The following is a 67,987-nucleotide window of genomic DNA, read 5'->3' as shown; positions in this document are numbered from 1 at the left end:
GCCGTCCCCCTGCAGGCCCAGCTGGATGCTCTCCACTTGCGGGGAGCTGCAGGATGAAGGGGGACGTGGCTGCTCCCATGGGCACCACCCCCACACACGGCTCCCAGGGCTGCATGGCTCTGCCTCGCCCACAGCCGTGCCTCCTCTGTGCCAGGTCCCACGTGTGACTGGTGGCTGGGGGAGGGGGGAAGAGGACACCTGTTCCACGCCCACTGGGGCCCGGGGGCCCCGGCCTGGGCTTTCTGAGACCAGAGGGGGGGGCCTGCCTCGACATGTGGTGGGTCCTGGGAGAATGGGGGCCTTCTGGGATTCCAGAAAGCCCCTCTTCCCACACAAAGGGACTTCCAGGCCCCCGCCCCCACCCCCACCCCCACCCCGGACCTACCCAGCACCTGCGGCCAGCCTTCCTGCCTGCTCTTGCGACACCAGCTGAGCACTGTGGCAGAAACCCGAGTCCCCAACGTGCCCCTGCTGGCTCACACAGCTTTTCTCTGGTGCCAGGGCGGCCGGGTGCAAGACCCGGTGGAGACCTGCAGCTTGGTGCCCGCGGGCTCTCAGGAGGGCAGTGGGGGTCCTGCCTCCCAGGATAAGGTACTCTGTGCCCCGACCCCTGGCACTGAGTGGTCCCATGGAGGCCTCTGTCCCACCAGAGGGGCAGGGGTGGGAAAGAAGTAGTCTGCGCCTCAGCTGGCACTTGATCCACTGGGCAGCCCAGGCAAGTCCGCCCCATCCCCACGCCTCAGTTTCCCCGCCTATCAAGGGGACATCTCCCTAAAACCCTCATCGGATGCCTCGGGCTGGCACCCCTGGCCGGGCCCTCCTCCAGGAGAACCTGTGTCACCCTGCCTCCTGCGGGTGGGGGCGCTCCAGGCTGCCCCGGGCTGAGCATGTGTCTGGGTCCTGCCTTCCCCACCTCGGTCCCTCTCAGTTCAGGGCCCACATGTGGTCTGTCTCCTGGGAGAAGGGGTTCAGGTGGGGCCCATGGGAGGGGAGCCCTGGGGGCCACACGGAGATGGAGGGCTCTGCCCGGGCATGTCTAGGCCTCAGGAAGCTTCCCTAGGCCCCGTGTGCACAGAGCTGGAGAAGGAGCAGGTGGAGGTGGGCGAGTGTGCGTCAGGGTCCCGAGACTCTAGCAGGATGCCCCCAGAACCTGTCCAGCCCGAGGCCCCGCCTCCCCTCCCCCTCCAGCTCCTCCTGGGCAGGGGCAGGCCGAGGGCAGGTGGACAGGTGGCCTGATGCCCCCGGCTTCCTGTTCCCAGCACTGGCTGCCGCAGGTGGGGCCAGTGACAGGGACTTTCCTTCCTCTCCGGCAGATGGAGAAGGAGCAGCCGTGACTGGGGAATAAACAAGCCATGGGCCTCCTTCCGTGGGGGAGTTGCCAGGGCGAGGTCCTCACAGGTGGGCTCAGTGGAGGAGCGGGGGCTGGCCCTGCAGCCAGAAGCTTCCTCGAGGCAGGCCGTCTCCTCTCCACACTGGGACCAGGCACCTCTGGTTGCTTTCCACATTGAACCTGGCAGGGCTACCCTGCGTGGTCAGGCAGGTTGGGCACTGCTCCTGGGATGGCTAGTTGTCAGGGCAGCGGCCCTGCCTACACGAGGCATCTTTCTAATGCACGAATTAGAGCTCGTCCTTGAGCGCCAGCTTAAACCCGGCATGGCGCCCCCCCAGCCCACGGGGTGACGCATGAGTCCTCTGTCTACAGCCCCCGGCCTCATCCTGTGTGACTTCTCTGCCGACCCCCATGCTCTCAGCCTGGGTCTCCCTCTCCCTGTGCACAGGGAATGGCGGCTCTGTGCTCCCTCTGCTGTCTCTGTCAGTACCCTGGTGCACCATGCTGCCACTGTCTGGTCCCCGGGACACCTCTCCCCCTGCCCCCTGCCTCGTGGTTTGTGGGCTCTGCTAGGACTGGGAGGGCTGGAATCAAACCTCTTTGGAAGGTCACAGATGTTTGTCAAAGGCTTGGAGGGAAGGACAGGGGCTGTGGGAGCCAGGTTGTGCCAATGAGGGGACCCTGGACTAGCGTGGCAAGTGAGTGGGGGTGGAGATCAGGAGGCCCAGGGAAGGCTCTGGTCAAGGCCCAGCACAGTCCAAGGGCCAAGGACAGCGCACTGATGAAACAGTGCCCCTCCACTGGCCCCTCCACCAGCCCTCGGGACCCCCTGCAGCTGCTGGGCCCCATGCCTCCCATCCCACAACCCTGCCCTGCCTCCCAATGAAGACGTGCGGGGAACGGAGGCTGACTCTCCGAGCCTCAGGCCTCCCTCTGGACAGGAGCCTTGGCACCTGCACACCCCTGCTTGGGCAGCACCCGCCTGGCCACAGGTGTCAGCTCTGCTCTGTCCCTCAGGTACATCTCTGCTCCTGCAGTCACTCAGGCCCTACTCCAAGTGTCACTGGCCTTCAGGGGCCAGGGCATGGGCCGCCTCCTCCAGGGAGCCCTCCCTCGCCCAGAGTTCCTGGGCAGAGCCTGAGTTTGCCGTGGCATTGCGGGAGGCCTGAGGGGCTCTTGGGACATTTGAAACCTGGGGGACATGGGAGGCCGTCAATCAGGGTTCTGTTATGGGGGACCCAGCTGAGCTCTCAGGTCCACTCAGCCCGTTCCCACCAGGCGGCTCGGAGTGCCGAGAGCAGGCACATGCCCGGGCAGGGCCCGCCCAGCTGGCAGCTCAGAGGATGGCTCTCCTATCCCCTCACTGGTCACTCTTCCTTGGGGCTCAGGGTTCAGGGAGGTGCCCACCCACAGGTCACACCCTCCTGGCTCAGGGCCCCCTCTCCCTGTCTCCTTCCTTCTCCCCAGCAAACCAGGGACCCCCAAGGACCCAGGGTCCCTCATGGGACTCAGGGACCAGACCCGAGTGACCGCCAGGGAGCCCGGGCTCTCTCTGTCCTCCCCTCATGTTGGGGAGCAGGGGCCTCTCGAGGGGCTCTGGCCACCCCTCCAGCCTCCACACCAGCCCCAATGGCCAGCACAGCTGGGGGCTTCAGCGACCCTGATGGGGAAGGAGATGCTCTGGCCACTCGCCTCTCTGCAGACGCCTGCTGGCCACACAGCCAAACTGCCCAGCTCAGCCCCTGGTGGAGGCAACCATTGAGCGCCGGCTGTGTGCAGCTGCGCGCTGCTTAATGGACAGAGCTGCTGGGGTCAGGTGGGAGCTGCAGCCAGGGCTGAGGGGCCCAAGGTGGGGGTGGTCTCCAGGCCTGTTCCAGGCAGGGCCAGGGAATGGGCAGCCGGCCTCTGCCTGGGTGCGGGGTGGGTGGGCAGTTGCTGGTACTCACACCCAGCCTCCTGCCACACCTTCCTCCTCGGCTCGGCATTTTCTCACGCTCAGAGCTGGCACGGGGGACCGGGCCACGCTAGGACCTGTCGTCCAGAACCAGGGTAGGTGGGCGAGGCTTTCCTCTGGGCCTGGGGGCAGGCGCCGCTGCAAGTCGAGACAGGGCCTGCAGTGGGGCAGCGGGCTTGCCACACCGGCTGAGCAGCTGCAGGAGGCTCGGCCCACGCTGGGCACGGGGCCCAGCCCGCCCGGCCTGCCCCGGCACCTGTCCCCCCAGGGGAGGGCAGAGGGCATGGTGGGGGGAGGCAGGTGATTGTCCTACCTAGAGGTGGACCCGGGGACCTGGCCAGGGCCCTGCCCCTCTGGTCCTCAGTTTCCCCCTTTGAAATTGCGGATTATGAAAGCTAGTCAGGACATCCACGTGAGACGATGTACGCACGGCAGCAAGCACTTCCTCGGAGCCTGGGTGGCCTTTAGCACGACTGGCCTCTGCTGCCCCTGGAGGGTGGAACGCTGGGACCAGCTACCACGGGGCTGCCGAGAGGCTCCAAACAGAAAACCGCACATGTGGGGTCTCAGGCCTCACAGCATCGTGGCTGCGCCTTTGTGACAGAAAGTCAGGCATTCCTAAAGGCCTCTCTGGTGGGCTGGGGGGACAGAGGTCTGTGGCCCCTGATTCCTGGGTCTCACCCAGGCCCAGGCCGTGACCTTAGATGTGTCTGGCCAGAACTGGTAAGGCCCCCCTCTCGAGCTGAGAGCTGGGTGGAGGGCACCCTCCAGGGGCGCCCCTGCCCCACACCTGCCCCAGCCACCCACCAGCCCCTTCGGAGACTAACCCTTCTGGTGGCAGACCCTGACTCCGGAGCAAATGTATTTCACCTGAGGTCAGGCCGGCCCGTGGGCCTCCCCCACTCTCCAGAACCTGGCGTGGGCCTGTGGTTTTCAAGAGAAACAGACTCCTCTCCGGGGATCAACCCCGCAGGGCTGGTGGGGACCCAGGCCGACGGCAGCCCCAGGGAGCATCCAAGGCCCCCATGAGTCCCTGGCTGTCAGATTTGCCACAGTGGAACACGGGACAAGTTGGAGTGGCGCCTTGGGCAGATACTCCCCTGTTTTGTTGTCATATGGGGAAAGTGAGGCCCAGGACAGTGCAGGCCCATGGCGAGGTTCATGAGCCAGGCTGGGCCCCCCAGGGAAGCACTTGGCCTCTCTGGTCTCCCAAGTGCTCCATCTTCCCTGCCCCTCACTGGGCAGGAAGGCGGGCACCAGGGTGTGAGGCTCTGCAGAAGGGAGCCCACAGGTTAGGAGCTCTGAGGGGCTGCCAGCAGAGGCTGGGAGGGTGAGATGCGGGTCGCCTGGGAGGCACCCTCGACACCCCACGGCTCTCTGGCAGCCCCCAGGCAGGCGTGGGAACGTGACTGTCGGGAACAGGGCCTCCCCCGGGACGCGGCTGCTGGGTGCCTGCCAAGAGCTGTCTGATCCAAAGAGGAAGCAGGGTTCAGCGGCCGCAGCTTGACGTGAAACCGCTGGGGACAGACGAGCCGCTGCAGACTGTCCAGACTGAGCCCTGACCCCAGCCCAGGCTGAGCCCTAATCCCAGCCATGGACTGAGCCCTAATCCCAGCCATGGACTGAGCCCTAATCCCAGCCATGGACTGAGCCCTAACCCCAGCTACGGACTGAGCCCTGACACAGGCACAGACTGAGCGCCCCCCTAAGCCGTGCACTGACCCTTGAGCCCAGAGAGTGGCTCCCGACCCCAGGCACAGACTGACCCTGGCTTCAGCAGAGCGTCGGCCTCACTCTGCAGATCTCAGACTCATCGCACTGTCCTCCTCTGTCTCTGCCTCCTCAGTCCCTAGACCGAGACCACCTGGGGTTGCATTAGCAGAGGCACTTCTGGAAAGTGATGGCCCACTCTGCTGGGTGCTGTGTCCCCTCCTGGTCCTGCGCTTTCAAGGGGACTCAGAGCAGCTAGAGTGCGATGCGGGAGGGAGACCAGAGTGCAGGCAGAGGGGCGGCGGGAGCTGGGGCTGCCTGGTGTAGAGGCACGAGGCCTGGTCATCCTGGTGGGACCCACCATTTCTGAGTACCTGCTGGGTGCCAGAACTTCACCTCTACCACTTTGAGACTTCCCAGGTATCCCCAAATGGTGGAGGGCGCCGGCCCCGCTTTGAGGAAGAGGAACCGGGCTGGCAGGGTCGGTGCGCACAGCACGTGATCCCAGTTAGTCTGACTCGAAGCCCCTCAGACCCCAGCCTCATCGCGCAGATGCCTGCCTGCGGTGCTGGGGCCACCTGGAGTGGGTGGGGCGCCTTTGCTGGGGTGTGCAAGGAGACGCGGGAGACCACTAGGCTGGGAAGACAGAGCTGGCCCCGGGCCCCCAGCAGCAGTCAGCTTGGGATCTTGTGCCCCTGCAGCCACCGACCAGGGCTCCCTGAGCCTCCCAGGGCCCGAGGCTGGGAATCTCGAGCTTAGGGGAAAAGAAGCTGTGTTTATGGGGATCTCTAATCTCTGCACCTTATCGCCGCCTGTTTGTGCATGGGGAGTTCAAACACGGCTGGAGGTCATGGGGCGGGGGCCCGGGGGGCTGACAATATTTGCGCAGTTTCTCCCGCCGTGTTATAAATAGCACGGAGCTTCTCAGCTTGGAGGGGTCTGGCGGCACCAGATGCCAGGTGGTGTGCCTGCACTGTTGACATTCCCCAGCTCCTAGTTGGCGTCCGATAGTGACCCACAAGGGTGCGGCTGAGGGTCGCTTTCTCATAGGAAAGCCCTGTGAAACGGCCGCGCCCCGAGCCCTGCAGGGCTCGGCCACCTCCTGCGCTGTCTCGGCCCACACCTGGATGGAAGGAAAGTCCACTGGGAGGTCGGGGGGCTGGGATGGGCCTTGGGTCCCAGCCCCGTCTCCCATGCTGCCACCAGCACCAGCTGGGCTGAGGGCAGTGATGCCCTGGAGGAGGCAGGGCCCAGCCCCAATCAGAGTCCATCCAGGGCACCCGTGCTCTGCCTGAAAGAGGCAGTGCAGCCTAGTAGTTAAAGTGTCTGGAAGATTCCATAAGCTTGGGCAGTGTGTAACTGGTGGAGTCTGTCTCCCCAGCTATTCAATGGGGTGCTCATGGGTCCCATGTCAGAGGGATGTGGGGAGACTGATGCGATGCACCACACCCTCCAGCCCCTGCACTGGGCCTGGCAGGGCCATGGCCCTGACGCATCCCCACGGGCTGACCCAGTGCCCCAGGGTGAGGCAGGGGTGGGCACACCCTCTCACCCAGGCACTAGGCCGGGCCGATGGAGGCCACTGGGCCGGCAGAACCCTCCCCTGGCATTTCTGCAGGCCGGCACCAGCCACTCCCCGGCTGCGTCCACTGAGGGCCCTTTTCCTTTCTGGGTTTATTGGGGTTTAATCATCCTCATCACCCAGTTTATGGGCCTCTGGGTTGCTTCAGAGCCCTCCTGGGAACAGAAGCTTGAAGAGACCTCCTGCCCCCATGGAGCTGGGCTGCTCCCCAAGGCCAAGGCAATGGAATCCTGGGTTCACCTCACGGCCTTTAGGGCCGACGGAGCTGGAGAGGGAGGCAGGGAGGTGCCTGGTAGCCTTGGCGTCCTCGAGGGCCCCAGAGGGGCAGCCGGACCTGCACGGAGCCATCGCTGTGTCCAGCTGACGCCGCATGGAGCCTGGGCCCAGGCACGGAGGTCTAGGCAGGCAGGCTGGTCGGTACCGGGCGAGGGCGCCAGCATGGCCACTGTGGGGCTGGGCAGCTCGGGCACCCAGCTCTAGAGCAATCTGGGGAGCCCTGGCACTCTGCCTTCCTGAGCCCCTTCCTCCAGAGAAAACAAAAATAGTGAAGATTAGATTTTATGGCTGCATGGGTCTAAAGACAAATATATTAATACTTTCTATGAAAGCATTTTCTTGTTCTTTTTAAAAACTCAGTTTTTTCTCCTGATTTCAAAAGACATTAAAATATGTCCCCAGAGCCTCTGAGAGTCCCTCGGCCCTCCTCCCTGGACTGATGGAGGGTCAGCCTCTGGAACTCAGGGACCCAGAGGAGGGGCCTGACCTGGGCTGCAGGGTCAGGGAAGCGGCTCAAAAGATGTGACCCCAAAGCCGAGCAGAGACACATGAGGAGCCAGCGCGGAGAGTGTGGGGGGAGTGACAAGTGGGAAGGGCACACAGCTGCTGGAGACGATGGACCTGGGGTTCCAGGAGCCTCCGGGGCCAGGCGGGGTGGGGGGGGGGGGCGCGGCGGGGAGGGAGGGGGGCAGGGCCTGTGGGAGGCGGGGCTGGTGGGGCGGGGCCTGCGGAGGGAGAGCCGCCCACCTCTGCGGGGCTGGGGTTTGTCCGGGAGGTGGGGGGGCATGGGGAGCCACAAGAGGTTTAAGCCGAGGTGGACGAGATCCAATCTGCAATTCAGAGGCTCCTGGACTAGCAGGGGTGGGGTGGGGAGGCTGGAGGGTGTGGGGGGTGCGTGTAAGGTGGTGGGGGCTCTGAAGCTGCGGCCTGGAGTCTGGGGAAGATGCTGCTGGTGTTGGGGGTGAAGCAGGAGTCTCAGCAGGAAAAGGGCTGCCTGCTCGTGAGGGCGAGGTGGGGAGGTTGGCTTGGCCCTGGGCCTTGGTTTCCCCACCTGTACAATGAAGTGTCAGGCTAGGTGGTCTCCAGGGAGGCTCCTGAAGGCCAACGGAAGGAACTGGGCCTGGGGGGAAGGGGTGTGTCATCCAGGTTGAGGGGTCTTCACCTAGCATTCCAGGAAGGGCATGGGGTGGGGATGCGGGTGGGGCAGCTACCCTGCCCCCCTGCAATGTGGCGTCCCAGCCACAGAGCTCTGCCCCCTCGCTGCCCTCCCCCTTCCTGGGGCCCCTGCCCAGGGACTGGCAGCCCTCGTGGTCCCCCCACCTGCATGCAAGCATCTCCCCCTCCCTCTCCTGCTCCCTTGGCCAAACCGCCATCCATCAGGCACCACCTGCTGCTCGCTGCGTTCCCACCTTCCTCTGCCTCGGCTGGGCCCTCCGCTGGCCCGGACAGTGCCTGCCACTGGACTCAGGGGAGCCCAGGCGCCCAGCGGCCCCTTGAGGACCCTGAGGCAGGACTGCCTGGGCCTGGAGGCTGCAGCCCTTGTCCTGTGAACCCCGAGAGAGCCCCCCAACCAGAGTACTTGCCAGGAGAGGCAGGGCCTGTACAGCCTCACACAGGAATTACCATCCTGTTTCACAGAAGAGGAAACTGGGGCCCCCCCCAGGCTCCCTGACCAAAGCCCCAGGCTCCCCTCCTCCCCTTGGCTTTGTGCCTGCGGGGGAGAGGGGCACAGGTGGGGAGAGGGAGTGAGAACCGGGACGGAGCCCCTCGGCTGCCTCCCCCATCACTCGGGATGTGGGTGTTTAGGACCCTCTCTGCCGTCTGTGTCAGGGCTGGAGAGTGGCCACCGGAGAACGCAGGGGGGCAGCTGTGTGGTCACTGAGATGCGCTTACGAGAGCTGGGCAGGCATGGAGGGAGCTGTGCCTCATTCAAGGCTGTCTGTCCTGGGGTTGCCCGTGTCCTGTGGGGGGGACCCTGGAGACTGGGGTCCTTGCCCGGGCACTGCCTTGACCAGCTTCCTGCTCAATACCTCAGTTTCCCCGGCGGCACAGGACCCATGGCTCTGGGTCAGTAAGTGCCAAGGCTGGGCCAGGACAGGCCCTGGGATGGGACAGGCCCCAGGATGGGATGGACCCTGAGATAGGACAGGCCCCCAAGGATGGGACAGGCTCTGGGATGGGACAGACCCTGGGATTGGATGGGCCCTGGGGATGGGACTTGCCCTGGGATGGCTCAGGCCTTGGGGACAGGACGGCCCCCGGGATGGGACAGGCTCTGGGATGGGATGGACCCTGGGATGGGACAGGCCCGAGGACGGGATAGGCCCTGGGATGGGACTGGCCCTGGAATGAGACGGACCCTGGGAGGGAACTTCCGCAGATTCCCAGCTCTCTCTTTCTTGGCAAAGGCAGGCCCTGCTGACCATATGCTGCGGCTCTGATTTGTTTGGGCTGGTGGGAGGACACTGGGGCTGGCACACCCTGCCCCACCCACCTTGGCACAACAGAAATGTCCCTTAGCCTTCGTGACCCCTCCCTGCTCAGGGCTCCCCAAACCCCCAAATACCCCCCACCAGAACCGAGCTCTCTCCGCACAGCCTTGGGCCCCCAGGCAGGCTGCCCATGTGTGGGGTCCACACTGTGTGTGTGTGGGTCACAGTTCAGTCCCTGGGGAGTAGAGAGAGGACTCGGGGCGGGGGGCGGGGCTGCTGGACAGCAGACCAGTAGCTTGAAGGGAGAGCAGCTACCTGCCCCAGAAGGAGGGGGGGAAGGGTCAGCTCCCTCAGGCATAGCCCCCACCCCATCTCCATCCCCACTGCTGAAGTTCCAGGCCCATCCTGTCCCCCATAGGGGCTGGCAGAGTGGGGACCCCACCTGCTCTACCCTGCCCCTCCTGAGCCCTAAGCCCCCAGACTCCTCCTGGTTCCCCTCCCTAGCTCCTCCCTGGCTGGGTGGGGTCCCACCTCTCGCCTATACCCACCTGCCTGGATCAGCAGTGCTCTGTCGCTTCTTTGGGACCACTGGTTGGTATCTGCCTCTCACTTGCCATCCCCCCCAAATGCCTGTCCCAAGGCCCTGCCCCTCCCAACCTCCCCCAGCCTCCCGCCAGGAGTGATTAATAAATGACCCTGGGACTTGAAAACAGAGCTCAGAGAGGCCTGGAGGTGCTCCCACACTCCAGACCAGCTCCTGCGTCTCAGCGCCAGCCCGAAGAACCAGTCTCCAGCCTCTTCCAGAAGAGTCCACCTTCTCCCACCCACACACCCGCCTGCCTGGGTCTGTCCCCCAAGCTCCTGGCGCCACCTGCTGGGCCTCCACCTGCTTAACCACTGACACCCAGGCGGAGGCCTGGATCCCAGGGGCTCAGGAGGGGAGAAGCTCAGGAGGGAAGGGGCTCAGGAGGGGAGGGGCTCAGGAGGAGAAGAGTTCAGGAGGGGAGGGTGTTCAGATGGAGAGGTGGCTCAAGAGGGGAGGGGGCTCAGGAGGGGAGGGGCTCAGGAGGGGAGGGTGTTCAGATGGAGAGGTGGCTCAAGAGGGGAGGGGGCTCAGATGGGGAGGGTCAGAGATGTCCTGGGAGACCCTGCGTGGTTTGAGGAGGGCTGGCTCAAAGGCGTGCACAGTCGCAGGCACCGTTCCTGGGGCCGCACTGCCCCCTGTGGCCTCAGGCCGCTCTGCATGGGGCCTGTTTGGCCACCAGGTCCTGCAGGACCCAGGAGGGATGCCGGGGCCGTGGGGTGCAGGGACTTCAAGGCGTGGGTGAGGGCCAGCCATGGACCACTTCTTTTGTACCCCGAGGCCCCAAGGACAGTCTGGGGCTGGGCCTGGGAGCCCTGGGTTCCAGACCGGGCAGTGCCAACCCCCCTGCCCCCGACCAGAGCAGGAAGAAGGGGACCCAAGACCCCCCGTCTGGAGAGAGTCTGGTCCAGGGTCAGGACGTGTGGCCGAGCACAGACCTGTCCCTCCTGGGGACCCAGGCCACCTGGGCAGGAGGGCACTGCGGCCAGGCCCGGCCCAGGACTTCAGAAGAGGAAATTAAACCCAAAAGAAGTAGAAGAAATGACATAGATGAAGCAGAACCACTACCAGCTATTAGAGCTAATGAGTAAATTTAGCCAGGCTGAGGGGTCAAGGGTCATTGTAGGAAAATCGGTTACATTTCTATACGCTATTGCCGAAGTGTTGGAAAATGAGATTTAAAAATGTTTTAAAATTTACAATAGCTTCGAAAACATCAAATACGTGGGAATCAAATAATGATAGAATATAGAAGACTTTCAAATCTAATAAGAAAACTTTGCCAAGAGAAACTAGGGGAGGTCTAAGTCATTGGAGAGAGAGTCAGGCAGTGTCTGTAGCCCGGAAAACTCGGGGTTTCTAAGATATCCATTCTCCCCACAATAATGTACAGATTCATTGCAAATGCTATCAAAATTCCATCAGGATTTAAGAAGTTGTTGACAAGGTGATTCTAATTTGAAACGGAATCGCAGAGGGTCTGGAACAGACGAGGGAAGTTTGACAAAGTAAAAAAAGTTGAAGGACCCGCACAATAAAGACTGACCGTGGAGCCGGAGGAATTGGGACGGCGTGGTGCTGACAGAAGGACCGACGAGCCCGCGCAGGGAAGACAGAACAGGGAGTCTGGGAACAGACCCCAAACGTATGGCCTTCTGGTTTTCAGCTAAGGTGCTAAGTCAATTCAACAGGCAAAGAAAATCTTCTTAACAAATGGTGCTGGAACAACCGAATTTCCACATAGAAAAAACTGAACTTCAACTTTTATTTCACTCTTTGCACAAAAATGAAATCAGGATGGATCATAGGCCTAAACCTAAAACCTGGAGCCTTCTGGAAGAAAACACAAGAGAAAATCTTCATGACCCTGGGTAGGCAAAGATTTCTTTCAGGTCGCAGAAGCACCAGCCGTACAAGAAAAGAAATTGATAGTTTGATTTATATCAAATTCAAAATTTTCCACTCATCAAAAGACACCATTAAGAAAATGAATAGGCAATCCAGAAACTGGGGGAAAACAATTCACAATCTCTGACAAAAGATTTTTGTTCTGAATATGTAAAGAGCACCAGCAAACAAACAATAAAAATACAGACAACCTAATTTTTAAAAACAAAATATTTTAATAGACATTTCACAAAAGATGTCCAAACAGTCGACTGATAACCATAGAAAGGTGCCTAACATCTGTAGACAGCAAGGAAATGCAAATTAAAATCTCAGTGAGATACCAGGACACACCCATTAGAGCGGCTAAAATCCAAAGACTGACGGCATCAACTATTGGTCAGGATACTTAGCAACTCAAACTCTGATATTTTGTGTGGGAGTGTACAGTGCTATAGCCATTTAGAGAACTCTGTAGGAGTTTCTTAGTGAGTTAAATATGCATCTGCTCTAAACCCCAGCAATTTGACTCTCAGGTATTTTTTCAAGAGAAATGAAAACATCGCTGTCTCAGTATGTGTGCTGTGTAACAAATTGCCGTAAGCTCGGTGGCTTAAAACAACGCCCACTGATTAGCTCCCGGGTCCAGAGGTCAGAAGTCCCCGTGGCGTGAGTTCTGGAATCTGAAGTCAAAGGTCGGTTGGCCCGGGCTTATCTAGAGGGTCAGAGAGGAGTCGGCTGCCACGCTCGCTCAGGTTCTCGGCCAGACCCAGTTCTTCGTGTTGCAGGACCCAGGTGCTCACTTCCTGGCTCATTGTCTCTCCCTCCTAAAGGCCACCCTCCTTCCTTGGCACGTGGCCGCTCCATCTTCAAAGCCAGCAACAGCACAGAGCTCTTCTCTGACTTCCCCTGTCCCGTCACTGGAGAGCACCCTCTGCTTTTAAAGGGATCCTGTGGTTAGATCATTGTCACCAGGGTGATTTCCTTTTGCCATCTGATGTAACTTGATCACAGGAGTTCTGTCTGGCTGTACTCACAGGTCCCACTCACGCTCAAGATGGAGGGTCTACAGGGGTCAGCGACGTCATGAGGGGCCAGTCCTAGAATCCGCCACCGCAGTCACCATAAGACTTGTATGAGAATGTTCCAGGAAGCCTCATTTATAAGAGCCAAAACACGGAAGCCGGTCCAGTGTCCACCAGCAGGAGAATAGATCAGCCTCTTGTGCTGCAGCCACTCAGCACTGGAAGGATCTGCAGGTGCACACGACGAGGATGCGTGTCAGAAACGTGACAGTGAAGGGACTGTCCCCACAGGAGCACAGGGCAGCGACTGTTAGCCCAGTGTGCATGCTGGAATGCAGCGATTCAGTGAGCGCACGGCGGGTGGTGGGAGCCAGACTTGTCACTGCCGGAGTGGGAGTGACAGGTAGCGGAGGGAGGTGCTGGAATGATGTATGTGGTGATGGGTTAGCGTTGGGGACATCAGTATGAACTCCTGTGTAGCTTCATGTAAATACAGATGGTTCTATGCAGAAATGTCTATAGACACGTGCACACACACAGGTTCCTATATGCACCTGTGTTTCTTGGCTCTGTCAGCTGAGAGCACCCAGAAGCTACGACACCTCAGCAGCAGTGAGCACTCCGGCACCCAGATCTTGGTTTGTAACACCGTCTCCCAGTGACGGAACCAGGGCTCCTCGGAGAAACGGCTGATTCTAGGACGGGGGCAGGAAATGCACACAAGGAGCCTGGAGCATCTATGGTGCTGGAAAGTAAGGAAGTGCTGTCCTTCACTCCCCCAGAAACAATCCCACAATGATGGGATGTGTGTCAAAGGAACACAGAGGCCCACCCGAGAGAGCCCCCGAGGGGCCAAAGCTGGAACAGCTGGAGCAACAAAATAATGTATTGGATTCTCACCCCGAGTGTAAAGTAGGTATCCCTGAGTCCGACCTCATGCAAACAGATGATCGCATGGTTCGGTAATGGAGATGACAGACAAGCCTCTCACACCGATGAACTCCAAATAACTCATGCAGATGCCCCGGGGGTGAAGCTAAGGCCCCCTTAGGTGTGGCTGTGCATGGTGGCGTCCTTCCACGGAGGACAGCACGGAAGGTGGGGGAGCAGCTTTACGGTGGTGCAACCTGGAAGCCCACCTGAGCCAGGCGATCAAGGTCAACATCATCAGCGATGTCATGTTCACAGCAAATCTCCCTGATACGATGTGACGAGAGGGTGCTCACCTCCGTGGTCTTCCGCCAAAACCCAGCACCGGGGTCACGAGAACCACATCAGACAGATCCCAATGGAGGGGCATCACAAGGCTCCTGCCCAGCGCTCAGAGCCGTCCAGGGCATCCAAGCAAGGAAAGTCGGAGAAACCGCCACAGCCCAGAGGAGCCCAAGGAGACGGGACGATCGCTATCGTGTGCTGTCCTGGATGGGATCCTCAGACAGGATCAAGACTTGGGGGAAAATTAAGGAAATCTGAACGACGCTTGGAGTTTCATTCATGATAATCTATCAATCTTGGGTCACTAATTGTGACTAACATAGATACGAACGTAAGACGTTACTCGCAGGGGAAAATGGGTGCGCGGTGATGCGAAGTCTCTGTACTCTCTTTGCGCCTTTGTGGGAGTCTAAATCTATTCTAAAAGAAGAGTTTACTGAAAAACCCTTAAAATGTGGCTGCAGTCACGTAGTGGGGCGGGGCGGGGGCAGACAGAGAAGGGAGCAGACTAGTAAAACCAAACTCCATGCTGGTAACTCACAGTGCATGCTTATGGACGGAAAGCATCAAGATGGAAACACAGTGTGGATGCTGCGGCCTCATCTTGCTTTTGAAAAACGCTCAGGGCAGGATTTGGGTCTGTTCGTAAACTTGTCCTCATAGGTCACAGTAGAAGTGTCCTCGCCCATTCGGTCTTGGCTAGAGCCCGGAGGAGCAGCTGCGTGGGTCCCCATGGTCATCCTCTCACTCGCAGCCCGCCTCCTCCCACTGACCTGACCTGTCGTCAGCTCTCCATCGCGATTGTTTCTTTCCCTCCATTAATTTATTGGAGTTTATCAGCTCATCCTATATCAAGTATGACTACCTCCTCACTGGGTAAAGTTTTTTCCGAAGTTTGAAATTGAACACGTCGGAATATGCAAGGCTTCCATGTGCTTTCAACAAGGTGGGGTAGTAACAGAAGTCGGACAGAGGGGCCAGTCCCGTGGCCCAATGGTTACATTTCTGCACGTTCTGCTTTGGCAGCCCCGGTTAGCAAGTTTGGATCCCAGGTGCAGACCTACAGCACTCATCAGCCATGCTGTGATGGCAACCCACATACAAAATAGAGGAAGACTGGCACAGATGTTAGCTCAGGGCCAATCTTCCTCACCAAAAGAAGAAGAAGAAGAAGAAGCAGAAGAAGAAGAAGCAGAAGCAGCAGCAGCAGCCAGACAGAGATGAGAACATGCTGCCTGACTCCATTTGCACCCAGTCCAAATGCAGCCAAGCTCATCTAGGGTGACAGAGATCAGACAGTTGTTGTAGGGTGGGAGGGTGTGGAGTGAGGGGACACAGATGTGGAAGGGGGCCTGGGGAACTTTCTAGGCTAATGCCTTCCCTGTCTGTACTTGACTTTTAAAAAATTATTACTTTTAATTGCGGTAAAATACACATAACATAAAATTTACATCTTAACCACTTTTAAGTGCACACTTCAGTGGCATTAAGCACGTTCTCATTGTCATGCAGCCGTCCCCACCATCATCTCCAGGACTTTCTCATCTTCCCAGACTGAAACTCTGTCCCCACGAAACATCAACCCCCGCTCCTGTCTCTATGGATCGGACGCCTCTAGGGCCCTCATATAAATGGGATCACACAGGATTTGTCCTTTTGCGACCGACTTATTTCACTGAGCATAATGTCCTCATGGGTCGTCCATTGTAGCAGGTGTCAGGATTTCCTTCCTTTTTAAGGCTGAGTAATATTCCATGGTATGGGCAGACCCCCCACCTTCTTTATCCATTCATTCGTCCACGGCCATCTGAGCTGTTTCCACCTCTTGCCTATCGTGAATAACGCACTGTGCAAATACGTCCCTTCAGGACTCTGCTTTCAGTTCTTCTGGGTGCATACCCAGCAGGGGAATTGCTAGATCGTATCTTAATTAATTCTATTTTTAATTTTTGGGGGAAACTCTGTACTATTTTCCATAGCGGCTGCTCCATTTCACATTCGTGCCAGCAATGCACAAGGGTCCCAATTTCTCCACATCCTTGCCAACACTTATTCTCGGTAGTAGCCATCCTAACGGACGTGAGGTGGTCCCTCACTGTGCTTCTACTTATCCTTTGAACACGTGGAACACAGCTCACAAGAACCGTAGCCACGTCCTTGTTTGCCGACTCGCTGTACCATCTGTGTCAGCCGGGGGTGGTTTGGGTGCCTGTTGCCCTCATCACGGGGCACGTTCCTCTGCTTCCTGGCACGCCTGGTAATTTTTGCTTGGATGCCAGACGTGGTGCGTTTACCCCGCTGGCGGCTGGAGACCATGCCTTCCTGTGGCCTGCCTGAGCCCTGTTCAGGGGATGCAGTTACATCCCTCGGGGACTGCGCGAGCCTTTTGAACCTGGTTTACATGGTCTGGGGGCGGCATCCAGAGCAGGGCACCACGGGGCAAGGCTTTCCTGAGGACTTACGAATGTCCTGTGAGTTAAGAGTCCCCGTCTGGCTGATGGCAGCAGCAGCGAGGTGGGGCACCGTTCCCTCTAATCCTTCCAGATGGTTCTTCACCTGTCCCTGGGGTACACTCCTGGGCAGGTGCTGGCCAGTCCTCCACTGAGTCCTCCAGGGGACCCTCCTCAGATCACTAGGGCTCTCTCTGTGGGCCTCTGACACTCTGTCTCGTGAGCTCTAGCTGCCTGGCCCCCTGGACTCTCGCTCAGGGGGTCTGCGGGGATGGCCTCAGTCCCCCCCCCCATGCCACAGCCTGGAAACTCCCTCAAGGCAGTGGGCGGGGGCAGGTGGAGGACTTCCCGCATTCGTCACCATTTCTCAGGGATCACGGTCCCACATTGCCTGGTGTCCGGTGCCTTCGAAGCCATTTCGCCCATTTTGTCTCATTTTGGTTTGTTTTTTGGGTATTTCAAAAGGGAGGGTAAATTCTCCATCTCGATTGGGAGGGGAGGTTTTTCCTAGAGCGATGGGAATGTCCTAAATCTGGTTCTGGACAGTGGCCACACAGGTGTATCCCGTGGACAAAGCTCACTGAACTCATGATCCAGCAATTCCACCTCTGAGTACACACCCAAAGGAGCCAAAAGTAGGAACACAGAGAGACATGTGTGCACGCCCGTGTTCTCTCGGCGTCATTCACAGTAGCTGAGTGGTGGAAGTCACCCCGTGTCCGTCGACGGGTGAACGGGTAAACAAGAGGTGCTCCATCCATCAACAGAATATTACTCAGCCCTAAAAAGGAAGGAAATTATGACACACGCCAGCACGTGGATGAACCTGGAGGACAAAGGACAAATCCTGTAGGATTCCATTTACGTGAGTGTGACGGTTAATTTTACGTTTTAATTGACTGGTGCCCAATACTCAGTCAAATGTTATTCTGGGTGTTTCTGTGAAGGGTTTTTTTTTTTTTTTTTTTTTTGGCTGAGATTAACATTTAAGCCACTAGACTGAGTAAAGCCGCTTTGCCTCCCTAATGTGGGTGGGCCTCATCGCATCAGTTGACGACCTGAATAGAACAGAAAGGCTGACCCTCCTCCCAAAGTGAAGAGGAATTCCCCCTGCCTGGCTGCCTTCAGACGAGGGCATTGACTTCTTCCTGCCTGCGGACTCGAAATAAAATCTTGACTCTTCCTGCGTCTCATGCCTCCCAGCTCACCCTGTGGATCTCGGCCCTGGTCAGCCTCCATAATTGGATGAGTCAAGTCCTTATAATAAATCTCTTAAAATATGTATGTAGTAATATATGTAATACATTTATAATATATTTAATATAAAAATATGTATGTTATATATATATATATATATATATATATATATACATCCTATTGGTTCTCTGAGAACCCTAACACAGAGAGGGCCCCAGAGGAGTCAGACCCACAGAGACAGGAGGTGCCGGGGGCTGGCGGAGGGGAGGGGGTGAGTGTTCAGTGGGGACAGAACTTCCGTTTGGGAAGATGAGAAAGTCCAGGAGATGATGGTGGGGACGGCTGCACAACAATGAGAATGCGCTTAAATCCGCTGAACTGTGCACTTGAAAATGGTTAAGATAGTGAATTTTATGTTGTGCATATTTTACGGCAGACACTGAACTGAACCCTCGGCTCTGTGGGGACAGAGAGAGATCACACCACATCACAGCCACGGTCCAGGGATCCAGAAGTCACTGCCACAACGGCCACACTGCCCGCTGACATGTCAGCCTGGCCGCAGAGACAGCGAGGGCCTCTGTGACCTTGCCACCAGCAGCGACAGCCTCCAGATGGCCCCGCCTCCTGAATCTCGAGCAAGATTTGCTGACCCGCAGACGACAGAGCTGCAAGACCTCTCGCAAGACGCTCACAAACATCCGGTCGCTGTGGATTCCACTTTTTTCTCCAACGCCTGCCTCCCGGCGCCCTTTGTCCCTGTCCCCTCTGCACTGGTCATTCTTTAGCTCAGCCGTGACACTGATCCTTCTTTTGCCATCATCGTGGGAACGCCCCTGTGGGTTTTCCACCTATGAGTCCCCGAGGTTCGGGAGCCTGTGCCCCTGGGACCTCCTCTCCAGTGGCAACGCCAGGAAGGCGGGAAGCACACCACACCCTGAAGCATCCAGCGCACACCCGCTCCCCCCGTCATCACCCGGTCAGCTCGGGGGGGCCTGAGGGAACACATCACCCAGGTGCCCGGTCCAGCTTCCTGCCCCTCCTGTTCCCACTGTATTCCCTAGGGCCAGGCCAGGCCACAGCAAGAGTCACATGTAACATGCAGCAGACGCCGAGTGCTGTCACAGAGCAAGGGGCAGCTAGCCCAGCTGGCCACTTGCAGGCGGTGCCACCTCGGGCAGTGACCCCCAGCACGGGCAGGCGTCCGGAACAAGTTTGGAGTGAAGCCTCTCAGGCGAGCTCCCTGGGAGGGCGTCCATGTGGGAAGTGCAGGTTCTCACGGATGGAAGGAGCCGCGTCATAACTGAGCCTGGTCTTGACCGCCACGTGTTTTTAGCACTTCTGGGAAGAAACAACGTGCAGGGCCGCCCAGTACAGTTGCACAGGTTGTCAGAGGAGTGCACTAGGTCACATGTGTCCCACACTCACGAGCCCCAGGCCCGCCCAAAGCCCCATTCATGGTTGGGGTCAGGCTGGCTGCCCCCACCAGCCCTTGGCCATTTCAGAGGACTGGTATGAAACACTGCCGCCCGGTGAGCAGTGGGTAAACTGCAGGGGGCTGGCCCCACCGGCTCATCTCCAGCTGGGCTGCTGTGGGGAGGGGCATCAGGGCTGGGCGTAGCTACAGGCTGAGGCTCACCGGCCTGGGTGCCCAGGAAGGAGGTCCTCGTGTCCCCAGATCAGCAGTCCTCAGAGGCTGCACCCAGGGCCTTTCCTGCCCCATGCCCTTCCTCCGGGCTGGAGGGGACAGGCGTGGGTGACCGATGTGCTGACTTCTCGGCAGGTGGACCTTGGTGCCTCCGTGCCTGGGCTGTGGGGCACAGAGTGACCGTGTACTGAGATCCCTGCTCCCAGGGAGCCCCCCTCGTGGAGGTGGGAGCCCTGTGTCACAGAAGCCGCTAACCCTCCCCCAGGGCCTGGGCACGTTTAGGAGGGTGAGGCACTGGGGCCAGGCCAGAGCGGTCACAGACGGCAGGGGGCCCCCCAGGTCACCCCAGCACTCCCTGAGCAGCACAGATGGGTGGGGTCAGAGGGAAAGGCGAGAGGCCCCCAGGGACTTCTCGGTCCTCCCCTGTCAGAGGCGGCAGGGCTTCCTGCCAGGCCAGGCCAGACTGGGTCCAGGCGTGCTCTGACCTGAGTGCTGGCCCCCACACATGCCCTATCCTTTAGCTCAGCAGGGCTGCCCACGGGGCTGGGGCCAGCACTGCTCAAGCTACAAGCCTGGCCCCAATTGATGGGGGAAACTGAGGCACAGCTGGGCCCACGATGACTAGGCTCCCATGTTTCCCCATGACATGATCAGGAATGTCTGACTAGTCCCCCCTCACCCACCTAGCCAACCACCAGAAGGAGAAGCTGTGGGTATAGGGGTTCAGGTCCGCGCCTCCTCCCTGGCCCCTCCTGCCCTGTGCAGAAATGGGGGCCCTGCAGAGGACTCTGGGTGTCCCCCTGCAGCTGATGTCTCTGCCCTACACTTTGTCGGGGTCCCGTTGCCTGGCACCCCCGAGACAGGAGCTCTCTGCCCTGGCCTCACACTGGCACCCCGGGAGCTTTCAAAGTCCCCACTGCCCAGCCCTGACCCTGGGGTCGGGAGGTGCCCACATGGGGGACTAGTAAGTGTTCCCCAGGGACCAGGACTGAGAACCCCTCCCTTCTCCGTACCTCGGTCTCTTCATCCGGGGAATGGGACTATCAGCAAACGGCCATTGACAGTTAGCACCCGTAAGTGCTCAGGAGCCCTTTCGGCCCAGGTCTCAGCCAGGCAGTGGGGGACCCAGGAGAGGTCCCAGCCCCTTTTACAGAGGGGAAGCCTGCGGTCCAGAGAGACTTGTCCAAAGTCTGCAACTGACAGGGCAGAGCCTCAGACCTGGGGCCACTCCGGCCAGGCTGGTGTGTGGAGGGGAGTGGAGCAACACCAAACGTCACCTCGAACCCCAGGCTTGGCTCTGGGGGATGGTCACCCCCAACTTTGGGTTTAGTATGCTGGGGGGACAGCTGTCTCCTGAGCCCTGACAAGCCCTAGAGGACTGGCTGTGTCCCCCAGTGTCCCTACCTGCTCTTGTGTCCTCCAGGCGTTGGTGGGGAGGGGGGGATCTCGTAATTTTTGTCTGAAGTGGAACGAATGCGGGCCCAGCTGGGAGACCTGCTCCAGGCAGGTGGCCAGCACAGGGCCCACCTGAGGCTGATCCACCCTTGTGGCCTGGGGCTGAAGACCCGCCCTGGCACCCTCCTCATAGCCGGGCAGTCCTCAGGCGGATTTCACGCCACCCCTGATGGGCGGAAGGTCCCAGAAGGCAAGCATGAAGGGCCGCTGACCTGGCTGGTCTGGGTCCCCTACTCCCACCTGCCCAGGGTCCTGCAAGCCTGTACGGGGGAGGGAGCCTAGGACTCCTGGAGGCCCAGCCCCATGCTCCTGCCGTAGCCTCCTCCTGACCCAGCGAGGCTCCGTGTCCACCAGGGGGCAGCTGGAGCCTGGGTTGAGGCAGGATGACAGAGGGTGGGGTGCAGGGATGGCAGGGCCACTCCGGCTGTGGGACCTCGTGGTTTCCTCTCCTGTGAATGGAGCCCACAGCACCTGTGTCCCAGAGGTGGGGAAGGGTCCACGGGATGAGGCCCCAACTCCCCATCCCCACTACAGCTGACCGATGGTAGGTCCTTGTAGGAGGCCCGCTGCCTGCAGCCACCTCCTCGGGTTTGTTCATGGAGGCACACTTTCTATAAATAAAACAGAGTGTGCAGCTGCTAAGTGCACAGTGTGGTGGGTCGTGACAGGGCCTCCGGTCCATGCTCGTGTCAGTTCCCACTCCCTGCTGCGCATTCCCGGTGGGGACCTAGTGAGCCACGGTCCCGGGTCGCTGACCCTTCTGTGGACTGGAGAGCTCTGGGCCACTACCCCGTCGGGCCTGCTCCAGGCCTCGGTTTCCTCATCTGACAGATGGGAAGGAGGCCGGCAGAGGGACCCAGGTGGCCACTTTGCTCAGATTACGGTGCAGAACCGGCGCTGCGCCCCCGTCCCTGGGCGCGGCCCCTCCCCCGCAGTGCCCTGGCCCGGCAGGAAGGCGGGCGGAGGGAGCGTTTCCGCCGCGGCCCCAGGCCCCGGAGTGCAGGCCCCGATAAGGGCGCACATGGCCGGCCGCACGTCCGCCCTTTGTCCCGGCTCCGGCCAGCCTTTCCTGCCCGGGCGGGAGGCCCGCGGCCGGCTGGCGGCCCCCCTACTGCCCCCGGCTCGCCGTCCAGGGGTCCCGGGAGCTCGAGGCGCCGCGGGTGGGAATCCGGACGGGCTGAGCGGGCCGAGGAGCTGCTGCAGACTTCCTTCCTGTGTGCCGCCCTCCAGCCCTGCTCGGCCCCCTCGGCCCTGGCCCTCGGCAAGGGAAGCGGGGCGGCCGGTCCCCATCCCACCACGGCCACTGCCAGCGCTGCTGGGGCTCCTCCCACGCGGGCTCCCTCAGGTGCCAACACTGCCCACCTCCCTGCTTGAGGTCCCGGGCATCATGGCTCAGCCCGCGTGCTGTCCCCGCGGACCTGCCTCCTGGCTGCTCCATCTGTCATCTGTCCCAAAATGACTGTCAGCATGAGCCGTGCCCCCACTGCCCACAGTGCCCACGACTCTGGCCCACACTGCAGATCTGGTGAGCCCTCCGCCCTGGAAGGGAGCTCTCCCGCCCCCCGAACTCCAGGAGTGGTCAGTGGCTGAGGAGGGGGTGCCCCCGTGCCAGGGTGGGCCATAGGCTGCAGGCAGGGCCATTCCGTGTCCCCGATGTCTGTTTCCTGAGGCCCCCGCAGGTGTGGGAGAGAGGACGTGGGTCTGGAGGCTCGCCCTCCTAGGCTGGGGCACCCCCACTGGCCCCTGGGATCCCCTAAAACATGCGACCCCTCGTGGGGTTGGTAAGAGCCATCCCTGGATGCCCTCAGGCCGTGGCAGGGCCTGGGGACAGGCGCTTGCGCAGCCCTCGTGTTGGGGGCTTTGCTCAGAGGTAATTCACATACCACACAATTCACTCATTCAAAGTGCAATTCTGGGGCCAGCCCATGGCTGAGTGGTTAAGTCCTAGTGCTCCGCTGCCGCGGCCCAGGGTTTCGCCGGTTCTAATCCTGCGTGCGGACATGGCACTGCTCATCAGGCCACGTTGAGGTGGCGTCCCACATGACACAACTAGAAGGACGTGCAACTAAGATATACAACTATGTACTGGGGGGATTTGGGGAGATAAAGCAGAAAAAAAAAAGATTGGCAACAGCTTTTAGCTCAAGTTCCGATCTTTAAAAAAATAAATAAATAAAGAGTGCAATTCAATGGGGTTTGGGTATATTATGTTACTAATTCTTTTAAATTGTGGTAACATATATATATATAACACAAATTTGCCATTTTCACCATTTTTAAGTGCACAGTCCAGTGGCATTAAGCACATTCACATTGTTATGTAGCCACCACCACCATCCATCTCCAGGACTTTCGCATCCTCCCAAACTGAAACTCTGCACCCACTGAAAATAACTCCCCGTTCTCTCCTCCCCCAGCCCCTGGCAACCACTGATCCACTTTCTGTCTCTATGCATTTGGCTATTCTGGACACTTCATATGAGCAGAATCATGCAATATGTGGCCTTTTGCATCTGGCTTCTTCCGCTCAGCATCATTTCCAAGGCTCATCTGTGTCATCGTGTGTGTCAGGGCTTCATTCCTTCTTATGGCTGAGTGCTGTTCCACTGTGTGGATGGGCCACATGTTGCTTCTCTGTCAGCTGAAGGCCATGGGCTGGTGCCCTTTTGCTTACTGTGATTGGACATCCACAGGCTGGGGGGCCTGCACCTCTGTCTGAGGCCCTGCCTTCAGTGCTCCGCGTGCGCACCCTACGAGTGGAGTGGCATTTGGTAATCCATGTTTACTTTTTAAGAAATGGTTGGCCATTTCTTCCCAGAGGCATTTGTTATAAACTGTGGTGCACCCACACCATGGGACCCCACTCAGCCACAGGCAGGAACGCGTCACAGACCCCCCTGCAGCGCGGGCCATCTCGAAGGCAGCGAGCTGCGCGCAGGGCTGTGGCTCCAGAAAAGTGAGTCTCCAGAGAGGCAGAGGGTGAGCGGGGGACAGAGTGACCGCCAGGGCATGTGGGGTACGTCAGGGGCAATGGAAGTGGCCCATTGGTCAATTGTGGTGAGCATTACATGGGGGAATACATTTCCCAAATCATGAAACTGTCCACTTAACATGAGGGCGTGTCTGAGGATGCTTAGGGCGGTGAACTGCTCTGTATGTGGCCATGACGGTGGACACAGGTAATCACGTGTTTGTCCAAACCCACGGATTGCACGCCACCGAGAAGGACTCTAATGTACGCTATGGACTCTGCATGATGACGAGTCGATGTAGGTTCATGGGTCATAACAAACGCACCCTCTGGGGGGGCTGTCGATAGTGGGGAGGCCTGTGTGGGGGTGCAGGGGGGTCTATGGGAAACCTCTGTACCTTCCTCTCAATATTGCTGTGAACATAAAACTGCTCTAAAAAATAAAATCTATTAAAAAACTGTGCATGTCTTATTCCAACTATGGAACATAACTTCGGCCTCAGCCAAGTTGATCTCAAGGATGTGTCTGTTCCAGTCCTGTCATGGTGGCTTGGCCAGGAGCCACACTGCACCCACCCGTGTGTCCTCACCCTGTAAATAGTGGGGTGTCATCAGCACACAGGAGCCCCCATGAGCACCAGGCAGCATTACCCAAGGCACATGGGTTCTCTTTCACACTTTTGCACGTCAGATCCAACTGGCTCTTCCAAAAGGAGCACATGGGGGCCGGCCCCATGGTTGAGAGGTTAAGTTCTCGCTCTCCGCTTCGGCAGCCCGGGTTTTGCTGGTTCGGATCCTGGGCACAGACCTAGCACCGCTCATCAAGCCACGCTGAGGCGTCATCCCACACAGCACAGCCAGAAGGACCTACAACTAGAATATGCAACTATGTACTGGGGGGCTTTGGGGAGAAGAAGAAGAGGAAGATTGGCAACAGATGTTAGCTCAGAGCCAATCTTTAAAAAAAAAAAACAAACAGAGCCCATATTACTTCACAGCCTGACAACACACCAAAAAATCAATTTTCATTTTGGAGTGGCAAAATACGACATACATAAGTGACCCCAGCCCAGAGGGACCTCCCTGTCCTGCCCCAGCCACATGCCTGCTGGCTGCTGCATCCTTGGGGAATGGCAGCATCCTCTCTGGCTCTGGGGTGGCACCTGGTCGCCCTCCTCGCCCGTGTCCTTCCGCAGCACAGCTCCTGAGGCTGGGGCCCCACTGCCCCTGATCTCCATGGACTTAGCCCAGGAGAGGAGGTGGCTCTCTTCCTTCTGGATGCTGTCCCTTTAAAATGGTGGGGGAGCCGAATGGGTGGGGGTCAAGGTACTCCAGGCCTCTTGAGTCAGACCCAGTGCAACAGCATCATCGTCACCATCACAGATGACATTCCTGAGCCCGTTCTGCCTCGTTAATCCAGTGGAGCCTCCTGGCTGGGATGCAGCAGGGGTGGGGCGTCCCTCCGCGAGTGCAGGGGGTTGGGCCCTGGGCAAGACGGCCATCTGTGGCCTGCTTCCTGAACACTTGCCAGCCCAGGCCTCCATGGGGAGGTGTCCATGTTCAGCCCAGAGGCAACAGGCTGGCAGGGCTCTCAGGGCCACGGGGAGGGCCTGGTGCTCATGCAGAGCAGCCTTCCCGCCTCTCCCAGGGCCCCACGGCCTGAGCGAGGCATTTCCGGCCATTGTCCAGAGCAGGGGTAGGCTCAGGAAGCTGCGATTCCCAGGTGGGGCCTGACGGTGCTGGGGTGGGCTCAGGGACTTCCTGGCTGAGAGTCTAGCTGGCGTCACTTGGGCCGGGATGGTGGTCTGTGGCAGCAGCACCCATACCCCAGGCTTGGGGGTGATCCCCACGCCGGGTGCCTGCTCTGAAGCTGTGGACAGAATCACTGCCGGGCCTGGGAGCGGCCTGCCTCACATCCCGTCCCTGCCCGGGAAAGGGTGCAGAGCCACCCCACATGTCACACTCGGGTACAAGTAGGGAAGGCCAAGCTTGAAGTGGCAGGGAGGCTGAGGACATGGGTGCAAAGCACTGGCTTACTAGGGGCCACTCAGATCCTAGAATGGGGGAAGGGGGGCAGCGGTGAGCAAGTCCTGGCCGTGTGGAGGGCTCAGGGTGGCCTGGATTTGAATCCCAGCTCTGCCACGTGCGAAGGTGGGGGCGGGGGGTGCCTGGAGGGGGCACTTGGCCTCTCCGAGCCTCAGTTCGCGCCTGGCACAGTCCGGGTCAAGGAGGAGCCGTCAGATTTAGCAAGGGAGGCCTGATCATTATCACTAGAGACAGAGGACCCTGGGACTCAGAGAAGATGGAGGTGTGCCCAGGATCACCCTGGAGCCCTGGACCCCGAACACACAGCCCAGCCCAGACCCCAGTGCTGCCTTTCTCTCCAAGCCGATGGGGGTGTCTTCCTGGTCCTGGTCCCACTGTCCCCAGACTGTGGGCCAGGGCTGGGAGCCGGGCTGCAGTCGCTTCCCAGGCACCGAGGAGGGAGTGAGACGTTCTGAAGGGCGGTCCTGAGAACACTCCGGGAGTGCTGGGGACCCCCTGCACCCTCCCGGGGGCTCCAGTGGCCAAGGCCAGCATGTCCCGGCTTGAGACAGGCTCCTGTGGGGTCTGCAGTCTTCAGAGAGGGGATGGCCACAGGCTGCATGATGTCCCGTGAGAGCCTCATGGGGTCTTGGTTCAGCTCTGAGCCTGGCCCAGAGCAGGCCACACACTCCGGCTGCCACATGTGCACTTCCTGTGCCATCACGGGGTCCTGGTGGGATGGGGAATGGCCCCTCCAGCTTTCCTGGGCTTGGCAGGGGGAATGTGATCAGAAACCACCAGCTTGGGAGGTAAAATGGGACAGCATCACGGAAAACAGTCACTGGGTAAGCACAGAGTTTCCCCGTGACCCCGTAACCCCACTCCCAGGTACATACCGGAGAGAACCATGACCATCTATGACCACACAAAACCTTGCGCACATGTTCACAGCAGCACAACTCACAACAGCCAAACGGCAGAAACAACCCACAAGTCCCTTATCTGGGACCAGATAAACAAGACGTGGTGTAGCCATACAACGGAATAGCATTCAGCTAGAAAAAGGAATGAAATTCTGGCACACACTACAACATGCATCAACCTCACAGACATCTGCTAAATCAAAGAAGCCAGACACAAGAGGCCACGTGTTGCAGCCGTCCCCTTGCATGCCATCGAGAACAGGCGAATCCACAGAGACAGAAAGCAGGCTGGTGGCTGCCTAGGGCTGGGGGTTGGGGTGTGAGGGTTGTGGGGAGAGACAGCTAACAGGGACGGGTTTCTTTCGAGCTGACAACCATGTCCTAAAGTTGCTGCAATGATGGCCACTCCACGCTGTGGCTGCTCTAAAGCCCGGGGCATGGTACTCGCCACGGTGGGCCGTGGGGTGTGTGAACTGCATCTCAGGAAAGCTCTTCGATGGAAAACAGGAGACCACCAGCTGGCCCTTGGTTCTTGCTGAGCCACAGGCCCTCCCGGAGCCCTGCTTGAGGTTTGCTGCAAAGGGCCTGCTTGATGGCTCTCCTGCCTCCTGGAGCCCTGCCTTAGCGATGCTGGGAGGGAGATGGGGTGGAGCGGAGGAGCTGCCCGGCCTGGCCTCAGTGCTGCAGGCCAGGGAGCTGGGGCCAAGCAGGCAGGGGTGCGAGAGGAAGCCTTTCTCCTGGTCTCCTGGGCCTGTGGCGGGGGGAGTCTCTTTCTCTGTCCCCCGCCTGCAGCCTTAGCCTGATGGCCTCGGGTGCCCCACTCCCAGACCCCACGTCCCTCAGGCCAGGTTCTTCCTCTCTCTGGGCCTCAGTTTACCCATAGGGGAAAGGAGGGCATGGCTAGGTGGTCCCAAGACCCGGGGACCCTGACTTGCAGGGACCAAGGTGGGCCTTGCTCCCCCTCCCCAAACAATGGGCCATTTGAGCTTTTCATCAGGAAAAGGACTGAGACTAAATTTATGCCTCGGCCTCGCAGAGCGGGGAGAGGTCAGGCTCACCCCACCCGGCCCCTGACGCAGTTCCCCTTCCCTCCGGGGGGCTTTCTATTGTTCTCGGGAGCCAGGGCTCCCAATCTCCCTGCGCACTCACTTCCTGTTTCCTGGCTGAGAGGAAACAGAGATTTCTGACCGGGCAGCAGATGCTGGCTTCTTTTTTTCCCTTTCTCTCTTTACATTTTTAAGGATATTAAAAAATAATGATACTAACAGGCAACTTTGGAGCTGAGCAGTGCAGACCGTGAGCGCTGGGAACCGCGGGGCCCCGTGTGGGGCTCTGAAGGCGGCGGGTCCCAGGCCCCTTAGAGAATCAGGTGGGGCTGCCTGCCCCCCTGTGCCCCCACCTCCCTGGGAAAGGCCTGGACACCAACTCTCCACCACGATGGAGTTTAGAGACCCCCGGATCCTCCCCAGAGCCCCCACTCCCTGATCTGACATGTGGGGACACTGAGGCAGAGAAGCCTTTGCCCACGCCCCTCCCAGCAGCCTTCCCACCTCCGCTGACCGCTGGACGGGGTCCTGCCTGGGGGACACCGCGCCCCTGCCCACTGCCCCTCGCAGAGGCCAAGAGCGCTATGGCTCTGTGTTCTGGGTCAGGCTCTGCCAGAGACAGTCTCTGTGACCCTGAGAAGTCATTCCTCCTCCATAAACGGGGTCAGGTGGTGGCGTCACCTCTCAGGGCGGGCGCAGCAGCCCCATGAGGAGGCCCTGGCTGTCTCGTTATTTTCTTCCCACAGAGGCTTCAGCACTGGGCTCCCAGCTCTCCCTGGGTGGGCAGGTGGGGAGGGGACAGGATGGCCCAAACAGGGGCCGGTGGGGTGGGCAGCTGAATGGTCGCCCACCTCCACTGACTGCCCCCCACCCCCCCCATTCACGGGAACTTCCCTTTCCGTCCCGGGCGATAAAGTGTTTTTCCCCCCATGTTAACAGCTGCCCCATCCATTGGGCTTGGCAACTTGCAGCCTGACTGTGCGTGGGGCTTCCGTCCAGGGAGCCGGCGGGGAGGGCAAAGGCCCCTTCTCCAGCCCCCACGAGGGGGGAGCTCCTCGGAGCTGGAGGCCGCTTCCTTGGCCTGGAGGAGTCCGCCTTCCAGATGAAGCCCCCGCCCTGGGGCTGAGGACTCCGAGGGTGACCCTCAAGGGCCTGGCCACAGCACCCAGGGGGTCTCGGGCTCTGTGATGGGGCTCTCCCTGCTCAGCAAGGCTCCAGTATAGGTGGACCCTGACCACCAGTACCCACCCTGTGAGCTTCCACACAGGACCCAGTGTCCACCTCACGGCTGTAGTCAGCACCTTGACCCGCTGGCCGACAGCTCTGAGACAAGCATTTCATGGAGGTTCCTGGGAGCCCAGGACACACAGCACGCCCGCAGAGCAATCACACCAGGGCACCCCCGAGCTCCCTCCCCAGTGGGCGGCCTCTCTCCTCCACCCAGACATGCCCGGTGCCCTGACACGTCCCCTCTGCTGCAGCCCACAGACCGCCAGTGGAGAGGAAGCCCGGAGCTGGGCCCTCGGAGCTGCCCCGCTGCCCGAGTCCCCACACCCAGCTGTCACCCCAACCCAGGTGTCTGCCCTATAAAGTGAGTCTTTCCCCAAGGAGGAAATTTGTTCTTCAAAACGAGATTTTCTTCATCTCCCTATGTTAAAGAAATAACAATAGAGTGATACTACTGCAAAACCACCAGCGGCTCAAATGAAAAAACGGACAATAGCGAGTGCTGCCGAGGATGTGGGGTGGCCGGAGCGCTCTTGTGCTGCTGGTGGGGGGACTGGAGAACGGCTGAGTGGTCACCGGCTTCGTGCCTCTCCTGGGACCAGCGATTCCCCCCGGAAAGTCCCAGGTGTAGGCCCTCAACAGAAACGCGTTCACAGGTGCACCTGCCACAAGGCCCCACGGAGAAGTTCACAGCATCCTGTTGGTGAGACGCGAAGCCAGCAACGGTGTGTGTGTAAGGCGTGGTCTGTTCTCCTGCAGAACATGGGACATCGAGAGGATGGACAAGCAACAGCCACAAATCACAACAGCACAGACCAATCCCCCAGGCGTGCCCTGGAGCAGGAGAGGCCACCCACGGCGTGGGCACCCAGAGATGCTGGGGATCTAAACCTCAAAGCAGCAAAACCACACTGCGAGAGTCAGCGGCTCGGTCCCCAGGGTGGATGACAGCCGGGCCCTCTCTATGGCCGGGGCACTGGTTACACGGGCGTGCTGGACGTGTGAACGTTCGAAGGGCTGCGTGCTCACGGCCATGCATGTCTCTACAAAGTCAGGCTGCGATGCACGTTCAAGCCACCTCTGGGTGGGGGGCTGCACAGCCCCTCGGCGCCCTTCACACCCCTGCTAGGGGCTGGCTCTGTCCCGCAGGGGGCGGGCAGCGGTGTAGAGAGATGAGGGCCCACTTCGCTCCCGGGGGCTCGTGCTCAGGGTCGGGCCGGGAGTGTGGGATTGGACTCTATCCTGAGTGCTGTGGGGAGCCTTCACAAAGCTCCCCGAGAACCGGGCTGGGGGCAGGGATGCCCATCAGGCCAAGGAGGAGGCCGCCCAGGCAGGAGGCGTGGTGGCCTGGGTCAGGTTGTGGCAGTGGCAGGAGGGACGTGTTCTGGAGGCAGAGCCCGTGGAGATTGGCTGGGAACCAAGGATGGGGGAGAGGTTGTGGGTCCTGCCTCCGGCCTGAGCAGCAGTGGACGGGCAGCAGAAAGGTTGTCACGCTGGTGCAGGTGGTCCCAGGCAAGGCCAGGGGGCAGTGAGAAGAGGCCAAGGGTCCCCTGAGGGACGCTGCACAGGCACCCCGGGCTCCACGTCCAAGGCTTCCACTGGCCAACCCGGGACGAGCATCTTCCCCCATGAGCCTCAGGTGCATCATTCGAAAATGGAAATTCTCAGCTCAAGGGTGTTACGCAAGCACTGTGCATGTGGCCCAGCAGAGGAGACTTCTAGCAGACACGCGAGGCAGGATTCTGGGGGTGGTGACAGACGGAGGAGAGCTGAAGACCACAGGCTGCCTGGACAGACCCCATTCTCCCCATGGAACCTCTCATACCCTCTGGGACCTGGCCCAACTCGGGTGTCAAGAGCTCACCTGGCCCAGGGCACCTGTGCCTGGCCACCTTCCTTCCAGCCCCCACTGGGGACGGGTCACTAGGCCAGGCACATCCCTTAATGAAGGTTCAGCTGCATCTGGCACGAAGCTGGGCCCGGCTGTGGCCGACAGAGCCATCCTGTCCCTGAGGCTGGCCGGCTGGCCGGCCGCTCGGGGGGATAAACAGGAAGCCCCATCTCTCCCCTGCTCTGCGCTCCGGTCTTTCCTTCCCGCAGCCGCTCACACGCCACGCCTGGTGCCCCTCGGCCTCACGCCGCCTGAGATGCCCGAGCTGGCCTCTGCTGCGGGCTTGGTCCACTCTCTCCTGGGGCCTCAGAGGCCAAGAGCTCGGCAGTGAGGGGTCCCAGGAGGACCCAGAGGCCCTGGCTGACCTCTGCCACTCCCCACCGCCTGACCAGCATGCTCTGGGAAGGTAAGGCGAGAACCCCTTTCCAATCAACTTCAGAATGTCCACAGCAGGCCGGGAGGCAGCTGCAACCATCTCACCCCATTCACCGTGGGGCAGATGGGGAAACTGAGGCCCACTGTGGGTACAGCCTCCAGCAATGGAAGCAAAGCTGGGACTGGCTTCCCCATCGCAGCCTGGGCCTCCGCTATGGATGCCACACCCAAAGCTGGTGAGGCTCCAGGCCCAGGTCTCTGAGCCACCCAGGTGTGGACAGGGCCGCCATGCCCTCTGGGGCCACCGTGCCCTCTGGGGACACAGGCCTGGGTCAGAGGCACCACCGATTCCTTCCAAAAATGATTCTCTGTGGGAGGGTGGTGTTTGATGGTCCTGCACAGATGCCACTGGAGGGGGTAGAAGGGGCTTCCTTTGGTGGGGGCTGGTCCTGGTCTGCCCCGTGGTGAGCCCCCTCCAGCCTGGAGCACAGAGTAAAATCCACTCACCGCAGCACCCTGGGGGGCCCATGGGGTGGGAAGCACCCCTCACCCCTCTCCAGGCCCCTAGGACCCTCCTGGAGTCTGAGAGGGCATCAGACAGCAGCCGTCTCTGTCCTCCGCTCGTACCCAATCCTTGCCACCTGGGCAGCCTCTCCAGGTCCCTGACAGGCCCCACGTCAGGGCAGGACCCCAGCCCACCACCCACATCTGCGCCCAAGGCTCTGGGGACCTGAGAGTGGAGGCTGCAGTGGGGTTCCAGTTGGCTGGACAGGGTGAGGCTGGCACCCTGGGGCCCTGACCAAGGCCCCCTTTCCTTGGATTGCTCTGGTCTCTGCCCAGGGAGGGGCTGGGGGCATGGCAGAGCTTGTCGGGAGGGGTCACAGAGCAGTGGGGGACCCCCAGAACAAGTGGGCAGCAGGCAGGGCCAGGGCCCCACCCCGGGTGGCCCCCAGGAGCCAGCGCTAGAAGACTAATGTCTGGAGGACCCAGGATTCTGCTTTTTTTCCTCTCTGTGCCTGTAATTCCACTTTCTGATTCGCCTCTGTGTTCTGGGGCATCTTTCCAGAAAGTTCCCTAATGCCTGTGCTTTAGAGGGAGTGATGACCCGTTAACCCATTCACATATTTGGCTAATCAGCTATTCCCAGTCTCAGCCCGTCCCTTGGCAGGGGTAGGTCTGACAACTGGGGGCTTGCCCGGTTGAGAGGGGCATAAGGAGGAATTGGGGGGTTCATGGAGAAAAGAAAAGGAGAACAAGCGGGGGCTGCTCCTGTCCTGATCCATCATCGCAGCTCTGAGTTGCCTCACTGCTCACCTGGGCGAGTCTTCCCTCTCTGGGCCTCAGCTTCCCCATCTGTACACAAAAGGGGCTGGATCCAGCCAGCCCTGATGTTGCCTGGTTCTTCTGCCCAGGAGCATGGAGCAGACCCTGGGCTTGGGGTCTGAGTGATGTGGGCACAGGGGGCACCTCCTGGGATTGGGGGGCAAAGCCCAACTTGGCCCCTACATTCTGGTGTGTGCACTCAGCATACATTCTGGCATGTGCACTCAGCAAGCCCTGGCCCTTCTGGACAGATGGGCTGTCAGGTGGGAAAGTGAGGGGGTCGAGCAAGGCAAGGGGGTGCTGAGGGTGTGACCACCGTGGGCTGGTGGGGAAGAGATGGGGGATGGCGCCTCGCCTGCCAGCTTCAGCCTCAGGACAGGGGGCACCCCTGGAAAGAGGTCCCCTGGGCCCCTTCTGCTCAGACCAACAGCGCCTGAGTGCCAGGAGCTTCCTCACTGTCACAACAACCCTGATGGTTGGAACCTCTCTGTCCCCATGGAACAGAGGGGGAAACTGAGGCCCAGAGAAGAAAGCCCCTGGGCCCTGACCACGGCTCCGTGCCTGCGGCAGCCCCTTCCCCAGCCGTGGGGGTTGGGAGGGGAAGGTGGTCCCTGCTGACTTTTGAGACCCGCCTACGAGCACAGGCAAGACTTCCCTCCTGCTCACAGCACTCCGGCCGGCTGGGAATTTCCCAGGCAGCTGGGCCTCCCTCCGGGTCGGGAAGTCCAGCTGTGGGGGGCGGAGGGAGGTAAGGGCCATCGGAGGTGCTCAAGGCCAGAGAGATGAGGGTGTTCCAGCTATGGGCCAGTGGGGGTGACTCCAGAGCGAGGTTCGTACCTGAGGACACCTGGGGTTTGGCGTGGCCCTGCTCATTCGGGAGCCCTCGGCCGTCCAGGTTTGTCCTCAGCAGCTGCCTGGCTCCCCACGTGTGCCCACCCACCCACCATCACAGCAACTGATGCTCGGTTTGCAGACCCACAGCACCATCTAAATGAGGAAACTGAGGGTCACACCTGGCGGCTGGGGCCTGGACCACCCGGCCAATCTGAGGAAGCATCCCCTTTGGCCACTAAAGGCTCCTGCATTCCTCCATCCCCACCGCCCACACCCCTCAGCCTGCTGGAGGCCAAGGGAGGGAAGAGCGCCAGGGAAGATGCTCTGCACCCTGCAGAGAGTGGCCCTGTGACGTAAGCTGGGGGCTTTCGCCCCTGCTGGCACACCTCCAGGAGTAGGGGCTCGCTGCCCCATGGGGCAGCCCTTTCCAGGGGAGACAGCTCGGTTCCTAGCGAAGATCATCTCCAGTCTGATGTCTGCCCCTCCCTGTCACCCCCCCACCACCACTCTGGGCCCCAGGGACCCAGAGAAAATGCTGTTCTGGGATTCCCCAGCCTGCCTTGCCCATCCCTGGGTCTCTTCTGGTGGCCCCCCTCTGCAAGGGACCCTCCAGCCTGCCAGGGCACAGACATCTGGGTGTGTACGTGCCCTGGGGGAGAGGCCAGGCTCACAGAACAAACGGTCCCTTCTGTGCAGCTGCACTAAGGCGGCCTGTGGTCCCAGCAGCCTGGTGGACCCACGGCACCGGGACCCTGGGCCCGACCACCTCCTCCATCACACAGTGGGACGAGCCAGGTCCCATGGCCACCAGCTGGGCCCGAGCCTGGTCTCTGGCTGCTTCAGGGCTAGACTCTGAAGTCCTGGGGGACAGCCCCCCCACCCTGCCCACAGCTCAGCCAGGCCCCTCCCTCGATGGCCCCCCACCCGCCCCTCGGCCTCCTGTTTGTTCCCTGACAGATCCCCGTTATCAGCAGAGAACACACACAGGAAGTCCGGCCGGGAAGGGCCCATCCCAGTCCCGATTTACACGGGAGGGAGCATAAAAAGCCGCCCTTCCTCGCCCCGGGAGGAGCCTCCTTGCCCCGAGACGCTGTCCCGCACGGCCGAGCCAGAGGCTCCAGCGGACGGGCCAGCGGGCAGCTGCGGGAGGTGCCTGGGGGCGGCCAGCGAGGGGTAGGGTCCACCCCCGGCCTGAGGAGGCAGCGGTGGTGGCCATGGCCAAGCCCGGGCCTGGGCAGCATCAGGTATGGCAAGGGTGGCCTTGGAGGGGCAGGGAGCGGGCAGAGCCGGGTGAGTGCCCCTGGGCTCCCGCTGACTGCAGCTCCAGTAGCTGAGTACGGGCCTGTGCCAGCTCTGGCCTCTGCTCTGCAGCCACCATCTCATTTTCCTCCCTATTGGTACCAACCCCGCTGCATGGAGGACACTCAGGTCCCCTAACCAAGGGCAGTCACTGGCGGTTGCCCAGTCTGGATGGAGTCTGGCCTGCCTGATGCCAACACTTACCCTGGGGCGGCCGGGCAGCTGCTGTGACCCCTGGAAGCGGGGAGCCAAACGCAGCTGGCATCTTCTCTTGCACCCCTCCTTCTCAGCCCACCCTGCTTTCCTGGAGAAGCCCCTGGGGTCAACGGCAAAGTCGCTTGGCTCACTCCTCCTCTCTGAGGCCCGGGGGCCCAAGGGCATCCCCGAAGGGTGGGCAAGCACTCCCAAGGGGGTCAGGAAGGGGCCCCAGCGGGAGGAACCCCAAAGCTAAACTGCAGCCGGGATGAGCTGTGCACATTGGGGACTCTGAACATGGGACCTGGAGAAGCCCCCACCCCACCCTGGGCTGGCTTCGGGGTTGGGGGGTCCTCAGGCAGAGGGACCACTTGGAGCAGTGCGGTGTGGGCACTTGTTCGGCCACTTGGGACCCCAGGGGAGCCCCTGTTCTCCCTCTCCAGCCCCACCCAGAGCAGCCCAAGGCCCCACCCAAGGCTCCCAAGCCAGAATGGGGCACTCACTGGCCCTGGCCCCGCTGCTGTCTCAGGCCACACCAGCAGTCTGTCCGAGGAACGCGCGCCCATTTGTCAGATGGAAGGGGCAGGTGAGGCCTCCGTCCAAGCAAGCAGCAGAGGGAGGAGCAGCTGACCCAGTCCCCCAGGCTCCCCCTTTCTGCTCAGCCAAGAGAGGCCACAGGCACAGGCAGGTCACAGGGTCAAGTGACCGCAGCTTCAGGGACAGGCTAGGGGCAGAAGACAGGGTGGGGACGCTCTCCGTTCGAGTCCCCCAGGCTCGGCTCTTAACTCTTCACTGCCTGAGGCTGGGTGAGGGCTGCCCTGCTGGGGTATGGGAGGTGGCGAGACCCAAAGTCTCCCAGGGCAGGACCCCTTCACAATTACAGGATTCCAGCGGCAGCTGCCCCAGCCACCCTCAGACCATCTGCTAGGGGCGTCCAGGGCCCTCTGGTCCAGGGCAGTGGCTACTGGATGGCAGGAAGGGAGGCCTCATTCTGGGGGCTCCTGTCCAGGCACCTGGGACCCCTCCCTTCCTTCAGGTCCCAAGCACCAAAGTAGGCCCAAGCCAGATGCCCCACAGCTGCTAGCTCTGTCAGAAGGCCCTCCCCTTCCCCACGAATCTGCAGGACCCTCCTTGGCACCCGGGCTCTGAGGAGGGCCCTTCAGCTGCACGCACAGCACCCTCTCCATCCCCGTCTCTGTCTCCATCTCTGGGGAGCCCAGGGCAGGAGGCAATGGTCCCATCCGACAGACGGGAAACCATGTCTGCCCCATGGCCGATCTGGGAGGCCCACTGGGCTTGGGCCATGGTGGGGGGAGGGTCTGTAGGCCAAGTGTAGGCTGAGGTCCCACAGTGGCATCAAGCTTGGCCCCTTCCCAGCACCTGGACTTGAGGGTGACCAAGGCCATGTGCTAACCCACACCACATCTCTGACCCGCAGGCCCCAGCTCAGTGGAGGCACAGGTGGCCCCCACTGCCCAGAAGAGCAGCTGCCACCAGGGTCCAGGGGATGACGGAGCCCCCTTCTCTAGGTGAGTCCCGCAGGAAGCCTGGGTGCCCTGGGCAGGAGCAGGGGCCCTGGCCACACCTGGGCAGCTTTACACACACGCACATGCACTCAGGTGACCAGGACCCCGGCTCGGGTTTGAGGGCAGAAACTGCCAAGGCATCAGGCCCAGCCCCTCACACACGGTGATGGCTGTAATAACTGTGGCACAGAAATGACCGAGACCTCCCTGGTGGCCTGCACCTGGTTCCCGCTGTGCCCACCGCTGTCTCCTGGTGGGCACTGCTGCTCCTGGGCACTCTGCCATGCAGGGTCAGGTGACAAATGCGGAAATGGAGCCCGGAGAGGAGAGAAGTGACCAGCCCAGAAGCCCCCAGTGGTGACCATGGGTTTGGGGGGACTCCCAGAGGCCTGAGGAGCACTCAGGGTGGCCCAGACTGTCCTGAAGGAAGGGGGAGCCAGGTGAGATCCTCGCAGGCCCCCTAACCTGGCACCCTGGTTGGGAGGGAGGCTTGGCGTCACACCTAGGACCCCGCCGGCTTTTCCACAGCCCACCCTGTGATCTCGTGGGAGTAGGGGGTCTCGCGGCCTCGGGGCCCCTGATGTGCGCCCGACGCACGGCTGCAAGGCAGCGTTCAGTTTAGCCAGCCCCTCGTGCCTCGTGAGCCGGCCACGCGGTTGTGATGGCCATCCTCAGGGGCTGGGGCTCAACCTGGGGGCGTTCGAGAACTAGCCACCCCTGGCCAGTGTGGGCTTCCCCAACGCAGCCTCCGGGCACCTGGCGACGGTCTCGGTCCTGCGTCCCCTGCGGCCACGCGCCCTGCGGCCTCGGGAGGGGCGGCAGTGGCGTTCAGAAGCGGGTTGTGCGTCAGGAGCCCCGGGTTCTAGCTGACTCACGGCCGTGCCCTGGGGGAGCCGTCCGCCGCGGGGCCTCAGTTTCCCCATCTGCGCAATGGGGTCGGTGGGTCGGGGGTGGCTCGCAGCCCACCCCGGGGCGGGGGCGGGGCCGGGCCAGGTGGGGCGGGGCCGGGACCGGGGCGGCGGGCGGGGCCCGGGCCCCTCGGCGCGGTGGCGGCGGCGGCGGCGCGTGCGCGCCCCGGACCGGCGGTGAGTGCGGAGGGACCGGGCGCCGGGCCGGCGGCGCGGGGAGCGCCGAGGGCTGGGGGCCGCCGAGGGCGGGGGGCCGCTCGCCATTGGGCGGGGGGTGGGGAGGTCGGGGCTCGCCGCGCGCGGAGCTGGGGGGCGACGCAGAACAACCGCGGGGAGCCGAGAGGTGAGCGGGCCGGGGGCGCGGGCACTGCTGCGCGGGGCCCCGACCCCCCAGCCCGTGCCCCGGATCCGCCGGCTGGGTCCGGAGAATGGGCCCAGCGGCCTTGGGAAAGGACGCCCCCTGCTGGTGACGGATGACCTGGGCCGGGCCGCGCGGGGGTCGGGGTGGGGGGTGCCACAGCCCCTCACCCCCTCATCCGGGCTCTTCGGGTCCTCCAGGGCCTGACTTAGGGCCCCGGACCCGGCAGCCCAGTCCAACCAGGCCGTCTGCTGGGGGGGTGTCATACTCCACCCTCACTCCCACCCCCCACGGAGCCTGCCGTGCAGGGGGAAGGGGAGGCGTGGGGTGGGCGGTGGAGAAGGCGCATCCCCAGTGAGTCACTTTTGTCGTCTCACTCCGCCTCCGCTCCCCGTGGGTCTTAACGTCCAGAGCACCCCTCCGGGTGGAGGGGGGACCCAGGGTCATGGCCCCGCGATGGAGTCAGGCCCCTCCCTCTGCGGTCCCAACCTCTCCGGGGGCTGGCTCCGGGGATGCAGCGCGGGGCAGGTGGGAGGGACGGTGGTGAGCAGGGTTCATGCTGACCGCCCAGGGCTCATGAGGGGACGGGACGTTATTGCTTATCAACCTGGAGGCAACGTGGTCACCCCTACCCTGGCTCCCTGGCCTGGGCAGGGCTGTCACACCAAAGGGAAATGAAATTCTGCCAGACCAGCACAGGCTGGGCAGCGCCATCGGCTTCCTCCGGCCTAGGGGAAAAGCATGACTTTCAAAAATCGAGTGTCTCCTTTTTAAAGCAGATTCCCTTTCTAAATGGCTCTCAGTAAGTAGGGGAGGTGCTGGGATGGGTATTTGTGGCATGGCAGCCACGTCTGCAGGATGGTTCTATGGAACCCTGACATGCCCCTGCCAGCCCAGCCAGCCCAGCCAGCCAGCCAGCCAGCCAGCCCGCCCAGCTCTGCACTCCCCAGGGCCACCATCCCCACCATTTCAATTCGTGCCTGGACTGCCAGGTCACACCACAACAGTGTGCTCCCCTAGGATCCAGCCCCAAAGTTCATCTTCCCAAGCTAGCTGTGACTAGCAGGGCATCCCCCTGTCCAGAAACAGCTGAGAAACACCCCTACTTCCCCCAGACTAAGTCCCAACACCTCAGCCGCCCCCTACAGCCTCTGCCTGCTCAGCTGCCCCCCGCCCGCCCCTTTGTGCCCCCAACGGAGGACAGGGGGTGCAGGAAAGACCCTCTTCCAGCCCTTTCCCGCCCTCCCCAGGGCTGTGTGGTGCAGTGGCAGGAGCATGGACTGAAGTCCCAGCCAAGTGGCCCTGTGCACCGGGCACGGCATCACTGCCCTTGGGCTTGGGCTTGGGCTTGGCTGGCATCGGGGGCTCAGTAACTGCTCCCAGTGCTCACTGTTTATGGGACTGACCGTCAGGGCTGGAGGAGGGGCCTCCGAGGCCCTAGAGGTGTCTTTGAGGAAACTGAGTTCCTGAGAAGGGAGCGAACTTATCCTGACTCCGTCCCCTCCCCCCAGTTCAGCTTCTTCCTGCGCCCTTTCCTGCTGGGGACCCTGCAGGACTGGGGGAACCCAGCCCCTTGGGGGCCTCAAGTGGGGCACCCAGAGCCTGAGGGCAAGGAGCTCCCCAGCTCCTGTCTGCACATATGGACAGCAGCTCCCCCCGTAGACTGTACAGGCCCCCACCCCCCATCCCCTCGGCATGTTGCAGACCATTAATTCTGGGCTGGGGTTTCTCACATTCCTGGGAATCTTCTCTTGGCCTCCCTGGCTCCCATCACAGCCAGGAGAGGGATGGCAATTGGCTCCACTGGCATGCGGGGGGCTGCTCTGGTTCCCCTGCCAGGTGGGCGCCCAGTGGGGCTGCTGTCCTGGGAGCCCTGGAGGCTGTCTGCATGGTATTCCAGACCGGTTCGGTCCCCAGTGTTGGAGTGACCCCCTCCGAAATGCAGGCCCTGCCCTACTCTGAGCAGGACCGTAATGGCTCCTGCATGCCCAGTGCCCACATCCCTGATGGGCTCCAGTGCCGCCCCCACGGCTGGCTACCCATTTGGTATTTGAGAACACTGAAGGCAAGAAGGGCCAAGCCAGCTGGGCTGGGCTCCAGTTCTGCCCACTAACACCCCATTTGTGAACTGAGATTGGGGTACCAGCGCACCCCTGCCCTGCCATGACAAGGAGAGCACTAAACCCAGCCAGCAGAGGGAGAATGGGTCCAGGTGCTCGCCCTGGGCCCCCACCTTCTCAAGTGAGCTTTCCTGAGCTGCAGATGCCTTCAGGGTTCACCCAGACCAAGCGCAGCAGGGCGTAGACGCCTCTCGCCCCAAGCAAGGGGGCTGGCTTTGTTCTCCCCCCCTGTGGTCCCTGGGCTGGCTGTTTGTAGCTGGCGAGGGGCCGGCCTCACGTGTCGAGGCGGGCTGGAGGAGGGGAGAGCTGGCATCCGCCGTGGGGGCTCTCCAGCTGGTGGGAGGCTGTGGAGGGAGGTCCTGGCAAAGTGGTTGAGCTGGGTGGGTGTCACGGAGCCAAAGGGACCGTCTCCACCAGGGTATGGGCTCAAGGGGGGATCTGTGGAGGGACTCATGGGGTCATGCCTTGTACTCCAGGGCACCCTGAGGAGAAGGCCGTCCCACCTGGAGACACAGGCCATGTGGGGCTCCCGGGAGCTGCTTCTGGTGTGGTTCCTGGTGCTGGCAGTGGGCGGCACCCAGCATATCTACCGGCCTGGGTGAGCCTGGCAGGGCGGGTGGGTGGCCAGGAGCCCTCAGCCCCTCCCTGGGGCAGCCCTCAATACTTGGGGGAGCTGTGGCTCTTTTCTTGTGGCTCTTGCTAAGGGTCCTTCCTATGGTGACACTGGCAAGCCCCCTCCCCAGGTTCTTGGCCCCCTTGGGTCCTGGGGCTGGAAGGGTCCCAGCTTGGGGAGGCCCTGCTGACTCTCTGGCCACCCTCACCTCCGCAGCCGCAGGGTGTGTGCCATCGGGGTTCCCAGGGGCCCCGTGTCCGAGTCCTTCGTGCAACGCGTGTACCAGCCCTTTCTCACCACCTGCGATGGGCACCGAGCCTGCAGCACATACCGGTGAGCCCCCACCGCCGCAGGGCCTCCGTCTGCTGCACATGAACCCGGGAGGGTGGTTCACCCCGAGACGGGAAGCCGAGCGCAGGGGTGCGGGGACTCCCGGCACCGTGTCCAGGGCGTTGCAGAGAGTGATGCCCGTTTTAACTCGGGCAGTCCTGTCTCAGGATGTTAGCTAGTCCACTCAGCCCTTGGTCCCCACCCCGCTCCCTCCCAGGGCATCCAGTGTGCCTGCTCCCCACCTGCATCTGTGAGGGATCGCCCATCCTGTCTGCTCCCCTCCACTTTTGGGGCGCTCGCCCCCACCATTGCTGGCTGTGAGTTCTAGGCCACTTGAGATGAGGCCTGCCTCCCCGAAACCTGCCTCCGTCATCCTGGTCCCGCCCTCGGGGCTCCAGTGGGCACTGCTCTCCCCACGACAGCCCCTGACGGTCATAGATGGAGACACCCCCCCCCACCCCCCAGGACTCAGCCGTGGGAATGTGGCTTCAAAAGATTTTATTTTCTGTACAGTTCTGGAAGCCGTCCCTGCTGGGACACCCCCCACCTGCCGCTGAGAAAGTGGGGGCAGGGGGACAGTGCAGGTGGGGCCCAGGCTGGGAAGGGCCGTTGTTCCTGTGCTCGGGCAGCTCAGCCTGGGGTGGGCACCGCATTTCACTGAGCGATGGAGGGCGGCCGAGGAGGGGCTGCTGAGGCCCCGGTCTGAGCCCTGTCCGCCTGCTCAGAGAGGGCGCACGAGGCCAGGTTTCGGACACTTCGGTGGCTCCAGAATGGTGGTCTGAGCAGCGCTGGTCCAGGGGCCACCTCGGCATCCAGGGCCCAGCACCCCGGGAGGGCACGGTGGGGTGAAGGATGGGGAGATCAGCCCGGTTCTGCAGATGACCCGCTGGGGGACCCCTTGCCCCTGGAGCGGGAGGCTCAACCAGGGTGGCAGGGCTGAGGGCCACTTCTGCTCCGTGCCGGGCACAGCCGGGGTTTCCCACCAAGCCTCGGGGTCCTGCTCAACACCGCAGCACCGGGCAGGGGGCTGGCTTGTGTGGTGACCCCGAGGTGCTGTCCCTGGGGTGACATTGTCCACTCTGGGGGTGCTGGCTCCTCGAGGTTTCTGGAGGACATGGGGACCAAGCCAGCCCTGGAGGTGGGCAGATGTGGAGGCAGGGGGTGCCTCACTTGGCGTGTCTGGGGAAAGGCTGGCCTGGGCTCAGGTAGCACCCAGTGAGGCCACCCCGTGGGGGTCGGGACTTTCTAAGCTGTCCCCCACCCACCCCCAGGACCATCTATAGGACCGCCTACCGCCGCAGTCCTGGGCCGGCCCCCGCCAGGCCTCGCTACGCCTGCTGCCCCGGCTGGAAGAGGACCAGTGGGCTCCCCGGGGCCTGCGGAGCAGGTGAGGGCTGTGGCCGCCCGGGGGCCCAGAGCACTGGTGTTCCTTCAGATACCGGCCCAGTTAGGCAGCAGTCCATCCCGTGCTCAGACGCCGGCAGAGCGCCTGCGGCTCTTCTCTCAAAACCTGAGTGGAGCCTCTCCTGGCTGCACGGCACTCCTTCCCAGCTGCCACCCCTGCAGGGCCCTGGGGACCCTCCTGAGTTGGTGACAGGTCTCCCCCACCCACAGCAGTATGCCAGCCTCCATGCCAGAACGGAGGGGTCTGTGTCCAGCCAGGCCGCTGCCACTGCCCTGCAGGATGGCGGGGCGACACCTGCCAGACAGGTGAGGCGGGGTCCCCCTCCCAGAGGGGGAGGGTCCTTTGGGCACCTCCCTGCATGGCCCTCTAATGGGTGGGCCTGGAGGGGGCTCGCTGTGTGCACCGCCCCCTGCCTGACACCCCTCTTCCTGCAGACGTGGATGAATGCAGTGCTGGACGGGGCGGCTGTCCCCAGCGCTGTGTCAACACCGCAGGGAGTTATTGGTGCCAGTGTTGGGAGGGGCACAGCCCCTCTGCGGATGGGGCAATCTGCCTGCCCAAGAGAGGGACTGCCAGGGTCCCCCACCCGCACCCCACAACAGGTAGACTCCTGCTTCCCCCACCTTTTGCTGCTGCGCTGGGGGGGATGGGCTGGGAGGGCTGGGCATCACCCCACGGCTCAGTGCTCTGTGTGGCAGGGGCACCAGAGGGAACCAGCCCCGGGCTGCAGGCCAGCTCTCTCACCTGGGCACAAGCGGGTTCTTTCCCAGAAGACGGGCAGGGGCTAGTTTCTCATGGGCACTGTGGGGGGATCGCTGGGGACACCTCATCTCAGCCAACAGACTGGAAGACGGTCCCCTCCGGGGTCCCATCCGGGTCCCGCCCCGGCAGCCTGGAGACGCCGCACCTCCGCTGGCGACGGGACATTATTACTTTTGGTACGCGCTGTGACACTTCAAACTCGTACCGTGAGTAATAATGCGCCGTCGGCAGCCCGGCACCAAGAGCGGCTCGGACCCTGGCTCAGACCACTCTCCATGCGGTGGGAACCCCGGCACCCAGGGGCAGGTGGAGGTGGGGCTCTGTCCGCCCAGAGCCACGTCCCAGGGTGCGCTGAGATGACAGGGCTGCCTCCCAGACCTCTGGGCCGGCCTTGGTGGACAGCTGGGGCCCAGAATGGGGGGAGGGGGCTCGCCATGACAGTCCAGTCCACGACAGCCGGGGTTTGAACCCCAGTTGCCAGGTTGTGCCCCACATCTGGAGCAGAGGCTGGGAGGCCCCCGTGTCGGGAGAAGAGGCTAGCCTGGATGTGGGGTGAGGAGCGGGCCTCCCTGATGTGGCACCTGGATGTCCCCAGGAGTGGACAGTGAGGTGAAGGAGGAGGTGCAGAGGCTTCGGTCAAGGGTGGACGTGCTGGAGCAGGTGAGGCTTTCAGCTGGGCACCCGGGGCCGGGGCTAGCCCTTCCCCACAGTGGAGGCCCATACCCTCCCTTGTCTCCTGCGGCATGGGTTGACCCTTAGGTGGTTGTAGGGTGCAGTGGCGGTACCCTGGGCAGAAGCTTCCTTAATACTGACAGCCCAGGGATCCTGGGCCTGAGCTCCATGCCAGGCGGGGGCAGTGAGATGATGACTGGGACCCCCAGGACAGGAGGGGCTGAACTTGGCCCCACCCCCTCAGGCTGCACAGAGAGCCTAAACCCATACCCAGCCCAGCCCCGACCTTTGTCCTTGTGGGGACAGAGTGCTCCTGTGGCTTTTCCATGGGGCCGCTGGCCTGGCGAGCCCTCGGAAGCTCCAGTTCACCCCTCCTAGCTCCTCTCACCCGGGACCCCAGGCCTCGCCGACCGTCGGCCAGGTTGGCCTGCGTGACGTCCATCTGTGCCCACCCACCTCTGGCTCTCCTGGTGCGGCAGCTCCCTCTGGTGGACGTCCTGGGCTGCGCAGCTAGAGCCGGGTCTGGGGGTCAGCAGAGCCCTCACTGGCCACGGTGGTTTTCCTTAAAGCCTTGGGGAGCCAAGGGTGAGGGGCTGGCCCGGGGCCGCACAGGCCCTTCCCACCCAGGCCCTCTGCCTGCCCCGCAGAAGCTGCAGCTGGTGCTGGCCCCACTGCACAGCCTGGCCTCGCGGGCCCTGGAGCATGGGCTCCCGGACCCCGGCAGCCTCCTGGCCCACTCCTTCCAGCAGCTGGACCGCATCGACTCCCTGAGCGAGCAGATCTCCTTCCTGGAAGAGCAGCTGGGGTCTTGTGAGTGCTGCGGACCCCATGCCCGCCTCCCCACCCACAGAGCTGCCCCAGTTGCCTGAGACGCCTGGGGCAGGGGCCAGTGGGTGCCCAGAGAGGGCGGAGGGTGGGCGGGGCAGCCACAGGCTGAGGGGGCAGATCTGGCTGGGCCGAAAGGGAGTGGGGGAGCAGTGACCTCTGACCTCAGCACCCCATTCACCCATAGGTTCCTGCAAGAAGGAGCTGTGACAGGCCGGACCAAGGCCCTGGAGCCCATGGACTGTCTCCTCACCCCACCCTCCCCACTGTACTGGGCATGGCCGGTGGGGCACTGCAAGCCAAGACAGGAGAGGGGCCCCACCCTCCTTAACCAGGAGGCACCCAGGGCCGGGTGGGGCGAGGGGTCCTCCTCTGTGTGAATCCAGCCCCAGCCCGGCCAGCACCCCGGTCTGTGAGCACAGCCCAGCCCAGCCAGACCCCTGCACCCCCGCTGGCTCTCGGAGCCTGGTGGGCCCATGGCTGAGGGAAGGTACGCTCACTGGGCAGTGGGGGGGTACCACCCCGGATCTTTATCAGAATAAAATGAGACTTGAGGAGGTGCTGTGTCCATGGGTGGATCGTGGCGGGTATTGCGAAGCTCACAGGGGCCTCCCACAGGCCCACCGCCACGTGCTGACTGGTGGGAGGGCAGGGAGGGAGCCTCTAGCCACACTGGGCCCTCCTAGGTGGGGTCTTCGTCCCCCCTTTCCAGAAGAGCCAGGAGCAGGTGGATTCTGTGAAGGTGACCCAGGCCTCAGAGACGGCTTCCTCCTGATGACAAGTTGGCTCCACCCCCGGCCAGTAGCCAAAGAACAAATCCCCCGCCTCCTTCCCCAGTGCCCGCCAGACCCCGGGCATGGCTGCCACCCTCAATTAGGTGGACATCTTCGTCAACTGACAAAAGTATTATAGGATGACGGTGGGCTGAGCCCCTGGGAGGGAACACTGCGGGGAGGGGGCTGGGGGCCCCCACACTGTGCCCCTGCACAGGAGGAGGCGAGGGCAGTCTCAAAGACCTCCGCGCTGCCCAGGCTGTGCCACCCTCACCGCCCTGTGACCCAGGATGGAAGCCCGAGGCAGCGCTGCCCACCCTGAGTGACCACAACTCACCAGGTGCTTCCAAGAGCTTATTTATAAAGAACGACAACCGAGCGGTCCCCATTCAGCAGACCTGCTCCCCAAGGCTGGCAGGAGCGGCAGACCCTGCTTTCCGGCTCCCTGAGGCCCAGGTTGCATGGAGCCTGGCATCCTGGCCCCCCAAGAGCCCCGCCTCTCCCAGAGACCCTGATGCAGGCCATGGCTGGGCCCCCGGAAGCTGCTCTGCGCCCCACAGGCCCAGGCAGGAGGGTGGCAGGCCTCAGCTCCAGTCACTGTCCCGAGGCCACACCGCTCAGCCCTGCCAGCCCAGCTGGGGCCCCAGGCCTGCTCCTACACCTGGACCCTAGAGGCACAGGTGGCCGAGGCCCTGCCCTCAAAGCCTGGGGAGGTGCCAACTGACTCTCTTGTGAGGATGTCAGGGGCCCCGGATGCGGGGTCGAGGACAGGAAGAGGCTCCTGTTTCTGGGGTCCGAATGAAAGCCAGGGGAGCGGTAGGAACCAGACACAGTGCTATTTGGCAGCCAGGACGGCGCAGTGGAGGGGGTCCCTCTGTCCCTTCTCTAACCAGGTCCTGCCCCTGCCCACCCCACCTTCAGGTCCTGTCCTACTCTAGGCCTTGGCTACTGGGCTGGCTGGGCGCCAGGCCCCACGGCATCCCCATTCTCCTGGGGCATCTTGGATATGCGGAAGAACGTGGTCCTCATGGCCTGGTGGCAGGTGTCCATGAGCTTGGGGACGTCAGTGACAGTGAGGCCTCTGGTGGGGATGGCATCCAGCACCTCTACCTTGACCGTTCCTGTTGGGGGGTCGAGTGGCATCAACAGTCTGGGGGGCTGGAGGCCCACCTGTGCCTGCTGCCCTGGCCCCTATGCACGACCTTCCCTCTCCCTGGGCCCCTCCCCTCTCCCTAGGGCCCCTCCCCTGGGCCCAGGTTGGGCTGGGTTCTTCCCTGGGAACCTGGTCTCAGAGGGTTTGCTTTTAATTGAGAATAATTGACACAATTACTCACACAGCTCCTAAGCCTGTACTTGGTGAGCCTGAACGACTGTGTATGCCCTATAAGCACCACCCAAGGCACAGAACGCCTCCTCCCCCAGAAAATGTCCCTCCAGGCAGCCCTCACCCGCCATTCCACTTCCATCCTCCAGGGAGGTCTAGGCAGCTGCGGGGTCTCGGATGTGGGGGAGACAGCTTGGCTCCTCCCCTGCTGTCCTTCAACCTTGGACCCCACCTTCCCACCTGGGCACCAAGTGCCACGTGCAGGGTCTAGGGGGAAGGGGAGAGGCCCCGAGCTGCATGGCTGGTGGGCCTGGGGGTACCTGGGAGGCTGCTCCCCTGGGACTCAGGCCTGGATGCACTGGCTCAGAAGCCCACCCTCGGCACAGGAAGCGCCAGCCTCAAGTCCCCCAGGCCTCTGGGACCCTCAGTTTCTTCATCTGGGAAATGGGCTCACTAGCACCCACCTCACAGGCCCTGGCTGGGACTGGATTCCTTCCTTCCTCCTTTCCTTCCTCCCATGGTCGCTGAGTGGCAGCAACCTCCCAGAAATGGGAACCATTCTATGGGGGGCCTGGTGTTGCAGTGACCAAGGACCGCCAGTCCCGTGTGTGCGCGCAGGTGGTGGGGGCGCTACCTGAGGTGAAGAGCTTCGTCCTGGAGTTGTAGAAGGAGGAGAAGCTGGAGTACACCACGGGGATGATGGGCACCTGCAGACAGGAGGACGCGGGCAGCCTGAGGACCCAGAGCCCGCCCCAGCCCACCCTCATCCCCAAGGGCAAGCTCGTGGGGGGAGCCCTGCCTGGTCACCCGCCTGCCCCCACCTTGGGGCTGCCCACAGCACCCGGAGAGGTCCCAGGACGGGCACACTGTCCTGCCTCAGGGCCCTTCCCTACGCTGATCCCTGGGCCTGGAACACCGTTCATGCCCTGAGGGGCCCAGAGTTCCTGAAACTCATCCTGCACATCTTCACTCAAGCATCCCCTCCTCCAGGAAGCCTTCCTGGGCTGGCCCATGTCCATCTGATTCATGTCTGTGTCCCCCGCTGGGTCCTCAGGACTGCCCAGGGGAGAGGGCGCTGTCCAGTTCAGCTGGAGGAGGTGACTGAGGTTTTGCCGCCCACCCCTCCCTTCCCAAGCTTTCCTCCATTGGGAGGAGGCCGGGGCAGAGCCAGGGGAGGGGCAGGGCCCGCTGGGATTCCTGGAAGACAGTCCAGTGGTGACTCCAGCGTTGTAAAGGGCACCTGAGGGCAATCATGAACCCCGGGACCAGCAGAGGACTGGGGGCAGGGGCTCAGAGCCCAGGCAGGCTACAGTCTGGCAGGTGCTGGTGGGAGATGGGGAGGAGGGGGCGGGGAGAGGACAGGAAATGATGTCGTCTGCTGGCTGAGGCCGCCACTGCCCCAGCCCCCCAAGAGGCACCTGTATCTCCCCTCTCCTCTCCCATGACCCCTTCCCCATGCGACCGGCAGGGGAAAGTGGCATTAGCCCCAGGCGCTTGGCAGGAGTGCCTTCCACCTCCTGGCCAGAGTGGCCGCAGGCCCAGAGCATGGGAGAGCCTTGTGTGGGCTGGGCAGGCCTGGGATCAGAGCCCAGGCTCCCGCCCCCGGCTCCAGGCTCCTCCACGCAGCTTGCCAGCGCCCATACCCCCATGGCATCAACTGGGAGCCTCTGGAGGGAGGGCTCCCCAGGTCTTGCTCAGGGCCAGGCACCAGGGGGCGCCAGAGGCCACATGTCACAGGTGGAGGACAGGCGCAAAGCAGATCCCTGCCCAGCTGCCACCCAAGCTCCATCTGCAGGATGCAAGTCCAGTCCCCTGACCCCGACGATGGCTTTCCCCTACACCAACTTCCCAGCACAGTACCAGGGGCGGGACAGGGTGCCCTTCACCCACCAGGAGACCCTGCCCCTGGACGGGTGTGCCCCCTGCCTCTCCTGCTATCACCCCCAGACCCCAGGACATCTCTAGGACAACTGCACCCCTGGAGGCCGAGGACCAGATATGTACAATGTCCCTCGGTGGAGCTCACAGTCCACTCTCCCCAGGCCCGTCTCCGCCCCCACCCCCCCCCAGCCGTGGGCACTGCTGGTTCAGCCCACTGCCCACTCCCGCCCAGCCAGGGGTGCCGGGGGACTGAACAGGCCCTGAGCATAGCCTTCCCGAGAGGGCTCAGCCAGCAGCCTGCTGCCTCCGCCTTCTAACCCAGCCCTGGGCTCCCTCGGGGGGGCCTCTCCCCTGGCCACTTGGAAAGGGGGTGCTGGAGCTGCACGTGCTGCGTTGAGCTGAGTTTGCCCGCTGGCCGCTGGGCCTCATCAGGCGCCAGCCTTAACGCTTAGGGCGGGAAGGGGCCCAAAGGACTGCCCTCCGAGCAGGTCAGGGACCAGGGACCCTGCCCCATGGCAGGTGGGCCGTGAGCGCCAGCAGCCCCTGCCTGGCCAGGCGGGTCACCTTCAGCCTCAGGCCGACGTGGACCTGCTTCCCCACCCCCTGCTGCCCCAGGAGGGTGAGGCCTGCGCACCTGGGCCTGGATTGCCAGGTGGAAGGCGCCTTTCTTGAAAGGTAGCAGGTCTCCATTGTCATTCCGCGTGCCCTCAGGGTAGATCCACACTTTGAGCTGCAGGAGAGAGGAGGCAGCTGCCACAGGGATACACCCCACAGCCCTGAGGCCACCCGTGGGGCGCCCCCCTCACCCCCGCCCCAACTTCTCAGCCGAGACCCCGCTAACAGCTGAGGCCTGACTCTCCTGCATGCGGTTTGCGGGCGTGCGGGGGTGACGCCAAAAGCAAGGTGCGCGTCAGGTCTGCTCTGACACCTGCCGTCCCACCCTCCCTGGAGGCCCACGCCCCGGGCACTTACATCCTCCCGGACCAAGTGCTCGCCCACATCAGCCATCACGGTCATGGCGGTACTGGAGCGCTGCCGGTTGATGAAGACGACGCCCCCGAGGTACATGATCAGGCCCAGGGGCCCCAGGAAGAGCAGCTCCCGCTTGGCGATCTGAATGCAGCGCGGGGGCAGGATCTCCATGAGGCCTGTGGGCAGCCACCGGACACCAGACGGAGTGAGAGAGAGAGCGAGCAGGTGGCTCAGAGCCGGGTGGCCACCTCCCCAAAGAGGGAGCCAGCCCTGCACCTTGACCACCAACAGGCCTGGCCAAGTCACGCCTTCCCGCTGGCCACCTGGGCAAGTCACTTGGCCTCCAAGCCTCGGTTTCCCACCCGTAAAGGGAGGGTGCTCTAAGAGAGCTCCCGGCTGTCGGGGAGCCGCAGAGCCCTATGCCCAGCGCCAGGCACATGTGACCTGGTCCCTCATTACCTGTGGCTGGAGGGGGGCACAGGGCCCCCTGGCCTGGCCCAGCCTCTACCTCCCTGAAGCAGCCCCCATGCCCCCTCCCCGGGGACCAGGCCGGTGTCCCGGGCCCAGCCCGTGGCTGGGAAGGGCCAGCCCTCCCACCAGACCCTCTTGGCCCAGCCTACCCATCATGTCCAGGATGCTCTGGTGGTTAGAAATGATGACACAGGGGTGGTCGACTTCCAGCTTCCCGCGGCCCTTTATCTCAAAGCGAAGGCCGTATGCGTACTTGAAGGACCGAACAAACCAACTGATGATGCTAAGAGGGAAGATGGCACCAGTGAGCAGAGGTCCCACTGCCCTGCGGCCCCGGCCTGAAGGCCTGGGGAGGAACCAGAGACAGCAACACAACAGAGAGCCCCGCAGCAGATGGAGCCCACACCCACCCTCTTGTGGGCTGGCTGTGTGACCCTGAGCTTTCTTCCCCTCCAGGAGCCTTCAGATCCTGTCCCTCAAGGAGATGGGGACTGCTGCCCTGCTTCCTGCCACCCCAGCCTGCGGCCGGCGGGAAAATCAGGAACAGAAGGAGCAAAGCCTCCAGGGCCCGGACGCCTGGCAAGGGGGAGGGCGCCTTCCACATCCACATTCCAGGGGCCTGTCCTTATCCCGGGCCCTCCCTCACACCCCTGCTAGCTCAGCCAAGTGGGGGGCCCAGCTGGGTCTGCTGCTCAGTTGTGACGGCAACTGACGGACCCGACACAGAGAGAGAGAGGTCGGTGCGCCCCTGCAGAGGAGGCTGGGCGCCCACCCACACAGCTTGGGGAGGAGACCCGGTCAGAAGTGACCATCCCCTAAGGCAGTGCCACACTGGGAAGAAAGGGTTGGTACCAAAGGGAGACTTTTGCAAGGAGCCAAAGGTTGCTTCCAGAATGATGGGAGAGCCCCGCCGACGAGACCAGCACGGCCAGGCAGCACGGCGACGAGGCTGCTGTCACTCCTCGCCTGATCCCACAGAGCAGTGAGTGTACCCTGGTCCCAGATCGAGACGCGGCCTGCAGAGGCTCATGACTTGCCCAGGGTCTCACGGAGGGAAGGGAGTGGAGCCAGGATGTGTGAGGGCCCGGGACTCCTGACTTGGAAGCCCACGGCCTCCGAGCCCCTGTTCCTGGCAGGTGGCTGCCCCGGAGCACCCGTGCCCTTGAGGGGCCTCGTCCAAGCAGCACGCGATGGGCACAACGAGCTGTGTCCAGGGGCACTGTGGCTTCGCGCTCTAACTGTCCGTAGGGACTGTAGGCACTGCCTGGGCACGGAGAGCAGAAGGAGGAAGCGTGGCCTCCACCCCCTGCTCTGCGGGGATGCTCTGCCCACATCTGGGACAGAACAGGTGCCAGGAGGGGTCAGCCCACGAGGTGACGGATCTGAGGTGTGCGCTCAGTGCTCCGCAGCTCCCTGCAGGACCCCTGGGTCCTCCCATCCCCAGTGGGTGGGTGCAGATGTGCCGCCCGAGGGCCATCTCAGACTCAGAACTGCCCCCCTTCTCCCAGAGGATTTGTGCACCCGCCCTCCCGACACCCCCAGGCCATTGGATCCCAGAGACGGCTCTCAAGAGAGCAGACTCAGGGCCAGAGCCTTGACTCAAAGCCAGACTCGGGTTCTTTGAATTGCAGTTAAATACACATAATATAAAGTTTACCATCTTAACCATTTTCAAGCGCACACTTCTGTGCACTGAAGCAGGAAGTGCTTTCGAGTTGTTGCGCAATCACCCCCACCATCCATCCACAGAACGTTTTCCCAGCCCGAAACCCTGTCCCCATTAAAGACTCACCACCCCCCCCACCATCCCACAGCCTGTCCCGATGGATGTGATCCCTCGAGGGCCCTCACATGAGTGGAGGCCTAGAGGATTCGTCTGTTTGTGTCAGAAAATCAGATTCCTATCCAGCCGCACCTCTCACAGAACCTGCGTCCTGGGAAGTATCATTATCCCATGTTGCAGACGGGGAAACTGAGGCTCGGGGAGGCGCAGTGGCTAACTCTGGGCTGCTGTCACGGTTAGACCAGCGATCTGTCCCCAGATCTGGAAGCTGCTCCCTCCTCAGATCTGCCAGCTGGGGCCAGCCCTGGCCACGTGTCCCCTCCCACTCAGGGGCCGGCCAGGCTGGCAGGCCCCGGACCCTCGCTGGGAGAACCGACTGGCTGTTTCACCTCTGGGAATCTCAGTTTTCTCATCAGCAAAAGACAGCTTCCTGGGTCACTGTGAGGACTGCAGCAGACACGGAGAGGCCATAAGCAGGCAATTCACAAAAAGGAAACGTAATTGTCCAATTGACATCAAAAAATTCAATCTCACTAGCCATCAAAGAAATGCAAATTGAAACAAGAAACCGTTTTCATCTTCAGCTTGGCACAAATTAAAAAGAGTGACAACAGGAGGTGTTGGCCCAGAGAATGGAACAGCTCCAAGGACTGCAGGCCAAAATGAGAGCACAGACACAGATGCTTCTGGAAGGCAGGTTGGCAGCACCTGGCAAAAACGACTAAGAGGGGCTGGCCCGGTGGTGCAGCGGTTAAGCGAGCACGTTCCGCTTCAGCGGCCTGGGGTTCGCCGGTTCAGATCCCGGGGGCGGACATAGCACTGCTTGGCACGCCATGCTGTGGTAGGCATCCCACGTATAAAGTAGAGGAAGATGGGCATGGATGTTAGCTCAGGGCCAGTCTTCCTCAGCAAAAAGAGGAGGTTTGGCAGCAGATGTTTGCTCAGGGCTAATCTTCCTCAAAATTAATTACTTAAAAAACACAAACACTTAAGAAACCCAGTCCCTTTGTCTCGCAGTCCTCTTTGAGGAATGTATCCTAAGGCAGTTCCAAGGATGGTGGCAGTACTCACGTGTTGTCTGAATTACAAAAATCTGAGAACGCCTAAATACCCTCCAGTTAGTAGAAGAGAAGTATATTCGGGTTCATTTCACACCCTGCTGCAGCAGAGGAAAATGACAACCAAGATCTGTGTCACTGACTGCGAGGGACACTCCTGTGACTTCTAGCAGTGACCACCTATGGCTCGTGTTTCTGTATCTGGCTGCAGAGCAAAAAGCCTCAGCTGCATCTGGAAAGGGACAGTGATTCTCTCTGGTGGTGGCATTTTCTGGCTCTGGTTTTTCTTTCTTTCTTTTTTTAAATTCTGGTGAAATATATGCAACATAAAATTTATCATTCTATCATTTTCAAGTGTTCAGTGGCATTAGGTACATTCACATTTTGCTGTGCAGCCATCCCCAGCATCTGTCCCCAGGACTTTCCTCTGTTTTCTTTCTGTATCTAATGTAAGGGTTGATTGCATCCTGTTGTTGTTTTTAAACTACGAAAGATACTGTGTACACACCTCAGCCAGTAGGCAGAGCTGAGCAGGGGTCCTCTCCACACTTCTTCTCTGGCCTCTCCTGCCCCAGAGTCCAGGTGGCCTGGCAGAGACAGTGCTACCAGGACCAAAGGCTCTGGGAGGGACAGAGAGGCAGCCCCGGCTGCCCCAGGAGCTGCAGGGATCAGAGGCCCCCATGGCAGCACACTCTCTGCATTTTTGCAAATAATTGCACTCATACAAACTAAGAAATACAGCAGCCGGTGTGATTACAATGAGCTGTGAGAGAGAGGTGCACCCCGGGAGTGGAAAAAGGCAACAGCTATGTCCTCAAGGGGACGGATCATTCTCTGCAGGTGGCGTACACGCGGGTACCCACTTTTCCTTCTCCTAATGTCCCGTGTTTTCAAGGTTTTCTGTAAAAGTGGTGAGAAAATATTGTGAAAGATGACACAAGTGGACCCATTTAAAATAGAGCCAGCGCTGCCATTTCAGAGGGACTGCTTTCATGTCTCGTTTTCTTTATCTTCCAAATTGGACCAAACTGCCAACATTCCAAGAAGTCAACAGAACAAGAATAATATCTTGTCTATAAGAATGGATGGCCCTGGACTTTGCTGATGACCAGATTGATAATCAATCAATAAACTACAAGTCTAGACTTTTTGCCTGATGATCAAACCTCAGGCCATTCTAAGAAGTACAAAGCCAGCCTCACTCATGAGCACCAATGAACTCTTCTTTAACACAACTCACCTCCTCCTCCCTTTTTCCCATAAATGCCCTGGGCCCCTCTCCTGTAATCAGGACACTGTTTGGGTTTCTACCTGAACCTGTGCTCTCCAAATTCTAATTCTTTGACCCCAAATAAACGCTTTGCCTCTTGAACTGGTTTCTGTTTTTGTAGGGTGACATACGGTGTCAGAAGTGGGATCTGAAATGCTCTCGCCTTTGCACACTGGCGTCCTCTGGAAACGGACTCGGTACCAACACGAGCCCGCTTGTGTGCTCCCCACTTCCATGGACGGCTGACTCCTCTGCTCATGTGACCTCTCGGGCTCAGACCTCCCTCCTTTTGGTTGAGGTCAGTGCCTTTTTTGGTCGAATCAACCGCCCATGACACCACTGTCTCAGTGCCAGCACGACGGCCATTGCTGCAGGAGGGGCCTTCCTCAGCAGTTTTCCTTGGTTAGTGAGTCCTAACCAAAGTAAGAGATTTTCCTAATGTCATTTTTATTTGCACGCTTTTCTTAACCTGAGAGTTTTCCAAGAAGCTCCTCCCCTGGGAACTCCAGCTGGTTTTATATTTAAGGACCGTGGTCCTTCCTCTTGTAAACTTTTGTTTACAAAAGCGGACCGATAATACTAAAGATGATTTCAAATTACAGCAGCCACTTTGGGGCTCCTTTGAGCTTCCAAAACTTGTCTTGTTGCACGCTAGATTTGAGAACCATGGACCAAGTTAAATGCAATCTTCAATCTCTAAAGAGTCGAGTGCACCACCTTCCAGAACACCTGCTTAAAAGCCATGGTCTGGGAAGCTGTAAATATTTACAAGTAACAGCAAAATCTTACTAAGCTTGTCTGGTGTCCTGAGAGCTTGGCTTGGGAACCACTGGTTTGGGTACTGCAAAATACGGTCAGACAGAAACGTGGCTGCACCCCACTTGCAGTCAGAGATGGCTGGACAGAAACACGGGCTGAACTCCATCGGCAGGTGTGGCCCCATCAAACTGCAGCCAGCCTCAGGGGAATCACACTGGCCATCAGAAGGCACATTTCAACGAGATGAGATCATTTAAGAAGTTCACCTTAAAGTAAAGCCTTCAAAATCCCAAAATAGCATGACTGAAAGTTTTGTTGTAAAAAACTAACGAAAAATTAAGATATAAGAGATACTTAAAAGTCTGTTAATGGCTTTACAGACACCCCCATATCTACATTTGAAGGAGAGCCCCCACATGGGCTCCTCCCAGAGTTAATGAGACTCTGAGAGATTTCCGGAGAAATTGCTATGTGATTCCCTTAAACAGTCAAAGGTAAACTAAAATTAAAAATTATTTAAATTGCTTCATACTGCCAGGCATATTTACTATTTGTCCCGGCTAAAACCTGACAAGATATCTGAAAGAATTTAGTAACTTATGATTAGAAATTTGGCCAAATGGGAAGCCGATATTCAGAGCCTGACGGGGATTGTTTTTTATAGGTCTTTTCCCCTAAGGTAAAGTAAAACTATTGCCCAGAGGAAAAGAAGCAAATTAGGGACGATGCGGTTGGACAGGCAGATGAACTATGACGTCATTTAAGTTACAACTTAATCTGTAACTGACTGACTTTCTGAGGAATTGAGAGCGACTATCCTTATCTTCCAAATCTTTGCAAAACTGGAACTGCAGCTTTCACCAATCCCCAAAACCTCCCCTATCTATCTCAAAAAGCCTGTAACCTCTCCGGGAACTATTATCCAGACCTTCACCAATTCCTAAGACTGAAGGAAAAAAGAGAAAAACAGCTATAGAAGTTCCCTTATCCAAAATCTAGCATCTGAAGTGTCTTCTCCACAAATATCAGTAGAAAAAAGCTTTAGACATCTAAGCAGGTAAGCTTAATTTATTCAATCTGTCAGAAACAAAATCTGGATCCGACCAGTCTTTCATGACGAGTGAACTCTGTATTACTGTACCTGATGCATCACAGTAATTTTTTTTAAAGATTTTATTTTTTTCCTTTTTCTCCCCAAAGCCCCCCGGTACATAGTTGTATATTCTTCGTTGTGGGTCCTTCTAGTTGTGGCATGTGGGATGCTGCCTCAGCGTGGTTTGATGAGCAGTGCTATGTCCGCGCCCAGGATTCGAACCAACGAAACACTGGGCCACCTGCAGCGGAGTGCACGAACTTAACCACTCGGCCACGGGGCCAGCCCCCATCACAGTAATTTTAAAACAATAGCTATGGGGTCTCTAGGTGTGTGTCTCTACATATGAATATTATATATATGTGATATTTTGCTACCTCTGGATGGTATAATTTCTAAAAGAACTCTATTAATTGGCTTAAAGAAAGTACTTAAATAATTTCTAAATATAATAAAAATTAGGGGCCGGCCTTGTGGGTGAGTGGTTAAGTGCACACGCTCCACTTCGGTGGCCCGGGGTTTGCTGGGTGTGGACCTATGCACTGGTCATCAGGCCGTGCTGAGGCGCGTCCCACACAGAAGGACCAGAAGGAGCTAGGACACACAACTACGTGCTGGGGCTTTGGGAGGAAAAAACTGATGGCTAACTTTGCCTAATATCTCATGAAGCTTTTGGAGGCAATCTAAGCAGCCTTACTGAGAACAAGTAAAGTAAATAGAGCCAAGAAAGATAAAAGTTTTGGGGTGAACTTTTTAATAATACTTTTGTGTTATGGTATATATACTTAAAGGTAACTTCAAAACCTTTTGATAACTTGAAACCTTAGAATTTTGTTAAATTAAATGATGGAAATTTATTGAGTATCTAGGTCATTTCCACATAAGATAAAATATTAGACATTAATTACTAAACATAGATTTACCTACCTTTGGCTTCTTTTTTTTTAGGAAGATTAGCCCTGAGCTAACATCTGCTGCTGATCCTCCTCTTTTTTTTTGCTGAGGAAGACTGGCCCTGAGCTAACATCCGTGACCATCTTCCTCCACTTTATATGTGGGACATCTACCACTGCATGGCTTGCCAAGTGGTGCCATGTCTGCCCCCGGGATCCGAACAGGTGAACGCCAGGCTGCTGAAGCGGAACGTGCTCACTTAATCGCTGTGCCACCAGGCCGGCCCCTACCTTTGGCTTCTTATTACAAACAAACTAGAATAATACTGGATTTATTAATAAACATGTTTTGTGCCGTGCTGAGAAATTTCCTATGAGAAAGCACGTTTCTAGACAGTACTTATAAGTCTGCCAATCCACAGGATGCTAAGGTAGAAGAATAAGGGACCCATCTCGTATACAAGGAAAGTAAGACGTGTGTCTTCATCAAAGGAGGGATAAGAAGTGGAGATATTTTTGTTTGTTTGTTTTGTTAAAAAAGTAAATTGTCCTGGGGCCAGCCCCATAGCTGAATGATTTAAGTTTGTGGGCTCTGCTTCGGCGGCCCAGGGTTTCGCTGGTTTGGATCCTGGGCGCGGACATGGCACCGCTCATTAGGCCACACTGGGGCAGCGCCCCACAGAGCAGAACCAGAAGGACCCACAACTAGAATATACAGCTGTGTACCGGCGGCTTTGGGGAGAAGAAGGAAAAAAAAGAAAGTAAATTGTCCTAAAATACTAGGAAGGAGGGAAGGCATCAGACAAATTCCGAAAGTTAAAGAGAAAGTTACAGAAGGTCTGTGGAAGAGGAAAGAGGAAAACTGAAGAAAGAGGCCTGTGCCTGGTCAAGTTGGCCAAGACTGAAATGAACTTAATTAAGTAAATGGGCTTTAATATCGAAAGGAAGCTAGTGCAAAAATTAGAATTTGGTTTTCTCTTTTTTTTTTTGGAGGAAGATTAGCCCTGAGCTAACATCTGCGGCCAATCCTCGTCTTTTTGCTGAGGAAGACTGGCCCTGAGCTAACATCCGTGACCATCTTCCTCTACTTTATAATGTGAGATGCCTACCACAGCATGGCCTGCCAAGCGGTGCCATGTCCGCACCCGGGATCCGAACCAGCGAACCCCGGGCTGACGAAGTGAAACGTGCAAACTTAACCGCTGCGCCACCGGGCCAGCCCCGGTTTTCCCTCTCTTAAAAGGATAATTTTTTGGGCTTTTAGTCTGCTCTTGATAAGGAGATTATGAAAGATTTCCTTCTTTACTTGAGTAAGTCTACCTAAAAGGCAGAAATCTTATGTTTTGTAAAAATAATTTTCTAGGTTCAAAAAGCTGAGGTCTCTATTAAAAGAGCTAGGGTTTTTTTCTTAACTGTTTGACTTTCCATGATTGCCTCTCTTTCCCATCTTCTGCTGCCACTTTGGATAAATGGAAGTGAAGCCTTGTTTCACGCGACCTATGACCCTATCTGGCTAAGCGTTTTAAAACATTTTGATATTTTTGACAAACTTCCCCAAGATTCAAATCCTAAATAAAATCTTTCTTTTGACCTGAAAGTAACTTTGAGAATTTCCAGTGGGACCCAGGGACTTCTCAAAGAATTCTCTCTTCCCATAAAGAGGGAAATACTAAACGAATTAGGCATTTCGTATGTTAAGTTGCATGGGCAGCATAGTCAAATAAATGATGGTAAACCTTCTTAGGTTATACTGCATGGGTAAATATTAATATAAGTGTTCTAAAAATTATATGAAATTCCTAAAAATCTCATATATCCTGGTATAATTCTACTCATTATCTTAAAATATGTGTTACAGAAATAACCAAATTTCCTTGTCAATTGCATTATTATCAGATGTTTAACCATGCCACTTTACGTCTTTTGTCATCTATAGATAGTTTTTGTTTTACTCTGATGCTTTTGCAAAAATGTTTCATCTTCTGAGAGATTCATGGAAAGGACTCTGACACCTACTCCACAATAGTTTTCTGATGAAATTTCAGATCACAAAACTGACCGGGATTTTAAGAAAATCTTTCCTCTTAAGCTATCATCAATTTGTTAAGATATACCTTTGTGAACAAAAACGAATCATTTCCTTTTTCTCCCTACCTGATCCCTCCAGAATTCAGAAACTCTCAGTGAGTATTCTTATTTTCACTTATATAAAGAATCAGACCATGTTTTTAACATAAACAAATTAGTATTACTGTGATCATCTTTGGCAAACAATGAGGGTCATTGTGGAGAGAAACATTACGTTGCACCTTTGTAGACGCTGGATTCTAGTCCTGTGCACTGTCTTTGAGGTTTTGTTATACACCTGTGGACTGGGCTCCCCTGGCCTCGGGTATTGCCTTTAGTCATGCTGACTGCTTGCGACGTCCTCTTTGGAAAACATGAACTGAGCTCACGTGGGACGGTTACCGGCAGATCAGCGTCTGTTGGTGTACACCCTTCTGCTGGTCCCTTCTTGTCTTATCTGAGTACCACCAGCCACTGTGAGTCTCTAATATTCAGGCCCCTCATCAACAGGTTGAAGCACCCCTGTCAGATTCCACTCTAAAGGGTGCTGTTGGTCACAGTCAAGAGCCTGGTGACCGGTATTCTGGAAGCATCATCCGGGAAAGACAGCCCTCGAGCCCCACTGCAAAGGACCTGACCAGGCGCTCCTGACCACTGACACAGCTGCAGGACTAGCAGGCACTGACGCTCGGAGATACATCTCCCAGCTCAAGTAGGCCGCACCTGCCATCCTGTCCTGTGCAAACGCCGGAGGCCTCCACTTCCAACTGCCTGGGAAGAGAAGCAGCCGACGTCCGAGGCAGGCAGCGCTCCCAAGATGACAGGCCCAGGCCTGAACACCTTTCTCTCGCTGTTGCTTCTTACCTTATTTCTTCCTCTTTCTTGGAAAGACAATACTCTCATCCATGTCTCCCAATCTATTACAAAAGGGGGAACTCGTCCTGACTTTTGGGTCTGTCATCAGAAGCCCCCTTCCATGCAGGAACATAGAGAAGACCTTATACATTTAACCACCATCTCTCCACCATTTCTTCCCTCATTCCTCATGCTAAGTGTCCAGAAGATCTTGCCTAGTCACCCACACCGCCAGAGCTTTAAGAGGGAACATGGGCCACTGTTGTAAATACCTCTTGTTGAACTCAGGGGAACACCTCCGGCAAGGCAGAGACGGAACTAGACGGCATCTGAGCACAAGCCGAACCATCAGCTGCAGGGATCTCTTCAGCTGGCTGCCCTCAGGCATCGCCTCCTGGTGCAGGTCTATCTCCACTTGGGACTTAGCGCTTTGTCTGTACAGGAATTCTCATTGTTGTAAACCTTTGTCCCCACTGCACAGCTCGATGTCCTAACCACACCTCTTACATAACGAGCGCTTGGCACTTTGAAATGACTCCTAAGGCTGGTGAGACTTCACGGAACGGCAGAAGATACTGGCCCTTGAAAGAACTGGACGCAGAGCCTTTCTCTGCCCTGGTGCCCTTGTTGCTCAAATGGGGCCTGAAGGCTCCTGAGGAAGGCACATTCCCTCTGACACGGGACACGACATACAGGAATGGGCCTTCCTGGCCACAAGGGACCAGCGGGGCTTTGATGGCTGAACAGCAATGCCTTCCAATAGTCGGTCAGCAATGCTCTCCAGAGTTTGATGAGTGATGCTTTCAGAGAAAGACCTTGATCAACAGGAGAAAATGCAGAAGATGACCTGAGTGGATCCATATCAAAACAGAGCGGGAGGAGCCATCTCAGAGCAAGTGCCTTATGTCTTGTTTTCTTTATCTTCCAAACTGTACCAAACCACCAACATTCTAAGAAGTCAGTAAGGACGAGAGTACTGTCTGCAAGGACAGACGGAAGTGGACTCTGCTGACGACCACACTGCTACCCAATCAACGAAGGACAGGGCTGGCCTTCTGCCTGATGATCGATCCTCAGGCCAATCTAAGAAGTGCAAACCCAGCCTCGCCTCATCCAGCACCAATGAATTCTTCTTTAATACAACCCACCTCCTCCCCCTCCTCTCTCCCCATAAAAACCCTGAGCCCTTCTTCTGCAATCGGGACCCTATTTGGGTTCCCACTTGAATCTGTGCTCCCTGAGTTGCAACTCTTTGATCCCAAATAAACGCTTTGCCTCTTAACCTGGTTTCTGTTTTATGGGTCACATGCCACGTAACACTTCAGTCAACGACGGACTGCGTCTACAGTGGAGGCCCCGTAACATTAGGACCATGGAGCCGAGGTGTGCAGCAGACTGTCCCATCCGGGTCTGAGTGAGCAGACCCTATGATGTTCGCACGCCCACGGAATTGCCTAACCACACACTTCTCAGAACGTCTCCTCGTCACTAACAGACACATGACTACTATCATTCTGACAGTGTTTTCTCAAAGAGGAAGGAAGTAAACCCAGCTTTGCAGGGGTTCCTGCAGCCAGCAGACATATCCGGGCACCCAGCGTGCACCACCAGGCACCCGGTGCCCGGGCAGAGAAAGCCGGTCGGTCCTTGCCCCGGCAGAGCAGAGCGCGCTTCTAACAGCAGAGGCAGGAGGGAATCCCCCGCCCCTGCCCCCACCCCTGACATCTGCTGAATGCTTACCATGCATCAAGGGATGCACATGAACCACTGCCTTCTGTTCCGACAACAACCACGCTGGTCCACGCACGCATTATACCCACCCTACAGATGAGGAAGTGAGGCTCAGCAGAGTTAAGTGACTTGCCCAAGGTCACACAGCAGGGAAGCCAGGATGGGCTGGAGCCCACCTCTCACCTGGCTTTTGAAAAACGTGTGAAAAATGCCAGGCAGAGGGCATGGTGGAGGCCGAGAGAGGGCTCGGGGGGTATAGGGGTTCAGAACCGCAAGACGCCAGGAGCTCATTCTGAGGCCTCCTCCCCTCCCCCGGGGACTCCAGAAGCCCCAGCCGAGCCCCAGCAGGGCTGGAAGCCGCTCTGTCCTCCTCCCCCAGCTGGAAGCTCAAAGCAGCCCTCATGCCTGGCTGCCCGCTACCCAGCCCAGGCCTGGGCCTGAGTGCCAGCCCTCCCGCGCCCCAACCCCACACCTGACCGAAGTGCCCTCGCCCCAGTCACAGGGGGCAAGGGCTGCCCCTCCTTTCCCCCATAGCAGCCAGGGCCCCAAAGCTGGGGGCAGGTGTCACCAGCGCTGATCCTGGGACAAGGTCACACAGCTCTGGCCACTATCTTACATCCTGCAGCCCCCACTGCATGACCCCACCACCTGGGGGAAGCCAGGAGGGGTGGAGCCAAGGTCACCTGAAGCCCCAGTGGCCCACGGCCGGGTTGGGTGCCCCGCCTGGCGCTCTGGAAGCACTGCTGCCAGCTGCCAGGTGGGTGACTGGTGCCAGCTTTCCATGGCAAGGCAGGCGGCCTGGGAGCAGACCCCTTCCGCGTGCCTCCTCCAGCAGAGCAGGTGTACCGGCCCTTCCTGGGCCGTTCTCAGGAGCCCTCCACTTAACTCCAGGTGGGGACCCCCGGCCTAGAAGTGAGCACCATAAACGTCACAGATGCTCCTGGCAGCTGGCTGAGGACGTCTGGGCTCCTCCCTTGCTCTGGGTCACACTGCCTGGATTGAATCCCAGCTCTCTTCTCATGCTGCGACCTTGGGCAACACACTTGACCTCCCTGAGCTTCCGTTTCTGCCTGTGAAATGGAAAGGCTGTAGAGGGACTAAGTGTGACGAGGCTGGGACGCCCCATGAAACCTGCGGGACCCCAGTGCCCTCCATAAACAGCAGACGTGATGACGATGACACAAGCAGCAGAGAAGAATCCAGAGTAAATGAAACCAAGAGGCCCCTAGACCCGCCCACCCCTCCTCCAGCCACACCTGCTCCAGGCAGCAGGGAGGCAGCTCAAAGCGCAGCCTGGAGCACCTGCTGACCTTTGCCCTTAGCACCTGGACTCCCGCTAGGTGGCTCCTAGGAGACTGGGACAGCTGTTTCGGCCGAGGCATGCCAGTCCTCAGACAGATCCCACAGGATTCGTCCCGGGAGCGAGGGGCTTGGTAGGGCTCCCTTAGGGCAGTCCTGCCAGGAAGGCAGCACAAGAGCCATCGATCTGCTCAGGCCCAGCGAGGCCACCTGTCAGGGCACGGGCGTTGTCCAACAAGTTTCCAACAAGTGTCATATGAGTGGGAGCACAGGAGGGGGCGGGGCGGGGGCGAGGGGAGGGAGGGCCTCCAGCCTGTAAAGGTGGCCAGAGGGGTTAGGAAGGGACTGCAGGAGTTGGGTGAACATGAGGACACTAATGAGCTTTACTCCCGGGCTCGCTGGAGCTCTGGTTTCCGGGCCTCCGGGTGTGCAAAACACACCCAGGGGAGTGCGTCTGCCCCTCACCATTCCACCCCAAGCAAAGCAAGGAAGACTTTCTTTCAAGACCAGGGCCCCAGGCCAGCCCCTCTGGGCTGTGGGGCGCCCCAGCGGCAGTGTGTCTGCATCCACGCATCCCCCAGGGCCACGAGTGGAGGCAGCTCTGGCTAAGAGGCTGGGCCGTTCCAGATTCAAACCCTGAGCAGCATCAAATCCCCCGTCTCTGTGGCCGAAACAATGCCCAGTCTTCCCTCCTCGATGTTTCACATGGGCACGGGCTACACAGATGGGGTGCCTCTCTGCCCCGCCTCCCCTGCGGCTAAGAGCTTGGCCATCTGGGTCCCGGCCTTTAGGACGGATGCGGAAGCACGCAGTCCAACCCTCAGAGGCCCTGCCACAACGGTGGCACGCTGGACCCTGAGAATGATGGGGCCACAGGACAAGGAGCAAAAAGCTTTCTGTGGCCCTGGGCCCCCCAGCTCTGGTCTCCTTTGGTGCATGAAAAAGTTAACTCTGTTGGTTAAGCCGCTATTATTACGGTTTCCTAACCCTGCAGCCAAACCGAATTCTAATACACATGGCTTCCCTGGGCTTCACCTTCCTCTATCAAACGGGGTAATAAGGGCATCTGCCTCCTGGGATGAGGAAACGTGGCCTGCCACCCTACCCTAGCCCTGCGCACAGGGCACTGACAGCCTGGGAGGGTCCTTGGTATCAGGCCCCCAGCCTGGGTAGAACAGAGTCGGCCTCAGCTCTTCTGTTCCCATCACCGTTTCCTACATACTCAGAAGCCGGGTCTAGACGGCAAAAGCCTCTTTGGGTGCTAGCCCAGAGCCCCAAGGGGAGGGGCCACTGCTCAGGGGGAAGATGGGAAAGCAGGGGAGGGGGAGAGCAGGGCTGCTCCTCCCAGGGCTCAAGGCTTGCCCAAGGCCTGCTCTGCCGCCTGAGGTGACCACGGTGCTGCTCCAGCCCCCGGTGCCGGTGGGCACAGAGGAAAAAGGAAAAGCATGCGCTCTGCACTCGCTCTCAGTAGGTCTGCATCCGAGCTGTGCCAGGTCCCAGCTCTAGGACCCTCCTCCCGCCCTTGGAAGCCTTAGTTTCAAGCTGCTTCTCTGAACCTCAGCCTCTTCATCTGCAAAACAGGACACATAATAATTCCTGTTCCCAAGGTTGAGGCATCTGCAGCGCACAGTAGGTGCGCAGGAGACGGAAGTGGAGACAACAGCATCATAGGCAAAGGATGGCAAGCAGAGTCCTTCCGGAAGTCAGGGTGGGACTGGAGAGGGGAGCAGGTGGGCAGCCAGGGTGCTCAGTCATCCCAGGACACACTGGTCCAACTTGGCATATCCTGGCCCAGGGTGGGCCTCAAACAAGGGGCCAGGGAGCCTGTCCGCTCAACCTCCTCCCACACGGTCACCTCGGTCCCGCTGGGTCCTGTCCCTGCACCTCGGGACTGGAGTGATGCAGTGCCTCTGCATTCTCTGCATTTCTGAGCGTCCCCCACGGCCACGCCCTTCAGGGAACTCACATGTTCACAGTGCGCCCCACCTCGACTCTGCCGTCCCTAACCCCATTCTTAGCCATGGCTGGGAGGCATCGCTGTGACCCACCCCTGTGGGATCTGGCAGTGCAGGGGAAGGAAGCTGTGGGCCCCTGGACCCCCAGGCCCACCTTCTCCCTGGGGAGAACAGAGCTCCTGCTGTTACATCCAGAGCAGTCCCTTCTCGGAGCCTGAGTCTGGGGGCTGCCCCGGGGAGGGGAGGGGAGCAGGCAGCTGCCCTCTGAGCACCCTCAGGGCCTCCAGGGTTCAGAAGACAGCTTTGTTGGCCAGAATCTGGGGTGAGGCTGGCAGCTGAGTCCGGCTCTGGGCTGAGAAGAGCAAGCCCAGGCCGGCAGAGGCCAGAGGACCAAGGCCGGCAGGAGCCAGTGTGACCAGCCTGCCAGGTCCAGCCACCTGTCCGAAAGGCAGAAGGGCAGCTGGGACCTTCTGAGTTGACCCCTGGGAAACAGCTTTGAAGTCCAGGAGGCAACACTTGAAGAACAAGTTGGGCCTTTTAAAAGACAAGGAAGCAACTTGTAAGGAGGCCACCTGGGGAGGGGCAGGGTGGCCTCCTTTCACGCCCGCTGAAACTCGCCTGCAGCTCAAGACAGCCAGGCCCAGGGCTGCCTACTGCCGTAGAACTAGACATGCCACCCTCCTGCTTGGCTCTGGGAGGACAGCAGCCCCTCCAAGGAGCCTCCTGGCCTGCTGCTCCCTGAACCCACCACCACCTCCCCCTGCTTGGCTGAGGAAGGCTCCTGCCTGCAGGGAGTCCCTGGGCCTTCATCTCAGGCCAGGCCTTCCGAGATGTACTTAGACTCAGGCATCCCTATCCTTGGGCAGCCGGGACCCAGCCCTGAAGACTCCCTATTTCTGGAAACAGGCCCTCTCCTCCCCAGGGGGCACTCCATTAACAAGACTGCCAGAAGGACACCACCTAGCTGCCCCTGGGTCTTTGCTCCCCGGGGAGCTGGCCTGGGCCATTGGGGGGATGGGGGGGCACCATAGACCTATCCAGTGCCTACCAGGCCCTCCAATCTGAGTCCTCACTCACACCGACTCCTGGTGCCACAGGAAGCCACGAACCCCAAAGGCAGGGCCTGGAGGACCCATGAAGTGTGGGCCAGTCCGAGCAGCATCAGCCAGCTGGGCCGGGCAAGGACAGAGATGGTGGAAAACCAGGAACCCTCACCCGCTGCCCTGAACCACATGCATGGTGGGGCCTCAGGGACTACAACATCCCCACACCAGGCCACAGCCAAGAGGCCATTGCAAAACCCACAGAGAGAAATGTTAGCAACAGCCCCCAGGAGGTCCAAAACTAGGAGAAAGGGTAAGAAGGAGCCCCCTCTCAGGCAGCCACGCCCCCCAGCCTCTGACTCGGAGAGGTCCCCAACCCTCTGGTCAGGCCAGCCTGACCCCCCCTTTACCACCCCCGCCCGGCCTAAGAACGCAGAGCTCTGCCACGCCGGGAGGCACCCCGAGGAACATTCCAGCCACCACCCACTTCTTTCCCCCATCGGGCAACCCCCCAACCTTCCGGAGCACGGAGTCTCCCCACCCTCCCGAGAAGACGGCGGAAAGGGAAGGGGGAACCTGCCCGCGCGCCTGAACACAGGTGCATCCATCACCTGGCGCGTGGGCGGGAGGGGGGCTGGAGAGCAGAGAGGGACGCCCCACGCCCCAGCGCGCCCGGCCCGGGGGGGGCGGTGCTCCGGCAGGGCCGGCCCTGGGGCAAGCCCCACCCTCCCGGCCTCGGTTTCCCCAGAGTGAAGCAGGACTGAGCCTCTCCCAGCTCGGCCGAGTCCCCTTCCTCTCGGAAAGCCGCTAGGCCATCCGCCACCCGGCACGCCCTCCGCTGGGCGCAGGGACGCGGCGGCGCCAGAGGCCGAGACCAGCTTAAATCCCTGAGGGTCTGTCCCTGGGCCGGGGCCTCCTGGCAAGGGCGCAGGGACATTGTGACGCCGGCTCCCGGGGACCTCTGCCCAACCCAGCCGCGCACTCAGTTCCGCTCCCCCCTCGCGCGCCCGCCCGAGCCGGGAGAGGCAGGAAAGAGGGAGAGGAGAAACAAAAGTTAGGGAAGCGGAAGCGGGCGGCGGCCGGGCGCTCCCCACCCCGCGCGCACCCCCGAACCGGGGCGCTGCCCGAACCCCAGCCAGGCGCTTCTCCGCCCCCCCCCCCACAACGGCCCGGCGCCTGGCGCCCCCGCCCCCCGCCAGGCCCCTTCCCTCCGCGCGCCCCCCCACCCCGACCCGGGCGCTCCCCGCGACCCCTGCCAGGCGCTTTCCCCGCGGGCGCTCTCCCCAAGCCTGGGCGCCCCCCCGACCCCCGCCAGGCGCTCCCCCACCCTGCCCCGCTGCCTTGCCTCATGTTCTCCACCGTCCGGCCACCGTGGCGCAGCAGGCAGACGACCGAGGCCACCGCGGAGACCACGAAGCAGAGCACGCAGTACAGCGTGATCTTCGTGTAGAACTTGGCCGCGCGGTTGAGCTGCACGAGCAGCAGCAGCAGCAGCAGCGCCGCGGTCAGCCACGGCCAGAGCTCCATGGCCCGGACGCGCCCCGACGGCGCGGGCCTGGGGCTCCCCGCCGAACTCCGACTGGCGGCAGCTCCCCCTCCTCCCCGCCCGGCCCCGCCCGCGCCCCTTATTGCGAGGGCGGAGGGGCGGGGCGGGGCGGCCGGGGTGGAGCGAGGAGCTCGCGCCAAGGAAGAGGCTAGGTGCGGCGCGCCCCGCCCCGCGTCTGGCCCACCGCGGCCGCCGGTCTCCCCGCGCCGGCGCCGCCCCGCCCCGCCCCGTGTCACCCGCCCCGCCCCGCGACACTTCTCCCCCCGCCGCCAGGTCCCTTAGCCTCTGGCGCCGCGCCCCTCTCCAGCCCGTGCATCCTCACTGGCAGGTCGCCTGGGCTCTGGCACCGCCCCCCTAATCTGGGCCTCCTCGCCCCGGCCCATGTCCCCCACCTCCGGCCGTCCCCCCGCCGTGGCCGCCACCCTTCAGCCCAGACCACAGCTCCGACGGCAGCCCGAGGACGCGGCCGCCCGTGCCAGCCCAGTCACCACAGAAAGGGGCCATGGAACCGCGCCCGAGCGACCTGGACCGGCAGCCTGTCCCTTCGGGTCCCCTCGGGCAATTGCGGGGAGATCCAACTGGCCCTCGAGCCACCTTGCCCTGCGGGGCCTAGTGGGTGCACTGGACTCCTGGGGTGGGGACGGAAGGAATGGGGCGTGTTTCTGGGCGTGGCTGGGGGGTGCCAGGAGCAGCATGTCCCTGGTCTTGGAGTGGGGCCAGCGGCAGATATCAGGCGACTGTGTTCACATCAGCTCAGCGGGTGGGCCAGCAGCCTATCAGGGCAGGGGTGTGCTTGGCCTGGTGGGGAGGAGGTCTGGTGTTCCAGATCATCCCCTGGGGGG

The 67,987-nt window shown here is 60.1% G+C and overlaps 2 protein-coding genes, 1 long non-coding RNA gene and 1 other non-coding gene across 54 annotated transcripts; 3 read left to right on the top strand and 1 right to left on the bottom strand.

Annotated features, from left to right (window-relative positions):
* Positions 1-30,857: 30,857 nt before the first annotated feature.
* EGFL7 (EGF like domain multiple 7) lies at positions 30,858-44,929 on the top strand. Of its 50 annotated transcripts, none has more exons than XM_070251007.1 (12): positions 34,409-34,603; positions 35,297-35,439; positions 36,292-36,382; positions 40,242-40,363; positions 40,595-40,711; positions 41,980-42,095; positions 42,326-42,418; positions 42,548-42,715; positions 42,949-43,051; positions 43,471-43,535; positions 44,195-44,357; positions 44,560-44,929. In XM_070251007.1, exons 5-12 carry the CDS (start codon positions 40,684-40,686, stop codon positions 44,580-44,582), a joined length of 759 nt encoding a protein of 252 aa, XP_070107108.1. In that variant the 5' UTR covers positions 34,409-34,603; positions 35,297-35,439; positions 36,292-36,382; positions 40,242-40,363; positions 40,595-40,683; the 3' UTR covers positions 44,583-44,929. The 50 variants fall into 50 exon arrangements, 44 of the variants coding, with proteins under 44 accessions (XP_070107113.1, XP_070107088.1, XP_070107093.1 ...); XM_070251004.1 differs by having other exon boundaries at positions 42,323-42,418; XR_011432474.1 differs by lacking the exon at positions 35,297-35,439 and having other exon boundaries at positions 42,323-42,418; positions 42,949-43,187.
* On the top strand, positions 43,030-43,102 carry MIR126 (microRNA mir-126). Its single transcript, NR_033047.1, has one exon. It is a non-coding gene; the product is annotated as a microRNA mir-126 (primary transcript).
* Positions 44,930-45,486: 557 nt separating the features above from the next.
* AGPAT2 (1-acylglycerol-3-phosphate O-acyltransferase 2) lies at positions 45,487-67,358 on the bottom strand. 2 transcript variants are annotated; one of them, XM_023629310.2, is made up of 6 exons: positions 66,945-67,358; positions 49,943-50,076; positions 49,323-49,498; positions 48,985-49,080; positions 47,104-47,176; positions 45,487-46,266 (listed from the first exon to the last, which is right to left on the bottom strand). In XM_023629310.2, the coding sequence occupies exons 1-6, from the start codon at positions 67,124-67,126 to the stop codon at positions 46,091-46,093; spliced, it is 837 nt and encodes a 278-aa protein (XP_023485078.1). In that variant the 5' UTR covers positions 67,127-67,358; the 3' UTR covers positions 45,487-46,090. The 2 variants fall into 2 exon arrangements, with proteins under 2 accessions (XP_023485078.1, XP_070107119.1); XM_070251018.1 differs by lacking the exon at positions 66,945-67,358 and adding an exon at positions 59,844-60,845.
* On the top strand, positions 50,075-54,006 carry LOC138920743 (uncharacterized). Its single transcript, XR_011432478.1, has 2 exons — positions 50,075-50,775; positions 51,608-54,006. It is a non-coding gene; the product is annotated as an uncharacterized lncRNA (long non-coding RNA).
* Positions 67,359-67,987: the final 629 nt, after the last annotated feature.

The sequence above is a fragment of the Equus caballus genome, chromosome 25 (genome assembly GCF_041296265.1).
Source record: "Equus caballus isolate H_3958 breed thoroughbred chromosome 25, TB-T2T, whole genome shotgun sequence".
Classification (NCBI taxonomy): domain Eukaryota; kingdom Metazoa; phylum Chordata; class Mammalia; order Perissodactyla; family Equidae; genus Equus; species Equus caballus.
This window is presented reverse-complemented; position numbering and strand designations above follow the sequence as displayed.

Coding starts and splice junctions, on each gene's coding strand:
- AGPAT2 (XM_023629310.2), bottom strand. CDS start 67,126: ATGGAGCTCTGGCCGTGGCTGACCGCGGCGCTGCTGCTGCTGCTGCTG. Junction 49,499..49,942: donor GAGCATCCTGGACATGATGG/GTAGGCTGGGCC, acceptor GGCTGCCCACAG/GCCTCATGGAGATCCTGCCC. Junction 49,081..49,322: donor AGCACTTGGTCCGGGAGGAT/GTAAGTGCCCGG, acceptor TCTCTCCTGCAG/CTCAAAGTGTGGATCTACCC.
- EGFL7 (XM_070250973.1), top strand. CDS start 35,344: ATGGGGCACTCACTGGCCCTGGCCCCGCTGCTGTCTCAGGCCACACCA. Junction 42,716..42,948: donor CCACCCGCACCCCACAACAG/GTAGACTCCTGC, acceptor ACCTCATCTCAG/CCAACAGACTGGAAGACGGT. Junction 43,536..44,194: donor GGGTGGACGTGCTGGAGCAG/GTGAGGCTTTCA, acceptor CCTGCCCCGCAG/AAGCTGCAGCTGGTGCTGGC.